This window comes from Phaethon aethereus (assembly GCF_964289735.1).
Source record: "Phaethon aethereus genome assembly, chromosome: 5".
Classification (NCBI taxonomy): Eukaryota; Metazoa; Chordata; class Aves; order Phaethontiformes; family Phaethontidae; genus Phaethon; species Phaethon aethereus.
The window spans coordinates 8,312,882-8,384,698 of NC_138579.1; the positions used below are offsets into that span (position 1 = coordinate 8,312,882).

A 71,817-nucleotide genomic window follows, 5' to 3' on the forward strand; every position below is an offset into this window, starting at 1 on the left:
CAGTGTATGCAAAGTAGTGTGTGCACTTACGCATGCCCTCAGCTTCCCAGGAGCGCAAACACCATTTCTTGGCTTGCCCTCTCACCTGGGGCAACAGAATGTGTGGACCCACTATGGCATTGCACAAAGGCATCTATGGCATTAATTTCTTGGCTTAAAAATGGGTAAGAGAGTGGGAGAGAGTCCTGGCTGGATAGACTGTTCATGTCCCAAAGCACATGGTGTACAGCTCCTTCCCTGGACTTGGGTGTCCAGGGTTTGAACCAACAGTTGAATGCCTCACTATGCCACCTCTTCTTGTCCCCAGGTACAGTCTGTCATCTATTGCTGTAAGGATGGACTTTTTACTTGTGTGAAAAACCCTGATGCACTCCAGCAATGCTGTAACAGAAGTGACATGTGTGCATTTCTGGTGCTCTTCCTCCTCTACATCCTCCCAGGCTCAGACATCCCACCGCAAGCCAGAACAGAGCTCTATTCCACATCAGTTTTACAATAATTTCCCAGGCATAGTCTTAGCCTAGAGTTTCAAGTCCACAGAGAAAGCCCTTCAGCTGAGGGTTGAGAGAGCTGGGCCACGTGGTCAGGACCGTATGCAGGTGCAGCATGTTTTCCTCTTGATGATGGAGGAGCAGAGAGCCAGCATGCCTCCCCTCGCAGAGGGATATGAGCTTCCAGCTGGAGCCAGGTGCACAGACTATAACGTTTCTACCCACATATGAGGGACAGTGCTCAGGTGCAAAATCGCAGCCCTCCCTCAGAGATGCCGTGGCACAAACGTCTGGCATGGAAAACGTGGGGGAGAGAAGCGGAAACTTCTGCTTAAAGCTGTGGGACAGGATGCACGAGCTCCTTTGCCTTGTGCTGCAGAAGCCCCAGCGACCTCCTCGCAGTCAGGCAGACTCTTCAGGAGAGGGACTCTGGTTTGCTGTGGGAGCCATCTTTGGAGGTGTCAGTTCCTGCCAGAGCTGTGGTGGTCATCTGGGGCACCTTTCCTCTTTGCTTGGTGCCTGCAGTGGAGGGAGGGGTGGTACAGGAATCTCTGCCCTTCTTGGCCGCTCGCCGATAGTCTTTGCTGTTCAGGATGTGTGGGGAGGGGTCTGCGCAGTCCCATCTTACCTGTGCTCCCAAGGCCTCTGCCTCTGTGTGGATGCAGTTGTTAGTGTTTGGCTTTGAAAGCTTCCTCCTAGAAGTTGCTGCTGGACCTTTTGTGAACTCCAACGGGGGGTGCCTTTACATCTCTGCCCCGAGGAGAAGGGGACGCCTGAAGGGTTGTCCCAAGTCCTGCGCCACTGCGTGCTGCTTTCTTGTTCCTCTGTAGCTGCAACAAGAATAGATGGGCAGTAATGCTGTTGTACCAGTCTGAGATCCTTGAGAACAAGTGGATAGCAGCTGATAATTTGTCTCCAAGTACCTGGTCTAGTCAAGGGTCTGCTCTTTCCTCTGGGATTTTGCAAGGTACGGTGCAGATCTGTTGGAGAAAGGACCACTGTGAGGATTTCTGCAGCTGAGGGTTGTGTAGCATATTGGAGCATGTGTTGGACAATTTATGTTTAAAAATTTTGGTGGCTTCCTTGTGCCCTGTCTGAGAAGGGGGAACCCTGGCATCCTCCTCAGCTCAGAGCTGAGATTTTTATAAAAGGGCTTAATAAATATTAGCAGTGATGTCCTCGCCACCCCTCTACATCGCACCCTGTGCAAGCAAATCCCTCACCTAGAGCCTTCAAAACATGATTGTCAGTTTGCTACACACCTGCTCCAGCTTCTCACACACACACAACACACACACACTTGTGTGCTGAGGTGTGGTGATCCCAAATGTTTTGTATGTAAGGTAGAGCATAATCCTTCTTCTTGCCTATGTTATGCTCAAGGAAAGGAGGAGTCAGTGATGGGACCCAGCCAGGCTGTCATGTATATTCTGGGGTTATGGCTAATTTGATTTATACTCAGTTCCTTTGATTTATGCTTGGCTCCAGCAGCCACTTAATGGTGACTTCAGCAGCTGAAAATAGCCAGAGTAGATGTATCACGCAGCCACCCTCACATCCCCAGCCCTGCTCCCTGGGTGAGGGGAAGGTAGGGCTGGTATGTGCCTGCCAAATTATCCAGGGAAGCTCTGGCACCAAATTTCAAGTGCTAGCAGGGAGACCCACTGTCTTCATGGACCCTGCTTAGTGCTCGTGTGGCACAAGGGGGACACAGAAATAATCACCAGAGAAGGGACCATGCCCATGCGGAAGAGAGCAGTGGAAATGTAGACTCGATCTTGTCATTTAAGCTGCTGTAAGTCAGTGCATATTTCTGTTCCTTCCTTAGGCTGGAGTGCGTAAGGTCAGAGCCACCTCCGGAGTCTGTGTAACACGTATTCCTCTGGGTTCAGTCCCAAACACTCGTCTGTTTTCTGTGCGGGCTGCTGCTATGCATTGGTGATTTTTGTTTCCAATTGAGGAACATTGGCTTGTATTAATTTAGGGGGTTTAATCCCCTAGATCGTAGTCCTACTCTGCACTGTCAAGGCTGCAGCTGGGGACAGTGTAGCTCTTCTAGCCGAAGTCTTTCGCTGAGTCAAAACTGGTGAACTCCCAGCGGGACGTTTTGCAGGCAGGGCTGGCTCTGTTTACATCCTTCCCTCCTGCTCATCTCATCGGTGAGCTGCAGCTTTGCAATCACAGGCATCTCTGGTGTGCCGCTGGTGCTGCTGATGTTTCATTTTTATGGGGTCTTTGACTTGAATTAAACAACTGAACTTCACCCCATCCTGGTGAAGTAATTACCAGAATAACAAGCCAATTTTTTTTTTTTTTTTTTTTAGATGGAAGTTAAAGTTTTTGATGTGTGTGCCCTTGCCATCCACATCGGGTGATGTATGTAGTGTTTGTCCCTTGTTTTGGCATTTTGATATGTGTGAGAGAGGTGAAATGGCTTTAAAAGCTTTTTGCTGGCGCCTGTGGTTTGTTGCAGACCCAGTGGTACAGGCAGAATGTGATAAATTGAAATAAGACTGTTTCTCTGCAGTTTGACATAGGGATGTTGACATATAGGACTGGATTGTCAGCTGGTGCAAAACCACTGTGCTCATTACATCTGGGCGAACCTGACACCAAGGGAGCTAAGCTGAATTACCTGAGCTGGAGGCTGGTCTTTTGTAGCAAAGAATGGTAATTTTGTAGTATAGTAATATAGGTCTTAAGGGTAAAGTAACAGTTGAACGAGGATCATAGGCTATACATTAACCTGGTTCTCAGTAAATGTAATGAAGTTACTGAGTACCATTATGGTGTAATCTGATGATTTTAGACAAAATAATACACAAATTGCAAAGGAGGTATTGGGGCCTTTCACCCCCCAGGCTAATCCTACCTGCAGCCTCCTCTGAGAATTTATCACAAGCTGTGCAGAAATGGGTTATGACCAACTGCCCTCTTTCTTGGCTGGATCCTTGTTGCAGTATAGATGGGAGTGTCTCTCTTGAAGCTGGTGGACATCTGCATTGATATGAAAGTTTATTAAACCCAGTTAGAGTCTTTCCTGTGTTGGAGTTCATCATGCGACAGAAATGAAGACCATAATCAGAACCAAGTTTGGTGTGTAATGTACCCTGTTGTCGATGTTGAGATGTTGTCTCAGTAGACTGGCCCAACGTGGATGTTGTATCCGTTTAACGCAAGTTCAAGTTCTGCTGAATTTCATTGCTCTTTCTTCAAGGGAGAGGATGGGGAAGCAGAGCCATGCGTACAGATGTGGGTAAACCACATCTTTGTCTGGGCAGTTTTTCCCACTTGCGCTGATGTTTTCTTTCTGACTCTCTGTTCCCAGTTACTCCTGAGGCCATTGGATTTTTGTCTGGGGTTGGAGTCTTCATTATCCTCCCTGCAGTCCTCTTCCACTTCATCAGCAAGAAGCTCTACTTTGAAAAGAGAGGTGGACTCCCATGCCTGGAACAACAAGGGAGAAGAAAACACTACAAAGAGAAGTCTAGACTTCATGAGGGCCTTGGTAAGTATCACAATATTATACTGCCTTTGATGTACGGAATCTTCTTGAGGCTTTGATTGCTGGGAGGACAGAGATAGACCCATTTGCTGTGTCTCAGGTTATTTGTGTGGAAAACAGCAGGGTTTTGGATAGCCTATAGTAACCTTCAAAACTTGATCAAATGGATATGCAATTGCTACCATGCTCCCATTATCTTTGTTGTCTGGAGTAATGTCTTGAAAAATGGAGGGCAACGCTGGGGAAAAAGCACAGTGCCCACTCTCTGTCTGTTGTGGGAGTGTTTTGTTAATCCAGTGAAGAGCAAAATGTGAGCAATTCTGAGTAACGACACTGCCTTTCTGCTCACAAAGGATACACCTGTCCTGGTTTTCATGTAGTAGATATTACATGCTCTTTCACGCGTTTGTTCTTATCTGGAAACATTATGTTTTGGGTAAATCTAGGAGTCCTGGAGTCAAAACAACTGGGAATTTTACTGTGTCACAAAAATAACATTTTAATGTTTCTCAGTCATCAAAAAGGCATCCACTCTGGTAATGGTGGTAACTGAAAATTTGGTAATTTTATCATACATTTGTTGTAAACGTGCATGTCCTAAGTGTATAATCACTGAAATAATCAGCCAAGAAGAGGCCTCAGAAGCCTCCCAATTAAAAGGTCTGCTTCTCAGTCTTAAAGCTAATTGTAGAAGAGTACAATCGCAAAGCGCGAAGCCCCTGGAGGTTTTTTGTTGCACATTTTGCCTTGTACACAGAGTTCATCATGGCTGTGGTAAAGGGCATAATCTGGTCATACCTTACGAGTCCAGGATTTATGGACAGTTGAAGGCTTGGATGCCACATGTGTTAGGAAGTCAGCGGGACTGCCTGCTTCTTGCTAAATGCATTAGTGAGCCAGGAACAGGCACCAAAAAGTTAAAAGTATGGTACTTGAAATTATTCCCACCCACCCCCCTCTCCATCGGAAGTCCTAACTTTAACATTTCTAAACAAAGACTATGTTTTTTTTAATAAGTTTCCTTCATCAATATTATTTTTGAGTCTTTCTTCCCTTCTCTTTGCCTCCCATCAAGTGGTGTAGAAATGTGGCTTTTATTTCAGTTTTTGAGATGACACATCTCCCAGGAGTGTGTGGGCGTTGACATTCTATGGAGCTGTCACAGGCTATCATGTAAACATGTATTTGCAATGCTTTATAAAATGTGAATTATTAATAAACAAGGTGGCTTGCTTTTTTTGTGTTTTGTTCCTTCCAAATTTTGAAGGACAAAAAATTGCTTCCCAGCTGACACACTCGATGGCAATTTTCATTTCAGACTAAATCTTATGTGTCTGAGTAATAAACCTTTGAAAACATGGGTTTATAATGGAAACACTAATTCAACTTTAACTACAGCTGTGCCGTACAAGCAAAATACCACACACATTAATGAGGTGCTAAATCTGATACAGCAGAGGAATGTGTTGTAATCATTAATTACAATGGAAGCTTAAAGTTGGAGCCTGCTTTTCCCGTTCAAACAAAATCAGCTTGGCAAGTTGGAGCCAAGAGCTATTTAAAAATATCGTCTCTATATTTAGTTTAAATTTCACCATAGCATTTTGATACTTGTAAGGCCAATATGGAATATGTGTGTAGGAAAATGGTAATGCTTTTAAAGGACAGCAGCATGAGGGAATAGATTAAACCCTGGGCTAACATAGCGTGTCATATGGCGAACGTAGAAACCTGGAGCCTGAGCTTGGGCTGGGAAGCCAGGAAAGGCTGTTTCTAGCATGGCAGTTGCCTGGTGAGGGAGCTCTCCCAAGAGGAGTGTTGACAAGCAAGAGTTTGTTTCAAGTTCGGAACCTGACTTTGGTGGGTAGAAAAGAGCAGGATGGGAGTGTTTGTAGCCTGTAGCTTATTGGTTAGCATTTGCTTTTCCTCTTCTCAACTTCTGCTGCTGAGCTGTGCTTGTTACAAGGAGATCCTGATTCTAAAGACTCTGCTGTTCTTTAACATGTTACCCACTAATAATTGTTCTTCTCAGTTCTAAGCTCTCAAATTGGGGAAATCTTTTTGCTTCTCCATGTCTGGAATTAAGAGTGGTTAGAACATACCTGTCTGCCATGACTATTAGCTTTATAACTGTCTAAATAGGAGAGAAGGCATTTCGCATTTTGATCCCTCTGGCATGACTATAACATCTGCAGTAGGATAAACTGTAATTTGCAACACCACAGGTAAATGAAGGCTGTAGCCTGAGAAGGTGTGTATGGGTTCAGTGCATGAGATGTTTCTCTTTTCCTTGGATCTACTTGAGTTTTGAGTTATCTACTGATAAAAAAAGAGAGTTGGTATAGAAACATAAGCAAATATGTCTACTTTGTACTTTGCATGTATGCAGGCTGACATTCAGAAAATGTACTGTAAAGTGTCAAAGTCTTTTTTTTGTTGTTGTTTTTGCTTTCCTGCATAGAGTCTGACCTCAGAAAGAGGCAAGTGACAGAATGAAATAGGGGTTTCCGTCGTCATGGCTCTAGGATAACTCTGGTTGGTTTGTTCCTAATTTAATTTTAATTGAACAGTTTGTGTCCTTATGAAAGGAACAAGATAAGGGGAAGATCTTTGTGAAAGTGAAGAATTAATTGAAAACCTTTCAGGAGACTCTAGGACAAAGTCTCTTAATTACTGGGACACAATGGATAACATTTTTGATACTTGAGGCTTTTGTGGTTCCTATTCTTGACTGCTTCATTGACCTTAGTGATGAGCCCATCTCTTGAGCAAGGATGTGCTGCCCCTGATTGCCTCTCGCTCAGCTGCAGGAGCTCATTCACTGTGGCGGCTGGAGCTCAGGACACAGTCAGCCTGTATTTAGGATGGACTTGGCACAGCAAGGGGGAGCTCAGAGCAGGCTGCAAAGCTTGATAGAGAGGCTGGTAAACACGAAACCGAGAGGAGGGTAGCACAGAGTTAAGTTACGCGTATCGAGCTTGCTTGGCTATGCCCAAGCATGTGCAGAAGGAAGCGGTAGTGGCACGAAGGAGTCCTGAGCTGACTGGAGTGATGTAAAGCCTTGATGTAGGTCATGTGCAGAATTTCTTAGCGAGGGAAAGATTAAACACCACACCTTTGGCCCCAATGGAGTCAGCTGGAGTGGTTTCTCACAGCATTGGTGATCTTTCAGGTGGTGGGGGAGTGTGTGTGGGGCTGAAATTTCCCCTTGGAGCATGCCCCTAGGCAAGGAAGGAGGACCTTCCCTCGAACAGAGGCCTGACAGATGTCAGTGGGGTCTCATGTGAGACCTTTGAAGCAGTGATGGTTTGGTGTCCCTTCCTGTAGTACAAATTTCAGGACCAAGAGGTGGTGATGTTCTTACATACGGTGTTTACAGTGTTGCTGAGCCCTTTGCTTCAAAAGTTCATGGGTGAAATGAACTTCACAGAAATATGTGACAGTGCTGGGCAAACCCTTGTGTAAAGAGCTGCTGTATCTAGCCACCTGCTTCAGTGCTATGACTCAAAAAAGAAAAGGGTCGTCTTTGTTCTATACTGTAATCTTTTTATAATGATGTGACCTGAGACCAGGAAAGAAATTGTAGTTTCCTGATTATACTTTATACAAAAATATTCCAGTTGCGCCTTGCCTTGAACGCTTGTCGTGACGTTAAGCATGTAATCCTGATATGTGAAATCAGCTTAAACATCATCAAGTTGGAAGGAAAACATTTTTTTTTCCATCTTCCCCTCTTGTCTTATCAGCCTCAAGAGTGCTTTCAGTTCATGTTCTCAAGCTGTTTTGCACAGCCACTGCTCTAGCCCCTGGGGCTAGCGGCACACTTAAAATAAATAAATGGAGATACAGTTCTTATATAAACCACTCATCTCCTGTAGCTGAAGCTTTAAGGAAAGCATCAACACCTGTAATACTCAGGAAAGGCAGGAATTTTAGCAGTGCTGCCTGGATGTTGACCTTGTTTTGTCAGTGCAGCCCTGCGCCCAGCCAGGCACTGAGGACCCATCATGGTCAGCCTGAGGCTTAGCTTCATGTTCAGAAACAAGTAGTGTGGGTGAGCGTGGTGGTACCAGTCTGGCATGCACAGTAGACTGCCTTCCTCCAACAGCATGGTAAATCTTGGAAAGCCCAGGAGTTGTATTTCTTTCCAAAGAAATACAATTGTGGTTGATCTTTGTAGCCCTGATCCTACTACCCAGTAGCTCTGTTGTCCTCAGCAAGGTGCAGGTTGAAAATGGGTTCAGGGTTATTCATGTCACCTAGTTGAGGTATGTAGCTCAGCCAGGGTGTTAGGTTCCTTGACCAGCCGGTGGCAGGAGGAAGAGGATCCCTTGAAAGGGAAGTTTCTCAGTGCCCAAATGAAGCTGCTCTTCTAAATTGCTTTTTCTCTCAGTTGCTTCTATAGAGGCTTATAGGATGAGTGGCTGGGCATGGGACAGTGTGACTGTTGCCACTGCTGCCTGCCCTAGATAGTGGAGAGCCTGGTTTGTAACAAGGCTGAATTAAATGAGGATAAGAGTAGCTGAGGGAGCAGTTCCTAAGTTGGTAGGGGCAACTACCTGCTCAGATCTATGGCTCTGAATTCTTTTAAATAATTTGAAACTACGTCTGTTTTTCCCAGTGACCCTTCAGCCTTCTGGCATGTCTGGCTGGAGTGGGGGTTAACTTAGCAGGAGTGTAAGGAGATGGGAGCTATGGACTTAGCCATGTGTGCACATGAAGATAGATAACCAGGAATGGATAATCATCCACTGCATTTCCCTCAGGGCTGTGGTTCCCAAAGTCTGCACTGCTCAGTGGTGGTCCGTACAGAGCAATTTCCATAGGCGCTGTAACGATGGAGTCGGGGCGAGGAACGAAGGACTAACAGCAACTGGGTGACTCCTCAAAACATTTCTAAAAGATCTTCATTGTGTTAAAACAGCTAGACATGCTCTCCCACTGCTAATTTCCATGCAAGTAATTGCTCTGATTGACCCTGACTTGTTCAGTTGCTGCGGACTAGGTAGCATGATTGCAGATGGGGTGGAGACTCGGGTCTATTGGGTCTCCTCTACACAACAGCTTGACAGCACAGGTGGGTGGGTTCGAGTGGTGGTGTAAATTTGTGTTTCTCCAGCCTTGAACTTGTGATTTCCTTTTGGCTCTTCTGTCTTCATGCAAGCTGACAAAGGACAGCAGCTCCATTACAGAATGTGCTGTAATTTCTGACTGCAGGTTTTTTCTTTCATTCCCCTAATCCAGTAATTACAGATGTTTCTCACTCCTTTACCTTGAAAGCACACAGTTGCCACTACTAACACCACTTTTCTAATACTCCAATGATCTGTGACTTTCTTTACATCCTTTTTGTAACCCTCAGTTTGAGGAGTATAAATAATTAAAGTTATTCATTGATGCTTTTTGTACTACCACTTGGTACAGAACTATTAGTTTTTTGTGCCTGTGGTGACAAGTGGCCCTTTAAACGCAAAAGACCTTATTTTGATTTGGAGGATGTGACTGGCTTCAGTGGAGTGACTCTGGACTTAACACCAGTACCGAGGCAGTATCTGTCGTTATATCCAGGCCAAATATTATGGTCAAGGAAGGTGTTTCTATTTTCTCCCCTCTGAAAATTCCCTCAAGTTTTGTATTAGTATTTTGGTGGCAATAGTATGTGTCTGTGCAGTCACAGATTCCCTGTTTTGTGAGCACACTGGACTGACTTACATGAAACAAAGACATTTTTGAGTTCAGGAGGTCTTACAGTCTAAGCGAAAACAAAGGTGCGAAGTGGTCAGCATAGGAAATCACCATCAGTTCCTCAGCCCCATTGCTGGTGGAGCTTCTGGGCATAATATTTGCATGCTGGTCTTCCAGGAGCATTTTTTTTGCCTGAATTTATGACCATATACCCTATACAGACACCTGGTTTTTTTTCTGAAAAATGCTCCACAGTTTTGAACGATTAATGTCACATTTGCATAATTGCTTTTTTCTTCTATCACTTTCCTCTTCTCCCCATCCCACTGAAACTGTGAAGATCAGTAATTGTTGCCATTATTTTTGACCAAAGGAGAGCATGCAACAAAAGAATTGGAAGAAAGGATGAGGTACCATGGGGCTAAATATCCTGATCAAAACCACTTCTGTCATTTGAGTATCAATTTTTACAACTAATTTGGCACAGCATCATTAGCGGCAAGCTGCCTGCAAAGGCATGAGATGATCTGGGAGCGAGGAATAAGTCTGCAGGCTTCCTCTGCGTAGGCTAAACCCCATGCAGCAGGGTGCATTGCTGTCTGTCTGATCTCATCTTTGTTTTCACTTCACCCTTTTGGGGCTTGCAGGACCAGTGTGTTGCAGCAGTGGGTTTATTGCCTTATTGATTTGTAAGCCATGAATGTTTCCAATGAGATGCATGTAATTTATTGACACAAACCATTAGATCTTCCTTCAATGCCCTGGAGTTTCTGAATCACCAGCTTAAACACTATTATTGCAGAGCACATTATCACTTGGAAAGTGCCTCTGTCCCTCCCTCTCTCTCTCTCTCTTTTTTTTTTTTTTTTTGCATTAAATTCAGCTACATAAATAGCATTTACATAGGCCAAAAAGGTACCAAGATGTTCTGTATTTCTGTTTTGTTTTACCTGAGGGAAACTTGGTCAGCAGTGATGCTCATGATGCTCACAGTTGATGTGATCCTTGGGCACTGTCTGTGACATTTTCTCATAACTCTTCCGCAAGAGGCTCCAATCAACTGAACAGCTTCAAGTGCACGGGCGGGTTTTGGCACTGTGACAATTTTAACTGGAAATACAGTTTCATCGTAGCAATGTTTGGTTATCCTTCACTGTGAGGATGGAAGGGCTTTGCTAGCATCTTGTTAAACATGATTCTGGCAACTACAGGAGGAACGAAGAGTCCAGATTGTTCCCAGAACTAGGATAGAGGATTTCTTGGCCCAGTGCTGCTGCTGCTGCCTGCCTTCAGTGGAGTACATTTCTAATCTCCACTCTGCTATTTTACATATGTGCTAATTGGGCTCCAGTCTAAAAGGAGGATCAGACTCATTATAGTTTTCAATAGCTGAAAAAGAGTTATTACATCATCTTACCTCTCCAAGCCTTCCTTACTTCCTTCTTTCATGAGCAGCAAAATGACCTTGCCTCTTGTGCAGACCCTTGATGTTCTGGGCTTAAGCTTAGATTCACTCCTTGGTTTAGGTCTTTCCTCTTAAGCTTGGAGCAGGGCTTTGTGGCGGGTCTGTAACACTGCTTTCCCTGGGTGTCCACACAGATAAAGCTCCTGTCCATGGATATGATCCAGGACATGATTCAGGTGGGCATGGGGGGCTGATGCTGTCTGTATGAGATTTGGAAATAAAGATAAATCATTATCAATGTCTTAATTAAAATTTCTGGAAGTGGGGAAGGCAAGAATCATTCCTCTGGGTACTTGTAGTGGGGCTGTCTAAACCAGTGACCCAGCACAATGCTCAGAGTTTCAGTTGTGGACAGATGGATTCAGCACCTTGCCCAAACTGCTAAGAAGGCTTCTTGGTACAATTTTCTTGGCAGTGACAAAAGAAGTGCATCTTTCTAAAACAGTGATGTGACAAAGATGTCTTCTGATCTTTGGAAGCTGGGAGCTGATTTCTGCCCCTTCTGTCTCCGGATGGGACAGTACGTTTGCAGGCAGGGAGCTGGGGCTGTGGGTTTCTCTTTGTCTAGGGTTTCAGAAATAAGTGCTCAGTTGAAAATTTTTCAGTTATTATATGCTGGGACACTGTTGTCAACCTGTGGTCTACAAGCCTCCCTAAAAGGGAGGAGTCTGGTAGAAGACTTTTGCAAGGGCCACACAAAAAGTGACTGAAGAAAAGGAAGTTTGTGCCTACACTCCACAACAGCTTGAATAAGGGAAATTGTTGTAAGAAATGCACATCTGATGGCAATTTTTTAGGAGCCTGCATATCAAGAAGATTGAAAGACAGTTTGCTAATATTACAAACCTCTGCATTGTGGTAGTGTTTGAAATTCTGCTAATAGTCATCTTTTTTTAGCCATACAGTAATTGCACCTCTCAATCGGAATGCTACTCAGGAATAATGATCCTATCAAGACAAGGGAATATAGATTGTAGTAAAGGTTATGATGGTTTCTGTTAGAGGCTTAACATTGATCCTTTTAGCTATCTGATTTTCCAAGAGGGGAAAAAAAGCCCAGCTTTGAGTTAAGCAGGCGATTCAGTGTGAAAATTCTTGTGGTTAGTTTTGTAAGATGGAACTTGAAGTGAATGTGCTAAACTGTTTTTTTTCTCTCTCTTTTTTGATGAATGCTTTAAAAAAGAAATGGATTTTTCTTTCCCACACATTTTAAGTGCTCTTATCAGTTCTTTTATTTTTTTCCTAATGCAAGTCAAAATTGTTAGAGAATTCAGAAGTAAAAATCCATTATGTTGAAAAGGCCATGTTGTGAAATATATCATAAACACCCGTTAGAGCAGTGCCTGCTAATTAAGGCAGAGAGCTCCTGGGAAACAGCAAGCCCATAACAGAGCTCAGCCCCTTTTGATCCTCTGTTGAGTTTGTAAAAACGTTGCCTGCCTGAACGTGTCTGCAGCTTGTTACACATTTTATCCATCTGCTGCAAGACCAAAAATAAGCAATTTATAATTCAGTTCGACTCCAGTTGTTAAGCCTATCACTGACTGTGGAGTCTTCGGTAAGAGGGCGAGGAGGGGAAGAAAAACCAAGCAAAGGCTAAGCAGGGTCAGGCACCCTGGAAGTTGCATTGCGCGTGCCTGTAGGGATGATGTAGGCATGGGGTTGCAAGTTGGGCAGGTGTGTTGCAGGTGTTGCTGCAAAGCAGTTCAGATTTTTTGGGTGACATATACTTCAGTGTCTATCCATTGTCTATAAACTGAAATCAAACCGTTCGCTGGGGTTCTCTGGCTTTAATGCAGACAAATTTCCAGGTCTTGGGTAGAATTGTGGATGTGTATATACATGTGGCATACATGTCAAGTTTCTCCCCAGCCTATCTATAGTGAGGTGGTTGGGGGAACTACTTGGTATATGAAAGATGCATGTTCAAGTCTTTTCTGCCTCTTCAGGTGACTGGGTGACCACACCCAAGCCCTGCAGGTGACTGTAGATCCCCGCTTTAATTCCATGAATAAAGTAAAATCTTGCCTTGAAAAACTCCCTCCGTCTTTATGGTTGTGATACCAACCTCCCTAACTTGGAGCCTCTCGTGCTGGACCGCGAGGCTTGCCTGAGCGTGGTGCGGTCAGCCACCGCATTGAGAGAAGTGGGATGGCTCTGTTGGACCAATTGGGTGTTAGCTCTGAAATCTAATAACAAGAGGAGCTAATTATTCCCTATGCAAATATCATAAGTCTGTGTTCTGTTGGTTTTTAGAACAGATCAACGCTTCATTTTAGCACCCATATGTTTTATCTGCATTGGTTAGCTATCACTCCTGGATGCCTGCATCCCTCCAAGGGCTACTGCTGTCACGTATCTTGCTGCAGAGATGGAGGCAGAGCACCATGAAGTTCTCGTTTCATCAGAAATCAGAGATTCATTTGCTGTTGCCCGTAAATAAATGACGGGTTGAAAATATATCCAGTATCCAGTACTCACCTGCCCAAATTTATCTCCTTCCATGCCTGGGAGAATCTCACTGTTTCAAGTACCGTCTCTTCTCAGTGACTTCTGGTGCTGTGACTTACCAGTAGCAAATCTGCATTATGCTGAAACTGTGTTGTCTGGAGCATGTAATCGCTTTAGGTCTATGAGAAAATACGTTGCACAAAACAGGGAGGCTTCGCCAAGGGCAGGGCTGGAAAGAGGAGAGTCGATGACGGGAGCAGCTCACCTGGGAGGTTATGCCATGGCATTGTCTGTTCTTTGCCAAAGACATAACGTGCGGCAGGGAGCATTACCTGGGCCCCAGTGGCTGAACCAGAGGCCAGCGGTTGACTGGTGGGTACTGGAACAGTGTGTGCCCCGAGCCCGGAGAGTTTGTAACAGCCATCAGCTTTTAAAATGGCTTTAGTAACCTACATTCATTTACTGCCCTTGGAGGACTGTAATTCTTAGAGCATGCTGAAGCTGATAATAAACCTGTTGGAAGTGTCTGCGGTGTAAGTCAGTATTACGGAACAAAATTGTTTGGCACAGGTATTTCAAAAGGTAAAGAACTCAAGTCACTGATCTCATCTGTAAAAAAAGCTGCTCACCAAGCACGGTGGGATCTGCTTAGTCCATGCTCCATTTAAAAATCCAAAGCACTGGGATTCCCACTACATTTCTCTGGAGACCACTTCACAAGGTAATACGCATTACTGCTGAGGTTATTTTCTTGCTGCTTATACTGTATTTACCCTTTTAGAATTTGATTGCTCCTAGATTTCTAAATTTGGCGAGACACTGGTATTAATTTTGAAAGCTTCTTTTTGCTTCTTTTTAGTTGTCTTTTAGCCTAACAACTGCAGCTATTTAATTCTTTCTTCCTAGACCCATCATCCTGCTTGTAGGTTTCTCCTTCTTCTCAGAGTTCCTAAAAGAATATCTGTCTTGTGATAATGTGGGAAGATGTGTATCAGGCAAAAAGGCACCTTAACCTTCTGCAAGTTATGTTTTTAATTAGGGTTTAGATGAGTTTTGGGAAAACATATCATATCAACACGATACCAGTGCTTTTGTTAACTTGCTTCTGTTCCCAGTAATTTCATACCTATAATGTTCTACCTCCTGTGATTTTCATTTTTTTTTTTAATTTCTATGAAGGGTGAAACAACTCTGGGTTGTGTTTCTCTGTGGGCAGAGAGGACTTCTGCAGAGCCTTTCTGGAGCGAACCATTTGAAGTAGTTGCCTGCCATGGACTGGTTCTGCATGCTTTAGACCTGCCACTTTAATCAATCAAAACGTAATTCTTCCCAGATTCTCCACCCTTCAAATTTCCCATCTGGACATGCTAATGCTAAGGATGTGGTGGAAGTCAGGGCCGGGAGATTATTTGAGATTTTTGATGGCAGGTTGTTTTGCACTTTTTTACCAGGTCTGTTGCCAGCTGTAACCAGGATGCATGTGCTTCAGAAAAGGTATTTCTGTTCCAATGTTCTATGGTTTTTTATTTATATAAGGTTTAACAATTGAATGAAAGCTTTCCAGACCTCTGCAGGAATATGTGTAATTTGTCCATCATTTCTGGATTTCTAGTGGTATTCTCAATGGGTAGAAGTGCTTTTCCCACTTCTCCTTTCAGTTGTAGACATCTTATGTAGATAGTGTGTCGACAGGTGCTGATGGACAAGCAATTTACAGTAATCTCTTATGCTGCTTATTCTGTAGCTCCCTGAATTATAAGTGACATGCTGGCAAAGCTGAAGAGCTGATCACCGGATACTGGCATAGTGTTAAACATGGCTTCTGAGGCTGCTCAGAATTTCCTCCAGCCACTGTCTTCTTGGATGTCTCAAATATACGAAGCTATCCAACAAGCAGGAGACTCTGTATCTTCTGCACTGCTGAATTTGAGTGGAGTGGGTGCTAAGTCAGAAGAAGAGAGGAACCGGGACTTGGAGAATAATGGAGGAGTTTATGAGGATTATTCTGAGGAATCAGATGATGAACAACACCTGGACCTCTGGGATGAGGAATACTTATATCCTAGAGAAGATGGTCACATTTGGGATCCTGATCTTGCTTCACAGGACCTCCCTTGTGGCTCTGACATGGGTCCGCAGAGGCAAAAATGGGTTAAAAATACCAGCAGCTTACCAGAGCAGTGTGTTGAAAGCACCAGGTCTTTGACAGCCAATGGATCCTACTGGATGAATGAAGATCTCCAGCCACTTGATCGGCTTCCTCCCATCGCTGAGGAAGAAGGTGAGCCCTCTATGAGGACGAGAGGTCATGAGTGCAACCTCAGCTTGGGTGGCTCCTTAAAAAGTAATAATGGCAAGGCAAGTTTTGCAGGTAAGCAGCTAGCACACACCCTACCATTATTATCCAGACCTCTCTTTTCTGGTATTGATTTGATTTATTTGCTAATCTGCTCATTACGTGCTGTGTTGTCTTTGTTTCCCACAGATAAAATAAAACTCCCCAAATCCCAAAGAAAAATCTAACCTTTCTTCTTCTGTTTCCAATTCTTCTCTTGCTCATGAGATTAATCTCATTGAAATCAGTGGACATATCTGGGGTGGAATGCTGTGTACTAGGCAATCAGGCCCTATTACTGTAGCAAGGAGTATTTTGCTCCCCCCGTGTTTTGTTTCTGGTAGCAGGACCCTTCAAAGAGAGTGTTTAGCCTTAAGCCTTTGCTTTGAGAACCATCTGCCTTTGCGTCATTGCTATTAAAGTTATATATAATCTCAAACGTTGTTTCTTTTTGCCAGGAATCTCAAGATGTTACTGTACCATGTGCTGTGAAATGCTGTACTAAAAAGCCAGCCATATCTCATGATTTTATGGATGAAAGGCTCCCAAGTCGCTTTCCTCCCCTCCCACCACCCCCACAGGACTTTCAAATAAAACTGAAGAGGACAGCAGGCAGAAGATTACAGGAGAGAGAACTGCATTTTATATTTTCAGTTTTAAATAGGCCTAAATATGACTCCTGATCATTAAGTGACATGAACAGCTTTCCAAGCGATTTTGTTCAGGACGGAATTTCAGCCATGTGACTTGTACTCACTAAATATCGCCATAAATGTGGCTGGAAGTTACCTGGGTCACAGAGGGCTGATGGAGATGTATGTCCCAACCAGAAGCAGGAAAGCTGCAGTCCTGCTGACCCCATCCTTGGGTCTTGCTGTGTTAAAGCCGCTCTGCACAAACGTCCTAGGAAGGGAGATAAGGGAGGAAAGGGTAGGGGAGAGAGTGGGTCTACGATATGGAGCTGATGAGGAACTTGAGACTGAGGGTCTTCAGAATTTGGCTTCAAATATCTAAATTGCTTTTTCTGAAGCAGACAGTAGATGCTCTTGAAAATGTTTTATAATGACCGAGAGCTTTTCATCACTCTTGGCTTCTAGGGAAGTCTTACATATTTAGCCTTTTCTGTGCAGACTGTGGAAGATCAGCCTGTTTGTTTTCATATTTAATAGGAATATCAGACTGAGAGAGTATAAACCTTGATGGTGTTCTTTAATGAATGTTAAAATTAGCTGCTTTCTTTATTACTATTCCTCACGCTGTTATGGTCAGGGAGTAAATAACTAAAAAGAGATTTTGGTCTAGCTGTTGTGTCTCCCAAACTGGGACTGCTTGTTTAATATTCCAAATGCCAATTCTCAGGTTAAGCATCCCAGGGCTGTATCTCTTGGAGCCCAACCTCTAACCTGTACAGACCCCAAGCCTTCTGGTATTCCTATATGTTGCCTGTGCGATATCCTGCCCACAGGGTTTGTTCATAGGCACAAAGTCAACACTGTGGGGCTGGATTTACCGTGTGTGCTTGGATTATGTGTCCAGTGTGTGCACAGATGCCACGGGGCAGGACATGTCCTTCCAGGGAGTGCTGGGGCCACGGATCCTCCTGGATGAGTCCGGTCCAGGGCACGACCCTGTCTCCTGCAGAGCCTGCACCCCTAAGAGGGGCTGTTAGAGCAATTCATGGCAAATCCTGGGGCTTCTCAGAATAGGCTGGGGAACACTCACGTGCCAAATGCATTATGCCGATGGTGACCTCCAGATCTTTGTCCTGTCTCAGGACTACACCCTTGCTTACAGTGGGTGGGAGAAAAGATGGTGAGCTCTCAGGGAAATGGGGGCTGGGAATGGGCTGCTGTCATTGCCAGAGCAGTTTCTCACCTGCAGTGTTGTCTGCAGGGACATCTGAGAAAGAGGGTCCGTAGAAACATGTGATGGACCAGATGAATTGTCCTGGTGAGAGACACACAGAGTGACAGTCAGATACCAGACTAACCCATCACTGTGGCTAAAGGAGAGAGTCACTCTGAACCTCGCTCCCCGCTCCCAAGTTGCTGTTGGACTCTCTCTTAATATTTATGGGCTTTCCTTCTCAGTAAAGCTGTCTGGAATCATAGTGGACTGGAAGGCTGGCCTTAAAGAGCTCCCCAGCACCTATACTGCTGCTGCCTAGAGCTTTCTACTTCCACACGAAGCACTTTGGAAGGCATTGCATAGCTTTTTACACCAGAGGGAATGTCACTCCAAATGCTCTCAAATAGTCTTTTATCTTTTTATCTCTGCAATGCACTGAACAAAGGGACATCCAATGGTCTCAAGACTTTATAGTCATGAAGTTGGCTGTTTGAGAGTCGGAGGGCTGGGAGCTGATGCCTTTTTTCTCAGAACTATCTAAGTTGTATAATAGGAAAGTGCCAAACTGTGATTTGAAAATGTCTTCCACAAGATCTTTGATGTGGAAGAACTCATTTTGCTCTTCTAAGTGACCCTTCACTTCCAAAACACACACAGGCTCTTTGTATTTCATTTTTCAACTCTTCATTTCTTCTTTTTCCTTTAGATTAATTCTTTAACATCAGGAGTATGAACTCTTCTGATGGCAACCTAGACACACAGAGAGGCTGTAGTAACCTGGCAACTTAAAATTTCAGTCATGGATTAAAATGATCAAGAGAAGATGTTTGAGGTATCCTTATTTCTGTTAGCTTTGTTACCTAACCCTAAGTGACAATGTAAGCGAACATATGGACTCACTGACATTCAGCAAAGGCGTTCAGTAGCATCAGTATTAGCTTTGAACATTCTTTTTCCATTTGGCATTTTTTCCCCATTTCTGCAAAATACGTGTTTCCTGTTTATCCTTATATTCTTTTCAGAACATTGCATCTTGACTTTATTTCACTTAATGTACCATATTTCTCTCCACAATAGAATATTTTAAAGCTAAATTGGCTCAAAACAGTAGCAATGCTGAATGCTTTTTGTTGCCATGGAAATATTTCTGGGCACTTACTGAAGACCTGGTTGCCAATAGTAATGTAACAGAGAAAATAGATATGCTTCATTTAGCAGCCACTGGTGATTAAAGAGCCACAGAAACCTGTTACAAGGTCATTCCAATATATACTTTATTTGGTTTAGGGGAAAAAACCCACCAACACTAGATGACAACAATTTTGTTTTAAAAAAGATGAAAAACAAAATCCAGTAGTTGTTCCTCTCTCTTAAGCTTAGAGCACGCTTCTGAGATGAAATAAAGTAAAATTGCAGTTAAAAGCCATCATTACCCCTTCTCCTTTTTAGCAAGTATGTTTTTGATCACATCTTTGCCTCCTAGGAAATGTTTCCTAGCTCCCATAGTAGCTTTTCTGAGGCCCCAAAGCAGCACACACATTATTGAAAACCATTTTTAGGCTTAGAGATCTAATAAAGTGTCTGAGCAATGAAATTCTTGGGTTCTTAAGTCAAATGTCTGTTAAGATACTGTGAGGCATGCTAATCAGCAGGGCGCAGGTTTGGCTGCCGCTGCGTCCTGGTCTGCGCTTAAATGGTGCTGGTAATGTTGTGCCAAGGTTTCAAACAAATGCAGGGAAAAGGTTTTCACTTTGGATGCTTTTGATCCACAGTTTAAAAATGAGGAGGTAGTTCAGCAGGAAATATTGCAACGCCAGGTGTTTGGTTTAAGAGGTTCATGATGGGAAGGCAGACCCTTCCATGTATGCAGATCCCTGCTGCCAGTTGCACGTGATGTAGATGTATATTTTGCAAATACAGATGAACTTGCTCTTGCAGCTTCCTTGAGACCCTCCTTCATTGTCTAAGCTCAGTGTTTGGGATGACAGAGAATTTGTCTCCCACTGCAGAACAGGGAGAGAGCAGCCGTTGAGGCTAAGGTACTGCTGATCAGCTGACTGGGGGTGGCTGGCGAGAGTGTGGCTGCCAAATCCATCATTGCACATTTGGCTTCAGAATTGAAAAAAGGCAGTGGAGCAATAAGCCACTTCTAAAAGTAGCGCGCTGCAAGCAGAGGGGTAGAGCTGGCTAGCCCATCTGCTTCCCAGCCTGAATCTACAGAGAAAAAATAAGTAATAATGAAAAAGGTGAAGAGTAGCTGTAATTGTGCCATGAATGCAATGGCTTTAGCCCACTTCTTCCTCAGGGCCCGTCCCTTGCAAACAAGAAGTCAAAGTGACCATTAAGTTAGCAGTTTCAGCAGACACTGCTCTGAAGAGGCATGGGGACAGACACACAAGCAGAACTGAGTCTTCTGAATCAGAGATGAACTGTTTTTACACCGTGAATTCTATGATTGAAGACTCTCCCAAGCTGTCTGACACTGTGTTCATAACACTAGTGTAATTTATAGGTGAGCACTACACTTGAACTGCATGAAGTCTTTGGAGATTTTTTTCCATCAGTTAGACAATCTCAGTACTAGCTAAAGGTTGCATTTCAGTTGCACCAAAATAAATTTTTTGACCTTGGAATACTAGGAAGTTTGATGTCCTAATAGGAATCTTGTCTAGATGGCTAGTTATCCTCAGTACATGTGTAAGGGGAGGCATGCCTCTGAGGCTCTGGGAGTTTTTAAAACTAGAAAGCACTATTGCATTTACTTACCTTGGCCTCCAGCTTAACAGGGTTTATTGATTTTTGCCAATAATAGCTGTAGTAGAGGAAACTCTTCTTTCTGCTGTATATGAGCACCCCTGACCTCAGTAAATGACCCTTCATATGGCCGGGAATTCCTAGGCAAGAAGTGAGTTTTCATTAGGTCCTATAAACCCATATAGCAAAATATACCTGTAACAAAAAGTTGTTGCTTGTGTGATAAATAAAACTTCTGCTTGAACCTGAGACTAAAATAGATAGTTGGCCAGTTTCCATATAAAGGTCCTAGATGCTGATGGATTTTATCACCTGTCTGGCTATGGAGCCAACTCTAGCCAGAATGTAGCCCGATAAAAAATCAGTGCCTGTATTGAAAGCAGAACATTTTAAGAGGCTACACTGAATCAATAGCACCGCTAGGACTGAGTGAAGGAAAGCAAAGACAGACCGTGGACAAAAGCACTTCACAGAAAATACTCCTGGATGTTCGAGTGGGAGAAAGCACTAACATGACTGGGGATATACATCTGGTCTCTGAAGAGTGTGGTACAAGTCTGCAGCTTTCTGAGATGAAGCGCAGATGTGAGTTTGCATTGAATGCTTTCTCTCTGGGAAATTCAGAACCACTCAGAAAGTGTTTGTGCACAGACTTTTGTCCTTGTGAAGGTGGTACCATGTTCCTTTTTATATTTAAAGTACTCCTTTGCAGTTCTGTCTTTTCAAAGTTTCAAATTATGAGGGATCTTCATCCATGATGCCAGAAGTAAGTGGTGATGAGAGTGCACAATAGCCCTGAAAGGAGGATGGATTGTGGTATGTTAGCTTTACAGCTGGGGGAATGAAGCCAGAGTGGTTCAAAACACAAATTTTCAAAGGTGCTACCATTGTGGGCTTTGTCTTGGGCCTGTCAACGTTACTGTCTATCCTGAGCTGGTGATTTTAGATGCAGTATCTTTTTAAGCCCACGGTAGATCAGTAGTTTGGGTCTTCACCAAGTTCTGTGTCTGGCGGGCAGAGCTTCCTTGTGCCTAGCTCCCTAGGGGCCATGAGGAAGGATGCTCTGTTAAGGAGTACTTGTCATCTGCTTTTGCCGTCTAGAAGGTTGCATAAGCTGTATGGAGAAGGATGTATTTGAGAGGAAGAAATGGATTTTGCCATTCAGTGCAGTTGCAGAACAAATTGAGTGTGTGAGCGTGTGCGTTTGTGCATGTATTTTCTGATCCACTTTTGCTAAGTGGCATCCTCTTCCCACTCCCCATATGGCAGTTGTGACTCTGTCTTCCTCTGGGAAGGTTGTTTAGGACTCAGGAGGCTTCATTTACCAATAAACAGCATCTTGGCAGCATCTGGGAAGTGCTGCCTCTCTCCCAGAAACACTGCCTCCTCACCTTCCATCTCCTACTACAGGCAAAGCAGGTGTGAATGATCTCATTGTGTTGTGGTGGAGGTTACGTGCAGGCATACTAGCAGCGCTCTGTGCAGAGCTGGAACATAGTATTTCTGTGTGCTGATACAAACAGTAGTACTTCTCTTTTTTTTTTTCTTTTCAATTGCAGTTGTTGCTAGCTTGGCCTCCTTTGTAGAAGGCTGCTTATGCAAACCCATCATGGCAGGCAAATGCTTGAAGAAAGGAATGACCATTAGGACTTTTGGAAGCATGGATAATCCATCTCTGTTTCTTCGTAGCCTCTTTGTATTGCTTAACACAAAAAGCACTAATGTAAGCTTACATGAGGTAACGTCACTCTGCTAAAAGGTGAACTGGTGTTAGTCTTCACCTCTTGCCAGATAGGGGTGTGGGTATGACTTTCTTGTGCCTAGTTCTTTTTTGGCTGTTGTAATGACCCGTTGGCAACAGCCATCATTTTGAGTGGCCTCATAGACTCCTGACACAGTTTTAGTAACCAAGGGAAAGACTGCAATGAAAGAAAAGAGGGAGATTACAGTCATGGAGGAAAAAATGCGCAGTTTTATTGACAGTGAATGGCATTGTTGGGCTGTGTGGGTCTTCCAGGTAATGAAGAAGGTGTGGTTGGGCTGCACCTCTACAGATGCTGTTTGTGTGATTCTCCTGCAGTCTCCTCCTCCTGAAGGAAGACTTCATCAGTACCTATTTGTAGACCAACATGAATGACTTAGGTTGAATCTTAATCCAGTCCATAGCAAAATCTGTAGAAAATCCCTTCTGATAACTATGAAAATAGCTGATGCTGTCATGGCTTCATCACCCTACCTAAAGTTCCCTCATGTTCAGGTGGGTGGTCCTGTGTCTAGAGAGCTCAGTATCTGTGTGAGATGAAGCAACCCTGGAGGCACTTACTGCATTGGGCGTGAGTGCTTGCCCACGTAAGCTGGGCACTTGGAGACATTTCTCTCCTCAGGCTGGGAGAGATTCAAGCCCATATGGTTTATACATAGCAGCATAATCTGTGTGGGAGTATTTTCCAGCAAATAGTATGAGAGTGGTGGTGCTGGAGAGGAAGCCCTGAATTTGGATTAATGAGAGCACTGAGGTTTGCTGAAGCTTTCTGTCACAGGGTCAATTCTGGGGTCTAGACTTATTGCAATAAATAATGTAGCTATAAAACCATTGGACCTGAAGGTGCAGTTTTGCAGTTTTCAGTAGCTGATGTAAAACTGCAGCTGATGTATATTGTCCATCCCCGATCACACAGTTGTGCTACTTGCTACTGGCCTCACGAGCGTGCCACTGTGTGCTGAACCGGACCAGCCCATCGCTTCCACGGCGAGTTACCAGCCGCTTCCCCATTTCTTTTGAATCAGGTGAGTGGCCACATGACTGCTAAAATGGAAATGAGGGGAAGGGAAAGAGGACAGGATTGTCCCTTTTGGGTGACAGCTTTGGTCCTGAACACACGCGAGTCGTGTTGTACCACATCTTCACCCGCTGCTGCTGCTGAAGCCTGTGATTTTCCCAGGAGTGCCATGGAAACGGTGGTGTTACAGCAGCAGTAAGGGGGGCCATGGTGAATCAACCCTCTGGTAGCAAACAAAGTTTCAATTAGAAAAATCAGTGGAAAAATAAATATCTGCCTTGTTGCAATGCAGTTGTTATCTGTAGCAACCCTAAACAAATATCTCTGCGAGGGAGTTGATTTCCACCCTGTTAATCAGCAAACAAAGGCTTGTGGGTGTGAAGCTAATGGTTCGAGCATTGGGTGCTATGAATGGTATGTAATCGGCATGCGTACGCTGGGTCTAGCAGGTTGGGAGTGTGGTGTAGCAAAACTGCGTTTTAAAGAGGAGCAAGAGTCAAAGTCCTGGGTTTCCTGGACATTTCCTTGGCCAGTGTGATTTCTCCTAGGTGGAAGACCATTTCCTGGAAGAAGCTAGTGCCAATTCAGAGAAACTTCTTTAAAAGTAGTGGAGAGAGCTTACAAAGTGACGTCCTTGCATTAGAAGGAGGAGTACCTAAGGCAAACAAACAAGTAGAAGAGTTGATTGATGGGGAACCTGAAGGAATTCAGCCCATTGCAGTGTGAAAGCTACCAGGAAAACTGTCATAAAAATAATGCTTATGAAGTGAAAATTGGTTTTTGGTGGAAGAAAAGGGCAGTGTTTCCTAACTCACCGGCCCTGGGGATCCAGCAGTTTGTTTAGTTTCTGGGTCCACGAGCATTTGCAGCCCCACACCCCGGAGCATGCAGAGCTACGCCGGTGCCCTGCAGTGTCCCCAGCGCAGACACCATCTGCTGACAGAAGGTGCTTTTCTGCCTCTGCAGCTCCATGTTTTCTTCAAGCAACCTAACCTGGGCTGGCAAAGGGGTGTAGGCCGACTCATGGATGTAACTGCATCCACACCAGGGGTTTTCCTGGCTTAGCAGTGTCTCCTACAGTGTGTAATCTCATTTTAATTCCAGTTCTCCACAAATCCTGGGCCAGTGCTAATAAAACCCAGTAGCATAAATGAAGCCTGACTCATACTTACTCCACATGTCAAACATAAAGTAGGTGACTGGGAAAATCAGGGATGATTGTGCTTCTGCTTCTTGGCTGCCATTTCCTTTAGCTATGGAAGAGCCTTAGGCAGCAAAGTGAGAGTCAGTTTGAAGCTGAATCCCATGTGCCTATTTATAAAATCCAAATTTTGGAATAGGGAAAAAAGCAACAGGAAAATATGTTGATTTTCATGCTGTTTTCTGTGGGCAGTTCTCTAGTTCTTTGCACAGCAGTGTGCAGAATTGGAGTTTATTGCTCTGCTGTATTGTTCAGCTATAGAGGTGCTGGATGGTCAGAGTCAAATAATGTCTTGTTTCTGATTACCCTCTGACTTTTTTTGTTTGCTTTGCTTTCTTTTTGTTGGAAATGTCCCTGGATATGATAGCTGCCAAGTCGTGATTCTCTCTGCCTGCATCGCATGCAAACGCCCAGCTGTGTTCACCTCGGAGAGCTTCCCAGTTGGCTTGGTCACGGGGTGAGGGCAGATGAAGAGGTAGAGATCGACATGTTGCAAAAGCAGGACACCGTCACTTGTCAGTCAGCCAAGAGGGGTGGACCTTATGTTTACCTCTGGCCCCCTGGTTGGTACACTTACCAGAAAGGGACAAAAATATGTAGACCTGGGTGCAAGGAGAAAGCCCAGGTGAAGGCTGCCTTCTGTTCGTTAGTAAAGGACTAGCCTGTGTTAGTCAGCAGCGCACAGTCACTGCACACAATCTCTTTGTCCATAATGGCATACGTGGAAACATGGGTTTACTGTATCACAGTGCGTTCTCCCATGATTTTAAGTACACTTGAGGTCTAGGTTGATGTTTCGGATTTTGTTTCTGTTTTATAAAAGGAAGGATTTTTGGAGATCAGGTTGTATCTCCAGATAGTTTTGAGCGTAAATAAAGTTATGGAGTGCTCTTCTCCCTAGTCAAACCCATAAATCAGGTAGTTGCTTTACTTTCTACTTTTGTTTGAACTCCCAGTTCAAATGGTTGACAGCAAAAGCAAGAAGATGACTCAAGACTGAAGATGCTGTGCAAATAAGAGCTGCAGTTGCACAGGAATTAGTAGTAGCAACTCCACGTGTGTTGCTGCATAGTCCCTTTACAAAATGTTCCTCCTTTTTTTCTGAGAAGCTTTAACAATTCCATAGTTTGCAGCAGGGCTTTCCAGTTTTCCAAAAGAAAAGCCCTTTTTATTTGTTCTGTGTGCAGTTCTGGGTTTTGCTGAGTTAGGAGCTGTTGCAGATCACTGTTTCTGTATGTCATCCTGATCATGAAAATTTTAAGGCCAGGCCTATGTGACTGCTTCCATAATAGCAAAGAACACTGCGCAGAGCGCTCCTGGGATCCTCCAAGTATATGCATTATGCATAGATGTACTGATACTGTCTTTGGTATATGATCAAACATGTTTTTTTTGTGTAGTACTTCTGCTTCCTGCAGGGCTTGGTGATGCTCCCATTGAAACTCTCACTGACTTCCGTAAAGCAGAATCAAAATCTTTAAGAAGAAAGTGGACACACAAGGGCAACAGTAAATATATATAGGAAAGCAGAAATCTGGCAGTTGTGAACTTTTCATTGTTCAGCCAAAATGACTGTTTGCTTGTTTGTTTTTTAACATGCAGGCAGACAGGATGCATGCAGTACATCTATATTTTACACCTACACTATGTATTTTATTTGGTAATTTTTTTTCTTGGATAGGCTTTGAGCAAATGAGAAGTTATTCTGTATACTTGGTAACACTGCAGAGAGTTCTTGAATTATTTATTTCATGCATTTTAGCTTAGTGTATTTGGATGCCTGTAAGCTAACTTTGTAACTGATTGGGTGTTTGAAATTTCTGAATAAATAGTCATAGTTTGAAATACGTTGCCAGAAAAAGAGGTCAGCCTCCTTCCTCCCCCACTGTCTTCTCAGGGGGGGGAAAAAAAAAAAAATCCCACATGCCTCCTTATGAGTGGTGGGAAGTTGATTTGTAAAACAGATGCTGCATAGAAGTAACTGAGTTGAAGTTGCTAGAAATATGTATATGCTACCCAACATCTGCAGATCTCAAGATGTATTCATTATCTTTCCAGAATTTAGATTGTAATTATGGGTCCTTTATTTAAGTTTCCATGGTGATACAGAAAATGTTTCCCCCTTGTCCTTTCCTAATCAGGACACTTGTGTATTTGAATGGTGAACGTTTTTCCTCTCCCCTGGGTAAAGTTAGTTTTATTAATACAGAGATACTAAGTTGACGTGGAGCTGTCTGCTGCTCAGGCAGAGATTCAGCAGCAGACGTATCAAGCATTCCCCCGTGCCGCCGTTTAATTAGCCTGTATGCTTCCAAACGGCAGTAAGAAATAGCATCCAGTCTCATAACAAGTGAGGCAGTCATGCTTTGGGGATTTGTAAAGTTGAAGTCAAAGTCAAGTGGCCAATAACATATCAAACTGGGCCAAATTCCTCTCCTTCACCCTTCCCTTTCTGTCCCAGAAAAAGGGCTCTGCCCTGTTTTGCAGGGTGCTGCACGCAGGGCACCCAGGGGCTGCCCTTACAGGAGCGGTCCGGGAGCGCTGCATCCACGTGGCCTTTCCTACAAAATTTCTTGTAATAACCAGAATTGTACACTACGTTAATGCACGTTTATTTAAGTATACAGCCTTGTGCCCATGGACCCAGAATTTTAATGTTACAGTTGTTTTAGAAAACGATGAAAGATGTGGCTTAATTGCTAAAGACGATGTTTTACTCAGGATTTTTGGCAAGCTGTTTGAGTGAAAAGGGGACTGCTGTTTAAACTGGAAAAATTTTTATTTTTTTTAATCTCAAATACCCAAAAGATATACACATATAAATAGAACTTGCCAGCATTTGCTGAGGATTTAAATTAATTTTGTTGAAGTTGCATGAGCTGCAGGTAGTGAATTTGACAACACAGTTGGCCGAAAAGGAGTGTTTAGTTTTATGTGTTTCAGTTATTTGAATAGATCAGAGCACATTTAGGCCACAGGGTTGTTACAGCTTGAAATAATTTGTGTTTAAAAAAAGTTTCAAATAAACTTATTTTTAACAGCTTACATAAAAATAGTCAGTTTTTATGATAGCTGGTCACGGACCATTTACAAACTCATGTTTAAAAACTTTTTTCTTTTTTATCAGAATAGGAACACTTGGCTTTTTCCTCCAGTTGTGAGCAATATTCTAGAAGGAGCAGCAGGTTTGTTGTCAAACTCTGGCAAATTGGACCAGAAGGTCAAATCCGCCAACGTGGCGGCATGGAAGACGCCAGCTTCTGCTGGGCTGGTGGTGGGAGCAGTTTGCTTCGGTACTGCCAGCTTCTCTGTTCTGTCCTCTCTGCCCGAGGAGTTGAGTACCATCTTCTGTGCGGCAGCAGGTAATTTATGGAGCGGTGACAGCAGTTGTCATTAAGTTTATACTGCGGATTTCTAATAGACCTAACACAGCGTGTAAAAGCAGGATCCAGTTTCCCCACTTGCAGCTGTGTGGTTGATGTGAGGTCTGAGGTGGAAAAATGAGCTTCCCCCCCTCCCCAAACCAGGCAGCATCGCTGAGAAAGCTGCCCTCCACCTCTTTGTCTGCAGTGCTCATCTGTTCAGCTCTCGGCTTTGCCATGGCGATTATCAAATCCAGTCTTGGCAACGGTATCGTATGTTTCGTGCTCAAGAGCAAGCCGTGGACGGGCCACGCTTGACAGCTGGCGTGTTCACACGTATGTATGCGAACGTGCACGTACATGCTGACTGCCCGGCGTCCCCACTGCTTCCTTCTCAGTGCACGTCGGTGGGTCAAAACGTCCTGCTGTTGTGCTTCCTGGATGCCGATGGCAAGGAGATCTGCCTCTGTGTTTTCATCCTGACAAAGCAAAGCCAAGTATCTATAGTGTGTGTATATATTCCCTCCTTCCCCCATCTGGTGGATATTCATGCACTAACGAGGGTGCAGTCATCTCATATTCAAAGCACGTGTTGGTGGCGGGAGGGGAAGGGCACTCACAGGGACGTGCTCAAATGCGTGTCTTCGCTTTTAAAGGTTACAATTTACATTGGTCTCCCAAGTTCCTTTGCTGCTGGCAGATGGAGTCAGCGGTGCCTGCTAGCCCTGTGCCGTATTTATGTGTTCACAGTGTTACCCAGAGCAGGTCACGCCTGAGTTGATTTTTCTGCACAAAAGAAGTTCCCTCTCCACCTTAGCAGGAGCTGAATGAGAATGGAAGCATGACCAAGTTTTCAATTCTTCTGCTTACCGCTTTGTCTTTGCACATGCTAATGATTTTGAGTGGTTCTGTATGTGTGTTGTGTCTATCTTTGTGTTCTGCTCTCTTAAATATCTTCATTTTTTTAAAAAATAGGGCAATGTGCAGTGTTGGACAAGGTCTAATAATATGTAAATGTTGCTGATACAATATGACATTCACAGGCTTTCCAGAGGTTTGAAGAAGTAAGTGATTCTCAAGTTCATTCCCCAGTCCTCCCTAAACCCTTGGTCCCCTTTTTCTCCCCAGAAGGTCCATCTGAGAGCTACAAGTGTGCCGTGTCATCTGGCTTCTTGGCCAAGGGCAGCAGACTGTCTAAAGCCTGAGTTCTGTTTTTCTCCCAGTAAACAGTTATGGGGAGGATGAAGAACAGACAGCATCTTCAGGCAGCGATGATGAGGTGATTAAGCAGTTTGAAGTCTCTGTGTCATGCTCACAAAGTTTTTGACCAGAAGTATCTGAAAAAGCAACACCAGCAGGTGTGGAGCGTAGACCCAAATTCATCCGTTTACTCTCCAGCCATAAGGAGTACAGTACAGAGGTATCTGAATGCAAAGGTACTGTTTGCATGAAATGAGATTAAAGAAGTTGGAGTCTTTAAGATCTGTAGCCTCAACATGGAGAAGTTCTTGTGTTGTGGAGAACAAGTCCTGAATCTTGCTTTCTCTCTTGCTAAACTTGGTTTCCTTACGGGTTAGCTGCAGCTCATTTCTGAAATACTGAGGGGAGAGTCTGGATCCAAGCCCGGCTGAAGTCCATGAAGATCTTTCTGTTAACTGTACATGGCTTTTGAATTCTGTCTCATAATCCACAGGGATTTTCATGGATTTTATTGCCAATTTTGCCAGAGTAAAGACTGCAGGACTTCATTCTAATTATTTTTGATCTGTGCCACTTTTTAAAGTCATTTCTTGAGCAAGCCTTTTAGCAGAAGTTGAATGTCTCCTTTTGTAACAGCTTTGCAAACACAAGGTGAAGTGAATGAATTATGCTGTATCGTTTGCCAGCGCATACGCCAAATGTCAGGGAATGACAGAAACTAAAAATTTATGGCACAGAAGGGAAGAATTTTATGATCTTCTATGGACTGATGTAATGACTCTTTTATACAAACAGAGACGAAATGCATTTAAAAATGTAACTACTTAGAAAATTGGCCTGAACGCGTCCTAAAATCTGGAGAAGTTCATTAGAGGGAAGAGCCGTGAAAGTGCCCTTTGTTTTTAGTTTCATAGCACATTTTAATTTTGAAATACAATTTCTTGATTTTAATGTGCTCTCTGATGAGAGCGATCATTTCGAGATATGGCTCTCCAGTGAACTCTTCTTGTGGCACAACATGGTGAAGAGTTGCTCTTAGTTTTCTTTTCAGAGGTAATATTAATATTGTTCAAATAACTGTTCAGAAACTACATGAAACCAGATGTTGAAGCCTGCTTTCGCTAGGCATTCTGTTCTCTGCCCCATTTCTCACTATCTCAAGATTAGACTCTTCATTACAAACAAATGCCTATAAACTAATCTTTGGGTATGTCAGGTCTCCGTCAAACCCGGAGAGGCTTCTGAGGCATGTAGAGCTGCTGTTACTGAGTGTACAGCAATAGTTACACACACCCACGGCTCCCAGTGCGAGGCGCTTGTTTGGGAGAAAAGCTGAGTGGTTGGGATAAATCCTAGATAACCCCACACCCTACTACCCCTCATTGCTGGTCTGACAACTCCGTATGTGTGAGAGCCCATTTTGGCCCTGGCTGGTGCCATGATCACAAACCACAGCAAGGTTTGTGACTGTAAAGCCGTCACTGTGCCCCGAGGGTGTATCAAATGCTGTTTCGGCTGAGCAGGTCCTCTGGACCTTTCTGGGAGGGAGGGATGAAGGATCGTTTGAAAGCGCTGAGTCCAGATTGGGATCATGGCACTTTCAGACCTTCTTTAGACTCTGCCCGAGACTTCTCTTCTCCTTGTGTTCTCTTAGCAGACCTTCTACTTATATAGCTGGTAGTTTTCTTTTCGTACAGAATCAGAAATCTATAATAAACTTAGGCATACAGAGAAGTTAAGCATCTCAGAGAGCCCTGAACAGCTTCTCTCCCACTCAGCCTTGACATACGGCAAAGTCTTCTCACATTGTGTTCTTACATGAGATTTTCCTTGACCCTGTGTTTCTGTTATCAATGTCATGACAGTCTGCACTGTGGACTCGCCTACCTTTAACTTTTCACCTGTTAAAAATCTTTGTAAGTAACTTAAATAGAGCTTGGAAAGAGGAGTGCACACTGCAGGAAGGAAGCGTTTGGAGGATGCTCTGGGGACCTGAATGGCTTGAATGCCAGCTCTGCCCACAGCCTCTCTGCAAATCACCCTGTTAATAAAGAGCCTATTTTAGTTCTGGAAACACGGAGTCTTCTCAGGCTATTACCCAGCATGTAGTAAATTAAACAATCTTGGTCTGATTGCATAACGTCACTTGAAGTTTAAGATCCTTTTTCTCTTTAACTCCTAAAATTTACAAGCCATTTTTGTTTAGATTTATTGTAATTAATGATTCTGCTCCTTTGAGGCTCTTCTATGAAGTTTTTTAGCACTTTTTGGTGGCTAACCTCAAAACAACCGTGGGCAGAAGCACTGCTGAGTCTCCCTGCATCTGGTTTGGTTCAGTGGGAGGGAGCACGTGGTGCGGGGGTCCTGCAGAGCGACTTGGAACCGGGGCTGTAGCAAGGGCCAGGCAAGAGGATTACTGCTGTATGAGGACAGATGTGCCTCAGTCCCACTAACTCGTGTCTCTGCTGCTGTTACTGTCTGTCAGGAAGAGGGGTTTGAAAATCACTCCTAGTAGCTGGGAGGATTTCAAGTCCAGAAGTACCTAGATCCATACTGAATTCCTTTCCTCCTCTGGACCATATTTAAACAGGTTCTTAACTTGCAGCATGTGTTTATATACAGTCTAGAAGCAGGGATCAAATTTCTTTCATTTTGGAAAACCACAAAGATGAGACATGTTTTTCCTTGTGAAAACACAGTGATTCACAGAGCAAACATCACCTCAGCACGGGTAACAGGCAGACCTTCAACTCTTCATGTCGGTGTGTCTTTCTGGTCGGTGAACTATGTGGTGTTAATTTAGCAAGATCTATTAGGCTTCATCTTTTAACTCTGGCAGTGTGTTTTAGGAACTGATGAGGCTTTCAGGACATTTCTTTAGCACATTGTAATGCTTCATAGAACCGAGCAATTGTGTATCATTGTAAGAGAAGAAATACGGTGTAGGTTAACCAGACCATTTACTTGCCAATGTGAGGGCAGACTTCACAGTATTTTCCAGACTGATTTTCAGTTTTTGATGTGCTGAGCTTTCCCTGTATCTTTGGAGAGATGCTTCCATACCCCAGTACCTGTTAGAGTTCTGTTTGGAGGCGATACTCATCCTTTCATCTGACAATATTCACAGTTTCTTCATAGCCAGTTCTCCAACCTTGAATACAGCCTTTCCTGATTTTTTGCTAATTTCTGTTCCCCAGTATTCCCTTTAGCTCCTTATTGGCTTGTGGACACATGTGACACAACAGGGAAAGGTTGGATTGAAAAAATAAAATCACACTCTTTTTTGTGTACAGTACTAGCTGCCCTTAATTTTAGAACTGGCTCCTTATTGCTCTTTGGGGACTCTTGGCTAATTAAAGTTCAGATAGTTAGATAATGCTGTCTCAACATATATCCCTGATGCTGTGCTGTTTATTCATGTCAGATATTCATAAGACAGTTGACATTTTCTTCCTTAAAGATCTCTCAGGTAAATTACAGGCATTTTACTGTTCTGACCTTTTTCTTTATATGTAGAACTTCTGTTTTCACCATTTTTTTTGTGAATATAATGTTAGAACGGATGTAATTGGAGAAGTGTAGTTCTAGTCTGTATAGTTGGGCTATTACCTGTAATGATCCTCCAATACTGGTATTTATAAATTATTATCTCTTACCAAACTTCTTTAAATTTAAAGAAAAAGCCAGACTGTTTCACTGAATGCTTTTGGTGAATCACCTTTTCCCTTCCTTTCCCTGAATACTACATTTGCTTTCCTAACACATTCATTTGATGCCTGAGTCTTAGGGAGATAGCTTGCTCTATTAATATATTTCTGGAGTTCTGTTATGAATAGCCTTTTATGCCTTTAATGTAGTTTTTGAAAATTCCTCTATTATTGATCTAGATATTATCCCAGCAGGAATCAAAACCACAAGACAATTGTGTGAGGATAATTTCTTACTACAGTAGCATTTTATTTGAAAGCCTGCTGTGTGGTGTGTGCTTTGATGGATGACCCACTGTTTAAAATGTGTATTAGACATTGGCTTGCTAATTAAATGCCTTAAGGAGCGCCTGTACCCATTCAGTCTTAGTAAATTTGTGGAATTTCTGTTATTTCATTTCTTGCTTACATTCTTATGTTTACTTGGTTCTGTTTTATGACTTTGTAGAGAAGAATGGGAGTAATGGCAAAAAAATCAAATTAGTTTCTACCCTCACTTAAGAATTTCAGCTCAGGGCAGAGGTGAGACAATGGAGGCTCTCGTGTTTCCCGACTAGTCTGCCAGATGGGAGGATGAGGAGGAGAAGAGGTGGGTTTTGCATTTGAGAAGGGAATGAGAAGAGCACTCACCTGGAATTTGAGAGATCTGAATTTGGATCCATCTTTCCTCCTGAAGGACCATCTCCCATGTCTCAGAAGAGGACCATAATTACAAAGCTGTGAGATGCTCTCAGACTTCTCTGTTGAAGTGCCCACGCTTGTAGCATTTTACTGGGAGGGAGAATGTGAGACCATTCATAGTTGAAGAAAGGGGATAAAGTTATTCTCCAAATCTCTGAGCTGTCAAATTTAAGGAGCAACCAAGGAGAGGGACAGGGACTTCTGTAAACCTCCAAGAGACGTTTCCTGAGTATAATCCCCACTCCCTTTCTTGGTTTGTTATTTGCTGGGTTTTTTTTTTTGTGGAGCAGGTATGACTCAGAAACAGCATATTTGCTGCTAAGGCCAAACATAGAATTTCTTCTACTCAGAAAGATTTGGGCTTTTTGTTCTAGACAGAGGGATATGTAGAGAATTATAGAATGGTTTGGGTTGGAAGGGACCTTTAAAGATCATCTAGTCCAACGCCTCTGCTGTGATCAGGTTGCTCAAAGCACCATCCAACCTAGCTTTGAACACTTCCAATGATGGGGCATCCACAGCTTCTATGGGCAACCTGTTCCAGTGTCTCACTATCTCATAGTAAAGAATTTCTTCCTTACACCCAGTCTAAATCTACCCTCTTTCAGTTTAAAGCCATTACCCTTGTCCTATCACTACAGGCCCTGGTAAAAAGTCTCTTTCCATCTTTCTTACAAGCCCCTGTTAATTATTGAAAAGCAGCAATAAGGTCTTCCTGACACCTTTGCTTCTCCAGGCTGAACAATCCCAACTCTCTCAGCCTTTCTTCATAGAAAAGGTGTTCCAGCCCTCTGACCATTTTCATGGCCCCCCTTTGGACCTGCTCTAACAGGTCCATGTCTTTCCTGTGATGGGGGTCCAGAGCTGGACGCAGCACTGCAGGTGGGGTCTCACAAGAGTGGAGTAAAGGAAAAAGAGGAATTACCTCCCTCAACCTACTGGCCACACTTCTTTGGATGCAGCCCAGGATATGGTTCATTTTCTGGGCTGTAAGCACACCTTGCCAGCTCACATCCAGCTTTTCATCCACCAGTAGCCCCAAGTCCTTCTTGGCAGGGCTGCTCTCAAACAATTCATCCCCCAGTCTGTACTGATATTGGGGATTGCCTTGATCCAGGTGCTGAACTTTGCACTTGGCCTTGTTGAACTTCATGAGGTTCACATTGGCCCACTTCTCAAGCCTGTCAAAGTTGTTCTGAACGGCATCCCTTCCCTCAAGTGTATCAACTGCACCACTCAGCTTGATATCATCTGCAGACTTGCTGAGGGTGCACTCAGTCCCGCTGTCTATGTCATTAATAAAGATATTTAACAGTACCAGTCCCAATACAGACCCCTGAGAGACAGCACTTGTTACCATGTTACTTGTTACCAACTACTCGTTAATGTCTCCATTTGGACATTGAGCCATTGACTGAAACTCTTTGTTTGAGGCCTTCCAGCCAACTCCTTATCCATCAGATAGTGCATCCATCAAATCCATATCTCCCTAATTTAGAGACAAGGATGCTGTGTGGGGCCATGTCAAAGGCCTTGCAAAAGTCAAGTTAGATGACATCTGTCGCTCTTCCCTTATCCACCAATGTGGTCACTCCATCGTAGGTGGCCACTAGATTAGTCAGGCAGTGTTTGCCCTTTGTGAAGCCATGCTGACTGTGTCTAATCACTTTCCTGTCATCTATATGCCTTGACATATCTTCCAGGAAAATCTGTTCCATGATCTTACTGGGCATAGAGGTGAGGCTGACTGGTTGGTAGCTCCCAGGGTCCTCCTTTTTACCCTTTTAAAGAATGGGTGTGAAGTTCCCCTTTTTCCAGTCACTGGGGGCTTTGTCTGACTGCCATGACTTTTCAAGTATGATGGAGAGCAGCTTAGCAACTACATCAGCCTGTTCACTCAGGACTCTGGGATGCATCTCATCAGGACCCATGGACTTGTGTGTATTCAGGTCCCTCAGAGGGTCTTAAACCTGATCTTCTCCTACAATGGGTGGGACTCCATTCCTCCATGAGCCTTGGGAATCAGGGACTTGAGAGATGTGGGATGAGCAACAGCCAGTGAAAACTGAGGGGAAAAGAGTTGTTGCGTACCTCAGCCTTCTCCATGCCAGTTGTCACCAGGTTCCCTGTCTCATTTATCCCTGTCTCATCTTGGACTAGATGACCTTTAAAGGTCCCTTCCAACCCAAAGATTCTATGATTTACCAGGCTGGGAAGGAAAATATCAATTCATCTAAACCAAAGCAAACTAATCATTTTCTATTAAACACAGTAATTAATACAATTTTTTAAAGATTTGAGTTGGATACCAAATTTGAAAAACTTAATTGTTCTATAGTAATGATCTTCTTGAGAACAAATCTGCAGGTTTGAGAATAAACAAGCAGGAGGGGTGGACAAAATGACCTCCAGAGATTCCTTCCAACCTCAACCATTTTGTGAAACCTTTAAACCCCAAAGAGCTGTGTTTGCAAAGAAAGTAATTCTGTTTTCATTACTGGCATCAGCTGTCTGGTAGCACAACTTGTTTTCCTTCACTGTAACTGGTCCTTGCTTATTTGAAAGAGATGGAGGCAGAATCTAGCTCTTTGCGTTCCTAAAGCAATGCCTGGCATCAGATGCATTGGGAAGAGGAAGGTCCCTGGTTTTCTTCTGAAAGTGCTTGCAGAACATACTCAAGGCCAAATCATGACGTTATTTTCATCTGTCCATGCAGTTATTTGTGTTGCTCCACCCAGAGATCTCTTACTAATGCCTTCTAGTAGAGAAAAGTGCCCTGTGTTCAGAATAGAGACTTTGGTGGTGCAGAGAAGGAATCTGTGGTCTGAACCAGAGAAGATTGTTTTATTCTCCTTAATGAGCCTTACTTTAGCCCATGGAGTATGTAGGACCAGACGAATTAAAACTAATAAAAGCAGGCAGGAAATTAGGGAACGCATCTCTGTTCAGTTGGTCTTGGGACAATTTAGCTCAAACATGGGATTTGAAGATTCCTAGTTGGCATGAGGGGCTGGTCATGCTCTTGGGGCTGGGTGATGGGGTCATGGTGGCACTCTCTTATCTCTGCAAAACTCCTTTCCTCACCAGCACCATCTGCTTGAGGGCAATAATAACTCCTGTCCTTTCCTCCTCCTCCTCCTCCTGCATAGAAGGAAATTGCTGTTACCTGTTCATCAGGCCTGTGCTGTGCTTTTCTGTGATTTGTCTGACCTGTGTTTTCATGGAAGCAATTACTTGGGGCCACAAAGCAGCCCACAAGGCACTTGAATATCCCGGATGCTCCATTGATAATTGCATTTGGTGGTTAACTTCAAGTAAATGCAACTGGTTTCTCAGTTCAGGATGGGGCAAGAAGCAGCCATGTCCACTCCTTCAAATGATGATTTATACAGGATTTATTATTTTTTAAGTCCAGCGCTGCAGTTCTCAGAAGTAGAGTGTCTCTTGCAAACACTGGAGATGAGGGCAAAAAAAAAGAAAAGAAAGGAGAGAAAGGCACATTTTGGGAGGGAGAGGAATGCATTCTAATCCCTCTGAAATTATTTTCTTGCTGAAAATTGTTAGATCTGGATGGACTAAGCCAATTGAGTTACCAAGACAACCTGTCCTATCGTGAAGATGACCACGTATCTCTTGATTCAAGAAGAACAACTGAGAGTAGGAGCGCTGGGCAGTGTAAAGGTCCTAAGATGGAGTCCAGCATTGCTGATGACATTAGCCGGCCAGCCGTGGAAGGATGTTTGGAAATGGAGACAGCATTTACCAACCAGAGATTTGAAGTAAATGATGCTACTGACAGCTCATCGGCTTGGAGCCCTGAGGTATGGTGAATTGTCATTAATTACACGTGGTGTAAGCTTTTGAAGGATGATTGGGGGCCAAAAAATGTTAGGGGAGAAATGAAGTGAAAAATTGATCAGCACAGCATGAGATAATGGTACTCCTGTGTGCACGTGTGCGTGAACATACACCCCTCTCTATGTGTTTTCCCTTGTTCTTGTATTCTCGCTACTAACACTTACTCAGAGGAGCTGTTTTATTGCTTGATTTCTGACTGCAATCTTTGAACTGAAATTGGAGCCATTAGCTGCTTGACAGCATTTCCTATTACTTAGCAAAGAGCACTCTGTGGTGGCCCAGGGCTTTGTCATTGGCTGTAAGTGCAGGGTGTGTGTCTAGGGACATGGTATATGGTGCCTGGGTCAGATCTGTGCCTCTTTTTTCTGCGTGGTTTCTGTGGCTTAGACAGTGGGAAGCATCTGGAAAGCTGGAGGCAACTGGTGGGGTGGCCTGTGACTTGGCCAAGCGACCATCACCCTGGCATCCTTCCAGGGAAGGAGACAACCTGAGGTTGGAGCCCCTCTGCTTTCCCTTAGTTCTGCATCTTTATTTTGAAGCTTCAAGAAAAACATTACAGGTTTTATGGTATTGTAAACACCTGATGACTTAGCATCCCCCTTTTCTCTCATAATCTTTCTGTGTGATGTGTTTGTTTTCGTTATTATTTTACTGCAAGATTAAATTTCTGAGAAAATATCAGCCTGCATCAGACATATTAAAAGAACAGCACAAAGGTCACATCATCTGCCTGCGTTAAAAGAGACTGTTCTTCAGCTGTGGAAATTAATACCTCCATCACACTCTGAGCACCAAGGCTTTGAGGGAAAGGTTCCCTTCCTCAGAGCATGCTGCCTGCAGCCAAAGAGGTGGAAAGCAGCTCCTTGGCACATATGCTCCAGCCCCAAGAGGTGTTTTGAACAGCATTTTGGTTTGCTGCATGAACCAGTCCCACAAAATACTACACAACACATGGGAACTCCACGTGGTGGCAGCTCTGCCCTCTCTTTGCTGCACGCCTCTAACACGCACTGTTTGTCTGCCCATCTGAGGCTTGTTTTTCCTCTTCCACGCTTGAGGTACATTGCCATGGTTCACATGTGCCACAATGTCTCCAGTGCCCTCTTATATTTCTTTGGAATACCTCTCTCGTATTGCTTCTGGTATCTACATTTTAAAAATGCAAAGAATGGCTATAGCATCAGGGGGCAGATATGCCCAAGTCCCAGTTTGTCTACTACAAGCAGCTTCTTATCCAAAGGTATTGTGCAGGTTAATGAAAGACTTCTTATTGCAGGAACTAAATGTTCTGACATGCCAGAAATGTCCGAGCGCTATTATGCTCCGCTCAAAGGACCTCTCTTTGGAGACAAAAATGATAATTTTATGCCCCTGCAGTGGAACCACAAGTACCATTTCAAGCCTTGTCCGTAATTAGCTGCTCTTTCAGGTTGCTCTGGCAGAAATGGACTTATTTTACCCGGTGAAGTGGATATTGGCTGTCCTGAATGACTGGGTTAGACATACAGTATCAATCAGTATACTTGGCTTGATATCTCAACAACTGTGCTGCGAAGAGGGAAAGAAAGAAATTCAGATAAAGTATCTAAACCCCCACTTTTCCTTGGATTCTGGTTTAAGAGTCTGTATAACCAATACATTCACAAAGAGCTCATAGCCCCAGCTATGAGCCAAGGGGAATTCCGTCAATGACTTCCACAGAAAGAAGACTGAGCGTCCTTAAGCTTTCTGTGCTGAAAACCTGTATGGTGGTGAGTCCCAGCTAGCCCGGTGCTCTCTGAAAGGGCCAGCCCATGAGGTCTCTAAAGCTTGGTTGCCCACAGAACGGTCACTGCCACAGAGTTTGGCATTTCTCTTTGCCTCTTTACCTCCAGTTCATGCGGTTTTCTCTGCAGTGGATGTGGCCATAGCTATAGTAGCACGATTTGAGATTTCCTGAAATGCAGATCTTTTCTAGCTGTTCTGTCAAAAACCAGACAGCTGACCTTCAGTCTGCCCTACATGCTGCCAGAAGATGAGACACTCAGCTCTGCTGGGGCACGAAGGTGCCTCTTGGATCTTCATACCTGTGAGTTTATCATGATGCACAGGAGTTCACATTCTCCAGCTCGCGCATGTAGATGAAAGCAAAGTTATGCCACAAGCACAGTTGTTTCCACACTTTAGCAGCAGTTCTCAAATGTGCCTTGATTCCATCTCCTCAATGCACAGATGAAAGTGGGGAGGGGTGAACATGTGGAGGGAAACACGAATCAAGCACAATCCCGTTATGTTTCCTTCTTAAATATTATTTCATCAACCAAACAGAAATGATGTGACAGCTACACAGCAGCACTTAAATTTGCATAACATCACGTTCTCTCCAGGCAACCTGGCCTGCCTTGCATTTTTGTCTTTGCAGCCTGCTCTTCATAGAGAAAGGCATTTTTATGGGCAACCAAGTCATTTCGTGTGCTGTCCAAGCAGTGATTTTTCTCTCTTTGACAATGCTTCTGCAAGACATATGACAGCAGGTCTCCGTCACACATGGATTTTTGTATTCACGTGCACGAATCCCTTAAACACCTATGAAAATATGAAAAGCTGGAGCTTTGTGCATCATGGCAGATGCATCTGAGCACTTGAAAAGTAGCTTGACAGGAGGTAGATAGAAATTTTGAAGTTTGTTCGAGGTCTTGTTTGAGATATATACCACCCTAGACGCTTCTGAAGGGAATTACATCAGGAATCCTATGGCACATCATCTGTACTCTAAACAATAAGATTCCTACGTTGAAAAAAAGTGTTACTTGAAATGCGAAAGAAGATAAATGTTTGAGGAGGAGGGTGACTCAGACTGCTAGTGACAGGCCTTAATTCACCTTCTGGCTATTAACTGAAAATCTTTCCCTAGTACACTGTATACTCATGTTTAAATACAAATCATTGATCACTATAGCAACCCCTTTATCACATGAGGCACATTCTAGCTCTAAGATAAAAAAGCACTTCTGAACAGAAACGCACACACCCACTCATCAAAAGGTAAGGTGGGCATCCATGTTTTTCATCTTGTTTTATGAAGATGATTTTTGTTTTAAAAGTAGGTAAAAGATTGTGTGTGAATTGGTCTGCATATATTTTGATTGTTTATTTTGAGTTTTTATTCTGACTGTATTAGTATCCAGACTGAACAGAAGGAACAGATGCTTTTCTTGAGAGATTTAAAAAGGGAAGAAAGAATCAATATGTATTTAATCAGACTTTTTCTCAATTATCTTTGCTTTAGCTGTAGGAAAAGTATTGAATTATAGGGTAGCATTTAGAAATAGAATTTCCATTCTGCGAGAAATTCTGACATGGTGATTTCCCCTCTCATCAAATTGAACACAGTGCTTAATTTTTGTAATTTCCAATAGAACTAAAAGTTCCAAAAAGTTAGGAGGTTTGACTGAATTGTTTGATTTTGGTAATGTAAAAAAATCCATTTGGAAAAAATTCCAGTGTATGTTCAAAACAATAAGTTGTTTTTTTCAACAAAATGAAATTTATGAAGTTTATTAATGCCTCAAAATTGACATGAATGAAATTTTAAAGACCCCTTTGTTTTAGTTTTTCCCTGTGTAGAATTTTTGCCAAATTAACAGTCTCCTGCAAAACATTTAAGTATTGATGAAACTTGTTGTTGGAAATGTTTCAACAAGTGCCTTTGCTTACTCGATTGTATGGGGAACGTTGCACAAGATCAGGCAATTAACTAGCACTGGCCTTTCCAGAAAAAATGGGATCCTTATTTCGCGGAGCAACTGCCTACACTTGCAAGCACAAGTGAGGAGAACAATATTTTTAAGATAGAGTTGGGATCACAGAGGCAGTTGAACTCCAACAGAGGTTTTATTTCTTCCTTCTTTTTGCAGGAACACGATGAAGTCAACAGTGTACCGGCTCATCATGGTGCTCGTGAGCCCATCTGTAAATGTGGTGATCTAGACGTCATCTTCAACTATAAAGCCTCAAGTCAAAAGCTAGTAGTTACTGTCTTGGAGGCTAGGGATATCCCAGACAAAGACCGCAGTGGTGTGAACACCTGGCAAGTGCACACAGTCCTGATGCCTAGCAAGAAACAGAGGGGTAAGACAAGTGTTCAGAGAGGACCCATCCCCACGTTCAAGGATAAAATTACCTTCAGTAAGCTGGAGCCAGAGGACTTAAGCAGCCACGCTATTCGTTTCCGCCTCTATGCGGTGCACAAGATGATTGGAGAGAAGATGATGGGAGAGCAGTTGTTCTACCTGAGCAATGTCAACCAGGAAGGGGAAGCGAAGGTGACATTGGTCTTGGACCCAAGGAGTAATTTGAGTGTAAGTTTGATGAAAGAAATACAGAATCCATGAAATTGTTCACCTGGTGAATGGGGACCATCTGTACCTTCTGTCTTTCATTCAGGGCTGTTGGGTTGCAACAGGTGGATCTGTCCTGCTGTCACTTAAAATGTTACCAGTAAGGGGAAACACAAGGCATGTCTTCCCTACACAAAGTGTGCCTTATTAACAATGGCTCAGCTAGCAAGCTTACACAAAATGGTGTAGATGTACTACATCTACACAAGTCATCAAGTGCTGTGCCGTGCAGAAATAGTAGGTTGGTCCTGGAACCACCAAGGCTAATTATGTCTTAATTTCAGCAAGGACCGTGGTTGCTGTGCACCGTTATGTTGGTGGACCTGTACTACTGCCAGTGCAAGAGCTACCTCATTTGGCACTAGCTACTAGCTTGTGGAGCTCTGCATTGTGCAGTTTCCATGTTGCCAGAAATGCTTAGTAATGTTCCTTTTCATGACAGATGGAAGTGGAGAGGTGGGTCATGTGAGGAGGAACTGGCTGTGATGCTTCATAGTCTTCCATGCACATCACAGTTGTATCCAGCTCTGGCTATGCCAATCAATTTGTGCAGATGAGCGCTGTCATGATTCATTGTCTGCAAAAAGCTCAGTGAGAGGTTGTGCACACAAAATGAATAAAATATCGTATGCTGGGTGAAGAGGTGATAGAGAGAGCATCATGGTAGCAAGGAAAGAAAGTAAGAAAATACACAGTACATGACCAAAAAAACCCCAAACTGCAAAATGCATACCATCCAAAAGTCACTGTCAAGGAGATTTACTGTGCATTTAATGTACAAGGATGTATGCTTACCTCAGAGGCTTTGATTTACACTCGTGATAACACATTATGCAGGGTTCCTCATCTTTGAAGAGAAAGTTCAGAGATGTGTTTATGTGAAATTGATGCTATGATTCTTCCGGTGCCCCATAATAATTCATTCTTAGTCATTGTCAATTCTTAAGAAAGATCTTACTAAACAAGGCTACAAGATATAAAGGGAGGGTGGTGGTGAACGTCCTGATGAGACTTTCAGTGCTCTTTCCCTGCAGAGTGCAGACTCTCAGCTTAGTCTGTCAGCAATCTCTCACAGTGATAGCGCTTCTTCAACACAGTCCTTGTCGCATGGAGGGGTGCCAGAGCTGCTCGTGGGATTGTCGTACAATGCCACTACGGGGCGGCTGTCAGTGGAGATGATCAAAGGCAGTCATTTCCGAAACCTCGCAATTAATAGGCCACCTGGTAAGTACTTTCACTGCTATTAAATAACACCATTGAGTCAAAATTTGCTTTTTATTTTCTTCCTAAAGATATTCAATTATGTCATTTCTGATCTGAGTTTCCTTGCAGAGTATCTGATTGAAAATTAAAAGCATTATTTCAAATACGTGTGCTGGTAAATTTTACAGTGTAATTGAAGGCAATCGTATGAAGACACAGCCTATGGGACAGTAATACCTGAATGTCTCTTTTATTGCATACACCTTTACAACATCTGATTATGGCAAAGTGCTATTATAGCCAAAGCAGAGAGTAGATCCATAAAAAGAAAGAAGCGCTTTTCAAGTGATTATGTTACCATGTGACCTACAGAGGCGCTGCCTGGTGCCATTAAGTGCTTCCCAGGGCTATACTTTGTTTAGTCCCCTTGCTGTGCTGCTGAGCGCTTGGTGACCTGGTGCTTTGGGCCCTTTGGGGATCCTGCTGCTGCAAATTCTCCGCTGCCGCACAAGAAAGTCTTCTGCAGAAAGGAGATTTAAAAGTTGTTCTTCTGGGCCACAACAGTTGAGTTCCTTTCCTCCAATACCTATAGGAAAAAATGGAAATTGCCTTACAGTAGGCTTAGTTAGCGCTTGAGCTGTAGTTAGTCCTTGAGAAGGAGAGTGGATGGACGATGCTAATGTCCGTGATACAGATGGGGTCATGCAGCCATAGTGCACGGTGTTATCTGCTTTGCTGCTGGTGTGTCTCATTCAGGGGTTGAAAGGCAGCGCTGTATTCATCTTGTATTTCCCTTGTGCCTCCTGTCTGAAACCAGCAGCTACTGGCAATGTGAAATAACATTTTTTTTGTTTGTTTGTGTGTTTGCTTTTTGTGATGTGTTTGCCTGCCTGTCAAAGGTAATAACCTTTGACAGTTCCTTGCATTCACTGGATTTGACATAGTATCTCCAGCTTGCAAAATGCTAAGATTGCTTTTGCAAGATGCTGTGCTCTTTGGCCCAGAGCTAGCAAAATATGTGTGGAACATTTCAGTACGTGGACATGAAACCTTAAGTTTCCACTAAACTATACTTCAGTATATTACAGAAATAATCTGTGGCATCGGTCTGCCCCTCAAGAATTAAGGGCAAGTCTATGCAACAGTAAAACACATGACCTCAGTCTGTGTAGCCCTGGCTAACCTTGTGTTAGCTGTGGCAACACAGGTCTCCATGTGTGTTACTAAAAGACATGTTCTTGTTTGCATGTACATGTTTTATTAAAAGGTTTCAAGTTGAGACCTTTTTAGTAATTTAAACCAAAGGTTCACTACGTCAAGAGTCTTACCAACATGCTCTGGCAAGCATGTATTTATATATGCTGCCGTGTAGATACATCCTAAAGTTTTATTCTTAGGAATTAAATTAAAGCAGCCCCAATACGGGTCCAAGTTAATTCACTGCATTTTTTTCTGGTATGTTTTCATGTATCTGCCTCTGGTATTGGAGTTTGTCTGTTAGCTGCCTGAAGGGGAGGATTATGCAGCACTTCTGGTCTGAAATCAGGCCCTGCACAAGTTGTCTTTTATCTGGCTGGCTCAGGCGTCTGTAATGCCCTACTCTTTTCCCGTAAATGAAATGTCTTCACTGCACAGATCTCAAATAATTGCCTTCCAGCTTACTGCCTGCAATACCATGAACAAATTACTGAAATTCTTTGGCGTTCTTCTAACGACCATCTTTCTGGGTGCGTGTTGTATAGCTCCGCATGTCGCAGTAAGCTGAGCAACCCCGTAACTCGTCGTCTGTGAGCGCTGGGGAGTTGTGTCTGTCCTGGGCCTCTGGTGCGATGGGGTTTGGCAGATCAGCCATGTGTGCACAGGTTATCTTTCAGCATGGGAAAGTTTGGCTGCCCTGACTAGACACCCCGTTCAGCTTTTTGGCTGGAGGGCGCACAGGAGTGCAGTCGCTTGGTGGCAGTGTCTTTAAACCTGAGAAGCATTTTGTGTTTGTTGATGAGATGAGAACAGGAGTGGGATATGGGAGAAGGAGATGTTCCTTGCAGGACTTGTAATTTTAAATTCTGCCTGAATTTTCCATTTTTGTGTTTGTAGGGCTTCAGCTAAGCCTAGTTTAATTGGTTTGATAAGCTGGCCAAAGTCTTCTGTCAGCCACCCAAACTAACAGTCCTGACATTGTTTCAGAACATTTCTTCCATAGCTGTTAAGGCTATCTTGAGTTGTTTCTTCGCACCCTTTCTGTATCCAGATCAACTTTAGCATTGTCAGACCAGTATCTCTCAGTGCTAAACCAGTTTTTAGGTGAAACATGGAAATTCATAAATGATTACGGGCAAATTCTGAACCTATCACAATCTGCTGCTTTAATTCCAAGTCACATTGTTGCTTCTGCATCCTACATTGTTCTTCTGCGCCTGTGAACTTCCCAGTAGTGTGGTGAGAAAAGGAAAACCTGGCAAAGCAGAAATTGAAAGAAGTTAAAAAGAAGGAAGAAAAGCAACGCTTGTCTCAGATGCTGCAGCAGCATTTCACTGGTAACCCCTGCGGGTGCTGCAAAGGAGTGCTGCGAGGTCCGATCGCTACTGTCTGAAACATGCTGGTGTTCGAATGAGGTGCTCGATGTGTACTTCACTAGGTGGAAACTAAAACTGCTTTCTCTCTTTCTGGAGGGTGAGCAAATAGCCCTTGTGTTTTCTCAGATACGTCCTCTTAGCAGTTCTGTTGTTTGAGGCTCAGAGGGAGTGATTTATTTCTTTAAAGTATCATGGGGATTTCAGATATTATAATGCTTCAGGACACTCACATACCAAGCCAAAACTGCTGTTCAGGGCAGCCATTTATAGTAAGACCGAGAGAAGTCAATGGGCAGAATCCATCTCCATTCCCAGCCCTGCATGCACAGAGCCTATACAGTATCCGTATGTGGTCCTGTCGCAGCCCAGTGGCTTTAGTACTGTGGGCTGCTGACAGCCTCAGCTATGGGGAATGACAGGGTCGTCTTGCACGACAGCAGATTTTCCAGCTGTGCCTTTTGCCCACCTTGACCCTCTTCTCTGCCACCTGCGGTCCTGGACAGGTGAGCTCAGCATCTCCTGCAGCATGTGTGCTCCCTCCTCTGCATCCCTGCACAGAGATTTCACTGTGTGCAGAGTAGGAATTGGGCTGGGGCACTGGTGATTTTAGGTGTTAAAGACTGCAGAGGCTAAACCAGGTGGTTTTCTGGAGAAGAAAAGGAAGATTGTGCATGTCTCAGTTTTTCCTGGGCATATCTTCTCCTTCACTTAAACCTTTAAACTGGGTCAGGTAAATATCAGTCATGGGTGCTTACATGTGTAGTAACCGGGTTAGAAAACAGCTGGACAGCTTACAGAGACTTAAATCTTGCAGGCAGTGTCTTCTCCTCAGGTCACATATGTGGGATTTAAGGGTAGTTTGGTCAAGGATAAGTGTCCAGGTATTGTTCTGGGCAACATGCTGAGTTATAGGCCTGAGTCTGATCACGCAAATAGATCCATTATCGCTCAGAGCACTTAAGAGCACTCAAGAGTATGGCTGCAGCATCGGACCGTAAATTATCGGTGTGTGCCAAAAAGCCTCATGCAGAAAAGCATCTACAGTTTTGTTAGATGTGGACACCCTCAGTATTTTAGTGCTAATGGCTTGTGTGCTTGCACCTCATTCTCTTTGGTTCTTGTAAAAACAATTAACCTGTGTTAATGTGCAATTAACCCATTGTATGGGTTCATATTTTGGTCTGTGGTATTGTATCTTCTTAGAACAAAACCCAGTGTGTTCATTTAAAGGATGTTTATTATTAAAAAAGTAACAAGAGAAGCCTACACCACTGGCAGACACGTCTTTAAAAATTTATAACCAGTTACATACTATGTGCATGCTAGTAGTACCTTGGGATTGTAGTTGATGGACCAGGAATCGTTTGTGCTAGTCAGTGTATAACCACGCAACAGAGAGATGGTCTCTGCCCACATGACGTTTAACCTTCATCAGCTGCTCTGCTGGATGCAGCTCTCTCTCCTCTAATCTACCCTTCGTTTTTCCCCCTTTCCACATTTCTTTTGGGGTTTACATCTGTGTGTAATGCAATTTGAGAAGGACTATTTTAAAGATATTCCCTTGCCTAAGAAAAGTCCTCCAAGCTTTTCAGCAGCTGCAGAATTAATCACACATAATAATTACATCCGTACATGTTCATTATTATACCAGCAGCATATTAACCCCATTAAACAAATACAATAGCGATAATGCTGGAAAAGACAGGAGGGAAAGAACAAGCTATCAGGATTTCTACTGGGAACTGGAGAAATTCTTGGAGTAAAGACTTGTCTGAAAATAAACGTCTGCCTGAGGCACAGATAACAATGCTGAGAAGTACAGAGGATGCTCCCATAGAAAAAATTAGGATCCTTTCATGGTATTTGTTGCTCTGGTATCAGAGTGTTTGAAAGCCATCAGTGGATTTTATTTTATCAACTTGTTTGTGAAGGAAGGGAAGTTATTATCCCTGTTTCATTCCTGGAGAACTAAGGCACAGGTTAATTTCTTTAATTTCTCCCAATTGGACCAGGTAGCTGAATAAAAAAATTAACTTTTAACCTGCACATCTTTTTCAGGGACTTGGGACAGGGAACTTGCTTGAGCTCCTAAAGCTCTGTAATTCATGCTTCCATCACCTCAGTAGTAGAAGGAGATCTGTACCAGGCGAGCTGGGGCGGATTCAGTCCTTCAGAGAGCTTGGTTAACAGAGCAGTAGAGGTCCTGGGCAGCTGCTTGCTGCCAAGTACTTGCCAGTTGGTCACAGTAAGCTTCTATAAGACCACATCTCCTTCTGCATCTTTTTGTTGCCCATCCTTGAATATAGCTTGAATAAGCTTACAATAAGATCAGCTGAGAAAATTTTGTTCAGGGTAGTAGAGACCAGCTGCGAGGAGCCCCAGAAGGATGTCTAGTAATGAGCAGCTGGGCAGTGAGGTGGAAGATGAAGTGTGGATGAATGTAAGGTATTGTATGGGGGCAGGGGTGGAATTCAGACTTAAACTGGATGGACTCGGAGCCACTTGGGATTGAAATATTAGGTTTATAGTAAATAGCTTCAGGAAAATGTCCGTTCATGGATCAGCAGCAGTAGTGAAAAAAAAAACAAGTTAAAGGTTAGAAATATACAGAGGAAAAAATGAAAAATTTATATTTGACTCTAAATATACAGTCATCGGTGTAATGAATACCATGTACAGTTCTGGCTCCCTCCATTCAAATAGAATATGGCAGAACTGGAAGGATGTGGTGTGAGTGTCGGAGACAGGGTTGTGGGAACAGCTTCCAGCGAGCTGCAGCTGAATAGACTGCACCTCCTACAATGCTATGACAAGGGGAGGCAGGGGAAGATTTCCCAGAGGCCTATGAAATCGTAAATGTCATTGAGAAAGTGAATTGGCAACAGTTATTTGTTGTCTCTTGTGATACAAAGCCAAAAGATCATAAAATGAAGCAAGGAGGTACTGGGTCCTGAAGAGGAAACAGGTCTTCACTTACGCTCTTGAGTTTCTCACTGCAGAACATCATGGATGCTGCAAGTCTGCTTGAGTATGGTGCAGCACAGGACAAGTTCACGGAGAAAAATCCACTGACAACCATTAAATATGAAGACACTGCCTCTGACTGAGGAAGTTCTTGAGCAACAAATTGCTGGAGACTGGGAGAGGATTTGGGAGAGAATCAGTCTATGCTGTATTTTCCATATTTTTGTAGACTTACTAAGGCATGTGGTACTGGGTACTGTGGAGTGGATGGACTGGCTTGCTACAGCTCTTCCCACCACATGTGAGACCTGGGACTAATTAGGCTCAGAAAAGCAAGTCACAGAACAATGGACTTTAAGGAGTGAATGTGAGACTTTTGTGGAGGATGTTTCATGATCTGGCTGGTCACAAGCGGTGTTCCCCAGGACTCAGTATTGGGGTCAGTTTTGTTCAATATCTTTATCAATGATCCGGACGAGGGGATCAAGTGCACCCTCGGTAAGTTTGCAGACAGCACCAAGTTGGGCAGGAATGTTGATCTGCTGGAGGGTAGAAAGGTCTACAGAGGGATCTGGACAGGCTGGATCGATGGGCTGAGGCCAGCTGTATGAGGTTCAACAAGGCGAAGTGCCGGGTCCTGCCCTTGGTCACAACAACCCCATGCAACGCTACAGGCTTGGAGAAGAGTGGCTAGAAAGCCACCTGGCAGAAAAGGGCCTGGGGGTGTTGGTTGATATCTGGCTGAGTATGAGCCAGCAGTGTGCCCAGGTGGCCAAGAAGGCTACCAGAGGCCTAGCATCCTGGCTTGTGTCAGAAGTAATGTGGCCAGCAGGAGCAGGGAAGTGATTGTCACCCTGTACACGGCTCTGGTGAGGCCGCACCTTGAATCCTGTGTTCAGTTTTGGGCCCCTCACTACAAGAAGGATGTTGAGGTGCTGGAGCGTGTCCTGAGAAGGGCAACGAAGCTGGTGAGGGGTCTGGAGAACAAGTCTTAACGAGGAGCAACTGAGAGAACGGGGGTCGTGTAATCTAGAGAAGAGGAGACTGAGGGGAGACCTCATTGCTCTCTACAACTACCTGAAAGGGGGTTGTGGTGAGGTGGGGGTCGGTCTCTTCTCCCAAGTAACAAGTGATAGGAAGAGAGAAAACGGCCTCACGTTGTGCCAGGGGAGGTTTAGATTGGATATTAGGAAAAATTTCTTCACCACAAGGGTTGTCAAGCATTGGCACAGGCTGCCCAGGGAGGTGGTTGAGTCACCATCCCTGGAGGTGAAAGGTAATCTACAGGTAAAAGACCTGTAGATTTGGCACTTAGGGACATGGTTTAGTGGTAGAGTTGGCAGTGTTAGGTGAATGGTTGGACTTGATGATCTTAAAGGTCTTTTCCAACCTAAACGATTCTGTGATCCTATAATTAGACATACAGTGATAGTGTGCAGTTATCCAGTAATGTTTTCAATAGTTTTATATTTCTTAGAGGTCTATGAAAAGTATAATCCATGTTACATTTCCTGGGTATAAAAATGAAGGTATTTCTGAATCAAAGGAGTGCATTTGAAGTGGAATGTATGGTGATGCTTCTCCCACTGTGAACAAGAAAAAAAAAGTGTTATTTTCCCTCTCCAAAAACAAGTAGAAGACAAAGCCATTGCTTCCAGGGTAGAAATTCCAAATGTCAGCCGGAGCCGAATGTTTAGTGCAAATCTGCAGTGACGCTACAGAGCAGTGTTTGCAGGAGATCTGATGACAGGCTGTATAATAAAGCCATGCCCGTGGACACCACTGCTGGAGGTGAGAAAAGCCAGGCTTAAGCATCCTTACATCATGCTGCTGCCGTTGCTGTTGGTGAGGGCTGTGCATTTGTGCTTTCTGGTACGCTCTGGCTTAAAGTTCCCACCCCCTCTCTGGGGCAGCAGCAATGCATAAAGCCCAATGTATGTTGTGGGAAGTGTTGAAATGCCCTTTTTAGAGGATAGTCACCTTGTGCATCTGGAGAGTCTGTGTTACCCTTTACGTGTGTAAGCCCAGGCTAAAGCTGCACCTCCTCAGGGCTGGAGAGTGCAGGGAAGTGGTAAGCTGGCTCCGCAGCCCAACACGTGTCCCAGGTGAGGGCTGGTGTTGCGGCAGCAGAGGAGGATCGCCAAGGGGCTGAGCTCAGAGGGTCTCTGGAAGCAGCTTCCTTCCCAGAGAGGAGACCAGGGCATTGCTTCCAGGGAGCCCTCATCTCCTGCCGCTCTGCAGCCCAGCCCCTCGCACAAAACAAGTCAGGGGTGCTGGCAGCTCCCTCCCCTCAGCCCAGATAGTGCTTCCAGGGAGCAGCACACCCCTTTCTGCTGCACCTTAAAGGTGCTGCTGGTCTGTTCTCTGACTCGCATGCCGAGAAGGCTGCCAGATCCCAGCCTCTCCCTTGCATGATCGCTGCCAGCCGCGGGATGGGGGGACCTGAGCAACAGAGACTCGGCGGAATAGGGGAAGGAAAATCGGCTCCTCAGTGGCGTAGTAGGCAGCGCTCAGCTCTTGTGTGATTTATAGAGTAGGCCACAAGCTGCCTCTGTCCTAACCCAGGCTTTCACGACGTGGGTTTGGCAACAAATCTTGGGTCTAATTCTCCTCCCTGCTCTTTTCCCAATCCATCTGCAGTGAGCCAGGTTCAGGGCATTCTTGCCCCAGTGCCGGTTTCGTGGGAAGGTGAAGCCATGACTAATGGAGCAGCGGTCTTCTGGGTCTCAAACTGAGACCTCGCGTTGAGCTGCGCTGCACGGAGTAGCACAGAATTGAGCTCTGGGGCTGCTTTGCCACGCCACGCTGCCGTTTGTTATGTAGGCTGGGAGCGCGGGCATGCCAGCTGGGGGAAATTAAGCTCTAGGCCCAAGGCTTTATTTTACTGCGGATGTTATTAGTCTGGATCGCAGCATGCTGACATGGTTATACTACTTTTGGAAATGAGCTAGCTTGCTTGGAGCGTGGGTGGAAAAGTCCGTACAGCACTGTGTTGTACCCTGCGGCCCACAGACCCGAGGGGTCAAGAGTCGTTGGTTGTTCATTTCCTTTCTAAATATAAGTTTAAGCAGGAGGTTGGACGCTTTTGTATTGCAGCATTTTTGTTCACAGGTCAGCTTTATTAATAATGGTGGAGCTTAGGGTAAATGGAAGTAGAATGCGCACTATGGTCCCTGCTCCAAAAACGGGAACGTATAAATTATGGTTGGTTATTCCCCTGAGTTGTCATTATCAGTTAGTTCCCTTAGAAGGATGATGACAGAAATGGGTCATTAGAAAAATCACGGATAAACTGATTGCCTTTGCAGATGAGTTCTCAAGAGGTGTTTTATGGTTGGAGCAGTGTTGATGGAGACAGAGCAGTCTGCACAAGGAGAGGTTTGGCCAAACCTCTGGAGTAAGATTATGCAGCACCAGCTCAAAATGTGTCTGGCTTCTGGTAGCATTCCTTGATTTAGTGCTTTTCACTCTGGTATTAAATGCAGAGGTGTTGATATTTTATGTGTATGTGAATGTTGTTCAATCCACTCATACCAGAGATGAAAGATGTGTTTAGAGTAAAAACGATCTGTAGCAAGAAATTCTATTCCAAAGCCTTTATGGAAAGGAGAGCCTGGTGGACGTCGTGCTAAAATTGGTCTCGGCAAAATTAGACTTTGTTCTTGCTTCTTCACAGACTTTTGTGTAACTGTGGGCAAGCTGCAGTCTCAGACAGTCACAGATATTAAGAGGTCTTGCTTGTCATGTCAGTGAGGTAGGTGCCTAAATAGAAGGTGAGCACTTAGGCATTTTAAAGAATGTAAGCCTTAATCTCTCTTCTTTTGTGCTTGACAGGGGTGGCAGGAAAGTAAATACACTGAGGAGTGTAGAATGCTGAGATACCACAGTAATGAGGCCATTACTGAATCTGAGCATGTAATTAGGTGGAAAATGTTTGCCTTCATAATGAATAGATGCTCTCACACTACATTCCTCAGTAAATTTTCAAGTTCATCCTTGCTGTAGTTCCACTAATTTCACTGTATATCCAGGGATGGATTTTCTTTGGCAAAGCCAATCAAAGGGGAGAGCTTTCCATTTCAGAGGACAAGACGGGAGCACAAGGAGAACTAGGAAGCGTTTCCTGATGAGACACCTAAAAAGATGCTGCAAGGAGCACAATGCAGTAAGGGCAAACCACAATCTTAAAATGTAGTTAGTGAAGCAGAATAACAGCTCAGCCACATACGTACCAGCTCTGCAAAGCAAATTTCAGATGCTAAATATATTATCCACACCTACTCTTTTATTTCTCTTTAGGCAAGCTTGATTCTTTTGGCTGGTAAAATACACCCAGTGGAATAAATTTGAGAAGAATTAGAAGCCTGATTTAGTTGTCACTCGCACTGGTTTTGTGCCTGTATTTACATGGGGATGAATAGGGCTCCTGGTATTAGCTCTGCTCTGAATGTAACTCTCCTTCCAGCCTGCATGTTCTTGCCTGATCTAGATGCAACCTGCAGAATCCCCACCATCCTCGGTACTGTATAGACAGGGCCTTGGTGCAGAATTTTGTAGCAGATCTGGTGTGTATTAAAGAAAAAGCCAAATTTTCTGACTTTGATCTCTGTTGGGTTTGAGTCATTGGTCGTGTGATGCTCACTTTTCTTTAAAGCCAGCTATATTACTCCTCGCCTGCAAAAGTTGGGGCCTCAGTCAGGGATGTGACATCCTAGAGTTTGTGACTGCAAGAAACTCATCCATTAAGATGAGTTTCACTGCAAGAAACTCATCCATCCGTTTCCAGCCTGGAAAATTAACTGGGATGTCCTGAAACAGCATCCTATGAGGTGCTTTAGCTGTGGCTCTTGCTTTAGTGTTAAAACATAAATCGTCTGTAATGGTAGCACTGTCTATTAGATTTTTGCCGAATTATGTCATATGCTGCTTTTGATAGTATTGACTATAAGTTGGTTGTCTCTGTAGGGGACTGCTCAAACTTAGGTACCTGTGGTTAGGTGTGGTGAATCACACCTGAGCTGTCAATACTGGCGGCAGTCAGAAGGAAGGATGGTAGCAAGGTTTACCAAGAGAAAAATCTAGACCTCAGCCTTCTTCCCATCTTCTCAGAAAACCATATGCAGGCGCGTGTGGGTGACCTTTCCCTCAAGTAGCATGGGAAGATAAGCTAAAAACGTGCTTCATTTGCTGTTAGTTATGTTGCATGTTGCCGTGCTCAGCTGGGGTAACCGTGAGGGTGTTCGTAGCAGTTCGTAGCTGCATATTGCTGCTCCGCTCTGCCCATCCCCTGCCCCAGCAGAGCTGGGGAAATCCTCATGGGAGCTGCCAAGGACTCCAGGGGCAGGACCTTCCCAGTGCTACTCCATGCCCCAGCTCTGCCCTTGCTGGCTGGTTCCAGCCCTTCCTGTGATCCCAGTCAAGTGCCCTCACCCTCAGCACAGCAGCTCTCGCAGGGTAGTGGGGAAGCGGTTTGACACCTGGGACATATCTAGAGAAAAATGGAGGTGCTGGGCCGGGAACAAATAGAGAGGATCTCATCTCCGTGAATTCCTGGGTCGCAGAGCTCACCTCTCTTGCGTGTCAGCAGAAATGAGCCCCTTCATCTTTCTGCCTGTAAATGGGACTGGTTTGCAAAATGCACTGAGATTAGGTAGAAAATGTAAGCTTTCAATTTGAAAGAAAAAGTTTAGAGTTCGAACATGGAATTGTATAAATTATCTGCTTGTTTGTATTTAAAAATCAGGCTGGCAGGGATTTTGCACTATTTTGAAATCCCTTCCTCACAGAAAAAAGGGTGAATACATTAAAAAAAATCCATAAACCCCCTACTTCTCACTTATTTTTATTTCCAGGGAGTTCCCTGCAGCCTCAGACCAGCAACCAGGACTTCCATATGAGGAATGCTCCAGTGCACATTATGGTTTGTCAGTGCAAAGTAAAGTGACATGTCTATGAGTACTGCAAGAGATTGTGTCTGGTAGTCATCTTGTGTGATTTCACACTGAGTTGAGCTAGAAGAGAGTCCACTCTTGGGCTTTGTGTTTCTGATGGGTCTGAAGTTGTTACAGGTTTCAGTCTCTCAGCACCAGCAATGCTGGAAATTACTGTGGGCATCAGTCCACCTCTTGAAAAAGTAGTTATTTCCTTCCCAGATACAATCAGGAAAATATTTCATGCCAGAGCTCTGCTTTTCTGTCTCAGTTGGCAAGATCTACTTCACCTCCAGTGTTACGCTGGGAGCCAAGCTGACACCTTCAGCTAATGACTGGGGCTGAACTTTCCCCGCAGTAACTTGATAGCTGTACAGCTGTGCAGACTCACAATTTACTTCTCGATTGTCAGTCTCCTGACAGCTTTTTCAGTGGAACAGTTTGAGAGGAGCAGAGAGCCTTGCTTTGGAGACACAGAAGTGTTTTCACACCTGAAGTGTAATTTCACACCTTGTGTTGCTCAGTAGACAAGTGCGTAAAATAGCACATCAAACGGGAACAGAAGAGGATAGACATGCTGTAGACAAGAGACGGAGGCTTGTTATTTATTTCCTGTCTATCTTCAGCACACTCTGAAATAATACTCACTTGCAGAAACCCAGGCACACATTATGAAGGGGTTAGGAGGGGACTTTTCTAGCCAAGTGATCTGTTACCGTCACGTGCAGAGCGAGGTACAAACTTACACTGAGCTGGGTCTGTGGAGCATTGGGACCACAGAGCTCTGCCTAAGACCACAGTATTGGCGACCACATAACAGAGGTGAACTGATTAATACAGGAGGCAGAAAGAATTTTAAGGGTGGGTTTATGGGAACACTGACTTGCACCATCCCTTCCCTGTATCTACTAGGCATTTCTACTCCTTGTATTGACTTAAATTGTGAATAAAATTGACCTTGAGTCCACCAAGAAAGTAAGATGAGAATTTGGAAAAAGCCTTGAAACTATCATGCAAGATCAAATCATTTCACTGTGTATGGAGGTTTCCTTTCCCTCTTTTTCAGGAGCCTTTTTGTTTGCTATCTCAAATAATAGGTCATAAAGGCATTCTTCGAAAGGAAAGTGGTGGAGAGGCAAGTGCAGCCAAGGGAAGCCCTGGTAAGACAGTTCCAATGAAGCTTGGTTGTGAGGGAGAGGAAGGGAAAGTGCAGACACACCATTTGATGTGGAGAATCCATAGAGATGCTCATAGTTTCTGTTAGCCTTAGACATGCTTGCTAGGCTTGAGAACCAAATTTCCTGCTCTTTCCAAGAGAGTAGGGCTGTAACACACATCAGTTTCCTTCTTTTCTTCTGCCCAGCTGAATATGAGGAAATCCAAGAGGTACTTTCACCTGCTGCTTCTCGTCCCATGAATTTTACTAAGGTGGGCGGTCCAGTCCCCATCGGTTATTACCTGCAGACAAAGTTACTCTACTTAGAGGTTTTTTGTGTGTTTTTTGACCACTTGGAGATTTCATTTAGTTTATCACCTGTGCCAAACATTATTTCCTCTTTTTTGTCCTAGACACCTACGGAAAGCTCTGCCTGCTAAACTCTGTGGGCCAGGAGATGTCTCGTTGCAAGACCTCCATCCGCCGAGGACAGCCCAACCCCATCTACAAGGAAACTTTCATCTTCCAGGTTGCCCTCTTCCAGCTCTCTGATGTCACGCTAATGATCTCCATATACAACAGACGCAGCATGAAGCGCAAGGAGATGATTGGCTGGGTTTCTATGGGTCAGAACAGCAGTGGAGAGGAAGAGCAAAATCATTGGCAGGAAATGAAGGAGTCGAAGGGGACGCAGGTCTGCAGGTGGCACACGCTACTGGAGTCCTAGCGGTAACCCGGGCAGCCTGCGGGTCCTGGGACTAGGGGCTGTCTTCCCTTGTTCTCAGTCAGCAGAAAACAGCTATCCCGTGGCAAACACTGTGCTCTGACAGGTCACGTACACTTTAACCTGGCTTTTCATTGTCAGCAGTCATGGGTGTTAAAGGTGGCAAGGCCTGGGAAGCAAGTTTAGTACTTGTCTTTCCAGGTTGTCATGCATTTTCTGCATCCAAATAATTAACCCTAAGGAGAAGCAATGGGAATACCTACAAAATCCTTTCCTTGGTCATTGTGTCACTCAGTTTGTCATAGACTTAATCATCACAGACTGATTTTGATGCTGTTTTCTTCTGGGATAAACTCTCTCTTCCCTCCCTCCCCTTATTTATATTACTGAAGTTTGCAAATATTCTTGACACATAGATAGCTCACAGAAAGGCTAACCTGCATGCAGATCACATTCTCTCCCTTTTATTATTGTGTTTCTAAGTCCTAGAAATAAGCATTTCATACCACTGTAGATGGGATGATATATTTTGCAGGGAGCACGGGAAAGCACTCTTGAATTCTCTGTCCACTTTCAAGTGCCTAGACATTACTACTGTTCTCTTGTACTAACAACTGATGTTAGGACTAAACACTACTAGTATTTTTAATTAGGCATCCTGTGCACTTGTTAACCTGCTTTGCCATAGGTTTGCACAAGAGATAACTAGCACCAGTTTTATATTGCAATTATACAATGCATGTTTAGACGCTTACTTGAAGCTCCTGGCTTCTGTCATCGTGAATACCAAAAAAGACCAGAACAAGCTGCACATCTACCTTTGTGCCTGAATCACTCTTTTCTGCATTATTGTTTTGCCCGTGCGTTACTTTGTTTTTTAAAAGTGAGGTTCATTCAGAAAAGCATTTCTGTGACCATTACACCGGAAGGCTTTAGATCCATGATTTCTCTGCGGTGCAGTTAAGCACAACTCAGTTTGCTGAGGGCTCTTCTTCAAATGTGCTATCCTCTAATATCTTCTTGGAATCGGAAAAAGGACTGTTTCTGGCACATTGAGCAGTAGAAGATGCCAGACTATGTCACCTCATCTTCGGGGTGAGCTCTCCTGTAGGCAAGGAGTGAGATCCAGGGGACCCCTTAGAGGGGCTGCTGGCTCTGCTGAACTAACACCAGAGAAAAGTATTACCTTCCTGCCTCTAACTGAACACAATGCACAGAGCAGGCTTGCTGGATGAGGTGATGACACTTTTATGTAGTTACTTTTCGGACTATATTGTCATCTTCCATTTTAATCTTTTTTCCTGTCTCTGCGAGTTGAAGTCATGGAGATGATGAATAGGGACATGTCTTCATCTGCTACCTGACTATTGAAAGTTAGCGGTTGTTAGCTGTTGCGATGCTGTGTGCGACACAGCAGAGGATGTTCATCCTCTAGTGTAGTGATAGTATGTAGACAGTAAGGTGCTGAGGTCTTCAAATACTATCAGATGCCCAGTCTTCCATTCTCTGCGCTCTCTAGGAGAGGACTGGCTTTTCTCCATTCCTGCTGATGATAGCAAGGCACAGGAAATATTTTGCTGACAAGGTTTGTCTGTATTGAATCACTTCATGTTTTGTTTTTGTCATTGACTGAGACCTGGCAGCAAATTCTGCCTCGTACTGCACGGCAGCCATCTCCTTCCCTTCAATGGTGCTGTGCAAATCTAACTAGTGCAAATTTTGGCACTAGCTGTTTGACCAAAATTGAGCCTCGGTGCTGGTTTGCGTCACCTCCAGGCTAGCCAGACTCTGCAGGGCGGTGGTGTGATACACACAGGTTATCACTTGGTGTCATACACACAGGCTCGTCTGTCCTCGTGAAGCAGACAGAATAATCTGTGTGTAGAAGGACTTCTGGTATAGGTGAGACAAATTATCCTATGGGCCATGGTTTTATATATTCTTATCACTTACCTGTCCGAGCATCACTTTTCCGGTGAGACTGGTGGCTATCCTGTGCAGGGGGGTTGTCCTCCATTGCCAAGATAAGCTGGCATAGTATCTGCTTTGCACTACTGGGGCTTTGTGTCACAAAGCAGGAGCTAACCTAAATACAGGTCAGCAAACAAATACCTTTTTGACTGCACTGTTAATGCTGCTGTATTACCAATGTGAGAGAAAAAATCAGCATTTGAATGGTAACCGGCAGAACAGATATGTTTTTCTATCATGTACTTTTGCAGAAAAAAGTGGAGGAAACAGCCCAATTCAAAAGGTGCATTTGCTGATTTCAGTTGTTTCCCAATCTCTGCACCTTTTTTCCTGAATTGTGTAAAATTTATATACAAGTGTTTATAAGTAATTTTATTAGATGGGATGTGTATGTATAAAAAACTTATTGAGATTCTCTTCATAACTTCTTGAACCTGCAAGGTGTTGCTTATGCTTAACGATTAGCTAAGAGAAAAGTGTAAGTTGATAATATGTTTCAGCAGTGAACTGGATAACCCAGATTTATAATAGTGTGATTAAAAAAAAATTCTTGGAAAAGATAATTTTAAAAAGCAATGAAGTAAACTGCTTTTGGACTTCTATGCCATTTTCACATCAAGACCTTTTCTGAAGATACAGCATTAAGGGAATTGAATTTTAATATATAATTTCAGTGTAGAGTATTGGGAGTCAGAGGAAAGCAAGTGAAAATAGCTTACTTTTAGAGTAATTTAATATCTGAGCACATGTTAAAACTTTGATCTCCGATGGAAGCAAGTTGCTGCATCCTTGCAACAACATTTTGGCCTGATGTTTTACCAGAAAAATTTGGAGGGAAGGGAAAAGGGATGAGGCAAGGGGAGCATTGGGTTTTTTGAGCTGCTGCTAAACCTGTTGGCACATCCATGCCTTGAGCAGTGCATTTGTGGGGTTCATTAAATTCCTACTGAAGCAATGGAGGATTTTAGGAATCTTGGGATGAGCACAGTGCTGGGGTGCTCGTGCTTGCTAGTTGTGCTTTGGGATTTTTGTTGTTTTTAAGATTTATTTGTCTTTTCTGTATCGACTGTGAAATGAAGGCTTTGCAGCAGCTCACCCGTATTCCAGAGCTCCCATAATTCTTCCCATTGACAGATTGAGTTAGTCATTGCTAATATTGATGCAGGCTGGTCTTGTGCTCATGGTCTTTCTTATGTAAACACCACTGCCTTTTCAGTCACTGCTTTAACCTCTTGTTTCCTTTGGAAGTGGCTGACAAGACTAAATTTCTGGAAAGGTTACTGTTCCCTGGGAATCTCAACTCGCACTTGGCGCTCAGTTGGTGGTGGGCTTGGGGCCCTGTGCCCTGCCAGCCTCCATCCACATGGATGCTGATGCTGATTCCCAGTCTCTGCTTCTGTGGGGCTCCAGGAAGGTAGAGGAGTCGTGGGAGGGCCGTGAAGAGTTCAGCGAGCAGGAAAGCAACAGCTGACCTGGTTCTGGGAATGCTTGCGTGCTTGCAAGTCCTAATGCTTAGAGGTTTCCTAATGGACTTATGTTTTCTAAGATAATTCATCCCCTTTTGACACCACTGTCTGGAATCCCCTTGTAGCTTATTTAATTTTTCTTTTCTTGGGGAAAAAAAAAAGCCTGAAAACCCACAAAACCATTGTGTGGGAAGGAACTAACTGCGCTGGCATAAGCCCAGAATATCGTGGGCAAGTGCTCTGGATACATCGCCGTATCCAAACAGCATCGTTCAGCTAGTTGCAGTCTGTTCCTTCCTTGGTCTCTCTCCAGCCAGCATGCCCCTGGCCTGCTAGGCTCTGTGCTGTTATTTTATTTTTTGTTTTTAATGTGTATCGACAACAGAACAGAATGATCTCACCACATTTATATTCCCTGTACTAATGCTGACTTTCAACTGATGCCCACAGAAATGAGTACCTCTTTTAGCCCACCGAGCTACAGCTACAGCTATAGCTCACTGAGGTGCTCGTTTGTCATGGCTTTGTCTGGCCGATCTGCTACGTCGTTTGATTTGTTTGGGTTTCCTTTTTACCGATGTCTTTAATTACCTGGACCCTGCTGTGGCCTGCTCGCTCCTGTCGCTCTGGCTTGTCTGCATTTCCCTCGCAGGGTGATGTGGGGTGTGTAGCTCCTGGGGCACACGGACAATGCTTGGATATATTTTTAGTGGCTGCAGATCCCAAAACGTTATTTGGTGCTTTACGTAGTCGACTGATCTTCGGTCGTGAATGTCTTTAGATGTTCTTGGATGCACGGATCCAGAGGCTGCCAGCTGCTATTCATCATTTCTCCAGCATAAAGCCTAAGGTGGCAGCTTGGCAGAGGAGCAGGCGTTTCCTCTGGTGGCAGTTCACTTTCTCCTTCAGTTGAAGCTGGTGGTGACCTTGGAGCTGGTGTGCCTGCGGAGCTTTCTTTCCACTCCCGTATTTATCATCATCTTTAATCTGTGTGATCACTGCATTTCGTCTCTCTGCCTCTCAGCTGCCTTCTGCCCTTCAGCACGAAAAGTGGACAGAAAGGCTGAGCAAAGAATATGGCCTTCCCTATCACATTGTCACCGGGCTCAAGGGGAGCTGGCTTCTGGAGGGAGGGATCATCTTAATCGATGATGCTCATTATCAAGACCTTGCCTCCCTGATCTCTAGTCTGCTTGTGGAGTTTGAGGCTTGTTGGTTGGACTGTGATACTTTAATAATTACAAAGTAGAGACACCCGTTCACCTCAGTGTGGGCCGAGTTAATGCCAGAGGAAACAACCTGTTCTGTATTTCCTTTCTTCTTTTTTTTTCATAAGCATTGTGTTCTGTAAAAGGACAACCGAGCCTGAAGGAATTAGTATGCAGGAGCATCCGCTTTCCATTTAAAATGTACAAAGTGTGATGTTTGCAACTATGGTTTGAGGAGGAAAAAAAAGCAGCAGCCAGGGTTTGTGGAAGAGCTCACACTTTGAAAGAGGCAGGTTTTTCCCTTCAGCGTGCGCTACCCCAGCAAGTACGTGCTCGTACCCCAGGCAGTGATGCTGGCTCCCAGCTGATCTGCTTCCATGATAAAAGCAGCCAGAAGCTGACAGATCCTAAAGCTTGGAAAGACATACAGGATAATTCAAAATAGCTGGTTTGGGTGTTTATTTGGAATCTGGTGCAGATTTAACAAGCTGTCGTGCAAGAAATGAAAACCTCAAGCAGTGGCCAGGAAGGCGGTGGGGAGGGACGGCGCTCGCTGTGCTTGTGCTGCCGTGGAGCTGGGCGTTTGCTCAGGCTGTGCTCCAGAAAGCATCGAGCCTCAGCTGGAACCCAGTTTCTCTGCGCTATTCCTTAGCTCCAGGTCTGCTGAAGGCATACAGCTTCTTTTTTTTTTTTTTTCTTCAATGCAGAATGAGCTTGTGTCTTCCTGCAGCCTACGCTGTGGGCCTTAAGAAAATGAATGTGTAAATATTTTGTCTCTCACAGCAGCCCAAGGTCATCTTTCTGGAACAGCAAACAGGCACAGAATCCAAAGAAGATCAGTCTGTCATGTGAGTAAGGTTAGCATCTGCACTTACAAATGACAAAGGCTATTAATCCTCATGCTGTAATCCCCAAGCTGTTTGCCAGCTGGCAGCAGGAAGATGTTCCTGCTCAACCCACACAGCTATCCATGTTTTTTCACCTTTATGAAGCAGATATAGGTCAATACTGTAGCCTGGATAAAGAACTTGGTAGATACCATTTGTCTCTTCTAGCATTACAATCGCTCTCTTCTCCACACAAGCCATCTGTACAAACGAGGGTGTAAGAGGAGAGCTGCGGGCTGGGCTCTGCCTGTGCTGCTCCTCCAAAATAGAAGGCTGAAGGTGAGATTTTCCCCCACCCCTCTGCTCCCGAGTTTCTCATGGGAGGATAAATTTTGAGATCTTGCTGCAGAGCTGAAGAGCCTGAGCAAAGCTCTGTCACTAGACAGGTCTTTACATGTAGAACAGTGAAAACCCAGTGCTTGGATAAGGCAGATACCAGTCCCGTGTTGAGGCATTTTTGATTCTAGTTTAGGAACCTGCACGGGATGTGGGTATTGCCCATTACAGGGACATGAAATCTGAATCCTACAAGGTGCCACTGATGAAGGAAGTCTGTGGTGCTTGGCAGCGAAGCAGGTGGACTGGGGTAGTCCGTATGATCATGCACAACAAAAAACTGTACGGGCATCATGTTGCATCCAGTGCGCGTTAGGCAGCTGATGCTGGAAAAAGCTGAAGAAGAAACCCAGAAGCCAGATGAGAGCTATGAAGCTCCATTCAGACCTGTTAGTTGGTCGTCTCTTTAGAAAACTGGAAAGCAGATTATTGGGTTTTACTTAACAAAAGTGGTTTAACAGAAATCGCAGCTCCTGGGGCAGCTGCAGGTGTGAGGAAGTGAGGACATCACCTCCTGGCTCTTAAGTTTCCTCCTGACTGTAATGGGTGACCATCAAATAGATACCAAATTCTCTGGAGATGTCTATTCCCTGTAACGTCATACCCCGCGTGGGCTGATCTCGTTGAGTAACGAGAGACGAAAAGCTGATCTTGGCCATGGGTGAAGAACAAGAAGGATTCAGGATTCAGGCAAAAGCTGAATTCTTTCCTGAGTCCCACGACCATTAATTAGCCTTGACCTCCAGGGAAGGCATTTTATTGTGCCAAATACTTCCTTCTCCCTTAATTTCTCGGACTTAGGAGAACATTGCAAATTTCTCTCATCATTAACAGCTGGGAAAAATCATATAATTTTTCCAGTTTTCCTCATCCTTGTTGTGTCTTGTTAACACTTTCCGGGTGCTTTTTCTTTACGCTGTGTCTATCATTGCATCTCCCATCCTCTCGTTAACATCTGTAGAGATCTGCTCCAAGTGAGATCTGTGCCTGGTAGCAATATTTTATGTTCATGGTGCTCGGGATAAAACCTGTCCTCCAATCTCTTGCTGTCACTATGTGGCACCTCAAGCACAAGTTTTCCAATTAAACTGGTACCACATCTCTCCCGTAGTCCTCTGCTGGCACTGCTCTGGTTTTTGTCTTGCTGGGTTGTATTCTTAGCTGTAACTTTGTTGGCTTTTTCCCAGCAGAGAATTTTGTTTGTCAAGGAGAGTAAATGAAGTAATCATTCGGTAGACTTAGCATTTAAATACTGGGTGACATTTATATATGTATATATAAAAATGTTTTTTGTGGTAGAGTACCCCAAAGCATTTGCATGAATCACATCTCAATGTATATTTGACTGTTGATTTAAATATACTGCACATAATAAGTTATTCTTAGTGTGTATTGGCTTCTTTCTATATTGCAGCGAGGTACCGTTTCTGGCAGGTACAGGTTTTTGTTGTCTCGCTGCTGCACTCACAGCTGGATGCTGGAGAGACGCAGCGGCTGAGGTGTGCGTGTGCATCGCCTCTCTCCTCCGCGCGCCCTGTGGCGTGGTGGTCCTTCCCCTCCACCAGCGTCGAGCGTGGCCATCCATCGCTGCCCGCTCACTGCATCTCCCTCCTGGCCCTTAGTAGAATAACCTGCCTTTAAGGTTTTTCCTGTCATTGCTGTCATACCCTCAGCACAGACCACGGGCAGGTAGTGAGCCGGCTGGTATTCGGAGTAGTTCAGCCCTGTGGCTGAGAGTGCATCAAGGGTAGTGGAGACCTCAGCTCTCCTTCCCCAGCTTGCCATGCACAAGCTCAAAATTTATCTGTAAATTGATCACTTTTTAAATAATAACAATAAAGACAAATTAATAACAACGCCATGTCTCTAACTTCTGTCGGTGCAAAAGCAACTCTTCTAGAGCTTGAATTTATTCCTGAATTATTTTTATGATAAATACATCTATAAAAGGAGAGTTGTTCATACTGTGAAGGTTATAAGAAACAAATTCATATACCCTTTTCATTTTTGTAAAGTTAAAAAATTTGCACTGAAAATTGTACCTTCAATCTACTTAATAAATGGCTGGTATTGACTGGTGAGGCCACCGCAATGGTATGAGCATCATTTCACTTGCTGTGTGTGTGATTGAAAGAGATGTCTGAAGTGCAAAACTGTGATAAAAAGGATGAAAAATACGATGAAAAGATGTTTGGATATTCAACAGGAAGAGTGTTACGGGTTTATTCTTAGCTTTTCATGTACTTGACAATGAAACATTTTTATTCTACTTAAGTGCTAACGTGCATGATCATACAATATATTGCCTCTCGCTAATTATATGCTGCGTTAGGAATACTAATGTCTAGATGATATCTGACTAGAAAAAAAAAAAAGCATTAAACCCAGGTTCTGCAGAATTCTGGGCTGAAATTATCCACACACACATACAACCCTCCGCACCTTAGAAACAGTCTTATTTTGTTATGGTGAATGCTGTTGTTACAGGTTTTTATCAATAAAATAGAAGCAGATGGCTCATGTAGACATGCAAAACCAGCGTATCTTCCTTTTTGTTCATAATGTGGCAGAAGGGAGTGAATATGCATCTAGGAGAGGTGGATGTGTTTTGTTCAAAACAAAGATGCAGGTGTCCAGTGCATAATGCATAACTGGGAGGAATGAGAAGTATCCCCCTGCTTCGTCCCCCCGTCTGCCCACACTCACAAAGGGGCCCTGCGGCAGCAGGCGGAGGCTGCCGGGGGTTTTGGGGGGCTGAAGAGGTTCTCATGCTCCGCTGTGTCTCCGCCTGCTCCCTCAGTATACAGCCTTTCAGCCAGCTCTACGCGGGGAAGGAAAGGCGCTGGCTGTGCGTTCGGTCCTGCTGTTCCCCTCTCTCATCCAGCCCCTCTGTGGCTGTCCCCAGGCCACCGTTTCTCCTATACCCCCTGCCAAGGGTGTGTTGGTACCCGCGCCGGGGCACGCGGGGGTCCCCGTCACCAGTATCGCTCCTGTGCGTAGATACCAGCTTTGTTGACATCCTGGCCGTGCGTATGGGACACTGAGAGATGCCCCTGAGGGGTGGCCACGGGGGAGGATGTGTCTTGCTTTGGAAACAGAGGTAAGAGGTCGAGCGCTGGGCTGGAGAGAGTAAGACAGAAGCTGAAAAAAATTCCAAATGGATGATTTTGAACGGGGGCAGTTTGTTCCTCTCAGAATAGCAGTGCTGTCTTTGGGGGAGACATGAGAAACCACAGTTCCCGAATCCCTGCTGGCACCCGCAGGGCTGGCTTTCCAGGACCAGCCCAGAAATAGACTTTCTTTTTCCAGCAATGGTCGGTAGCTTCAGCCCCTGCAAGCCTCGGCAACGGTGGCCAGTACGAGCCGCATCTGGGTACACGGAAAACCCAGAGCCTTCATCTGAAAGGTGGTGGGGAAATGGGGCATGCTGGAAGGCTCAGAGGGGCACGAGGGAGCTCGGGCTCACCCTGCTTGGTGCAAGCTGGTGATGAGATACGTGTTTTGCGAAGGACTAACGTTGGTGGGGTGACTAGGTGCAGCTGGGAGGGGGGGGAAATGCTGATGAAGTTTTACCTTTTCGGAGACCTCGGCAGCAGGGCTGGCTGCAGAGGGGAGGCTGGGGGTCTGCTCCGGGCTGCCGCCAGCCCCCCCGGCAGCTCTTCTGGGCACAGAGGGGGATCTGCCGAACCAGGCGCCGTCTGCGAGTTGCTCTGGGGCTTGGGAGCTTCGGTGGGCGCTGCTGCCGAGGCGGTGGCAGGGCAGCGCTTTCCTGGCCTGATTATTCAAAACACCTTGTCACCCCATGCATTTTTCTGAAGAGCACTTAAAATTCACCCTGCCCATCTCCTGGCCTCAACTCTGCCACCAACTCCACCCTCGTTCTCCTGTGTAAGCCCGATGCCGAGGGGTGCCGATGCCTGGTGACAGAGGAGCTGGTGGTGTGGTCGCAGCGGGCGGGTTTTCTCAGACTGATCCCCAACACGGGGCAAACCGAAGTGGGGTTTGGCTCATTTCTCTGGGCAGACTTGCCCGTGTCCCCATGCAAGCTCGGCACCCGCTATGGTGAAGCTGCTGGCATTGAATTCAGGGAACGACCCGTGTATCTTGGAGCCAAGATTTGAGGAGCTTGGCTTAAATGACTGGTCTGAGGCCGCCCATGAAATAAGTGGTAAAACACTCGGGCTTTCTGTGTGCTTGGTGTACAACACTACTGTGCAAATACCGCGGTGGGCTTAGCAATCCACTTGTTGCTGCTTCTGCTGGGACACCCACTGTTCAGCACGAGCACGTGTGGATCTTGTGGGCTCCCCCGGGGCTCTCGGCTGTGTTTTGTTTTATTGTTCTGATTATCCTGTTCTTCCTCTAGCTGCGTTTTAATTCCTTGCTCAGAGCGGCTTCATTCCTTGGCGAAGCGCCAAGCACTGTTTTGCCAAAACATCCCTGATGTCATCCTAATTTTGACCAGTCGGAAAAAATTACGTTTTTAATGTCGGGAAACTAAGTTTTGAATTTCAAGGAAAGAGTGATATCATTTTTCATGAGAGGGTGAGAGCGTTCCCACTTCTCAGTCAGCTCAGTTGAGGCTAAAGAAGCTGAGCTGTCTGCCATCGTCTCCTCGCCAGTCTCTCCCCCACCATCATTTTTGAACAGGTCGGCCAATTCCGATCACATTAGAAAGAAGGGTAGCTGTCTCAAAGACAATTATGCTTCTACAAATTTTGTCACCTGGCAGAGGATCATTTGCAGAGAAGCAGAAGGAAGTAGGTTTGATGGCCAAGGGTCGGTCAGCTGGTCCGTGGCGCACAGCTCCGGACCAGATACAGCATGTGCTGTTTCTTGTGCTGTCTCTGGTTGAGCTGGCGTTGTCTAAGCGGATGTGGTGGAGTTTGGGTGGTGGTGGTGGGGAGGAGGTAGGGGATAAAGAGCACAGATGTGTAGGAAAATGGGCTTCATTAGCTCTGCTCTTCCCCAGCTTGTTTCTGAAGTTTTTTTGAAGGTTTTTAAAATGTAAAAACATCAAAAAACCCCCCAATTTTTAAAATACCAACAAATTTTCTTGTACGATGACTTGGAAGATAGAGCAGAAAAATAGAGTTCTAGTACAGGAAAAGGAGAAGGAGAAGGAACTGATCTTTTAGGATGAAATGCAAAGGCTGCATTTTAGATGCAGGCAGGATCAGCCTCCCAAGTCATCCAGTCCTTCTGAGGTCGGCCAACCGTTGGGAGGCATGAACAGGGTCCAGAAACTGGAGCTACTTGTCTCCATTTGCTGTGACAAGCCAAAGGCTGGGAAAGCCTCTGACGGTCTTTGTCTATTGGAGACAGTCAACTGGGCCAGGCCAGGGATAAAAGTTGTTTCAGGTACAAACGCTAAACATTTCAGGTATGTTTTATCTTTTGAAAATACCTTCTGCATGCTGTGGATATAAATATAGCATGTGTGTAGGTATATGCTGCCTGGGAGGGCTGGTGCTTTTATTACACACATCTTTTGAATGTTTAGTGCTTAAATCCAAAAGGGCACATTAATTTAATTTATTTTTCTTTAACAGTTGGCTTGAGGAGATGTGACTGCTTTGAAATGAAGGAACGGATTTTTTCTAATTCTGTGAGGCAGTTAAAGTAAATGCTAATGTTCTGAGTTTTTATATTCCCAATTGCTCTAAACCATTTAAAACCATATATTTATTATAGCACCGACTACGCTAGGCAACCTTTCCTTCAAAAGACTGAAAAAAAAAAAAGGCAAAAAAGCTACTCTTCTATTGTCTGCCTGTCCAGGTTTTATCTTGTGCAGTACACATTTAAAGTCTTATCTTTTCAAATAATATCACTGTCAATAGAGACTTTGGTCCCAGTTCATGATTCTGTTTAATTTCCATTGCACTAAAACATCGTGCGCTTCAGCTGGGTGGCGATTCCTGACCATGTGTCCCTGGCAGAGGGGAGAGCTCCTCTCCAGGCGGGGAGGGTGTGTTCCCACGGCGAGAGAAAGGGGATGGGCTGGGGTGGGGTGGGGTGGGATGAGGTGGGATGAGCTATCTGCTGTTCACCTCGATGGAGGTCCCTTTCAGCCAGCAGCGCAACGCTGGTTTATACTGGCAGGAGATGTTTCCCTGCGCTCTCTGCCCCCTCAGAAAGGGGACAAAGAAAAGCAGCTAGACATGCATTGCGGAAGAATTACCTCTGGGCTGATCAGGGGATAGAAATGCTTCTTGGAGCTATCTGGGGAAAGATTAGCTGACCTTTTGGCTGTAAATTATTGCCGGCTAATAAGTCCTGGTTGTGTGCTGAGAGAAAAAAGGAAGATGTGTCTTTGCAGCAGAAATTGTGTTGAATGTTAAAAAAAAATACACTCAATTTCAGGAAGACTGGAGTAACTAAGCCTGTCATTCATTCAGCTCTTAGATGCAGAGTAGGTGCTTCTGTGTCTTCCTTTTCTATCTCTGCTTACAGAAGTGATATTACTGAATTAATTATGACATCTTTGTGAAGAGCTGAAGAATCGCTCAAGTCCTCTATTCAGCAGCAGAGAAATGTCAGATTCATCTCACAGTAAATTTAAAATTACACCAACCTGAACTATCGCTACTGGCAGCATAATAATAAGTCAGGTAATCAAAATCAATTAAATTCCAGTGCCTTCCTATTGTCCTAGAAAATTCAAATTTGAAATTAGTTTGAGTTCATCTGACTTCTCAATAAAAGAAGCAGAGCTTCAGAGATAATTTGAAATAGGTATATGGCCGTGACTGATCTTTTCTCAAACTGCAGAGACCAGAGGAGCTGCGCGCGTTCGTGTGCATGTCAGCGCATACTGAGTACCCAATACAACCAGATACTCAAAATCAATGGAGTGACTGGTTGGCGGCTGCTGTGTTGACGTATGTTACCTGGGACTCGGGCCTGCCAAGACTCGGTTTGTTAAAATCTGGATGAGGTATTGATCGGGCGAATGCCAAATGAAGAGGGAGAAGGACTAAGCCTGGTGGTGCATGCTGCTCTGCAGGACCTTCACAAAGTCCCTGGAGCAACCAGAGGGAGGGGAGCTCTGTGTGTCCTACCAGCAGTCACATGCCTAGATACAACATGCGTGGGGCATCACCTTCCAGATCACAAGAGAATGGAGAATTGCCCAGGAGCTTCAGATGCTGCCAAAATGAATATGTTCCCATAGCACCTTGCCTTGTTCCTGGCACTGACTGAGCCTTTGAGTCACCTTCAGTAGTAGGATGGGGCATGGGCTGGAGTGAATGACTGCTCACCCCACCCACAGACAGGGGTGGCTATGGCACGAGCATGAGGCTCTTAGGAGCAGTGGTGGCATCCATGGTAGTTGTGTTGTGCGGACATAGGCACAGCTGGGAGGGACAAAAGAAAATTTATTGTCTAAGGAATTTTTCTCTTGGAGAGAGGTGCTGAGCAAAGCCCAGGCTGGGTGCTGGGGCTGATCTAAGCCCGTGTTGTGCCAGTAACTTCAGTGCAGCCATTGGCAGTGATCTGGCTTTCCAGAAAAAACTCTCGTGTGGCCCTTTTTCCAAAGTCTGGGAGTGGCACACTTCTTCCAGGGAAGACTCCTACACATAGCTGGCCGGAGAAACCATTTTTTGTAGTCTCCTATCTGCCAGTGTCTACCTATAGAGTTAGGATCTTTGGGAAAGGGATTTCCCCTCCTTCTGCACACTGCCTAACACAGGTAAGACTTTACCTACTCATTTTAAACATTTTCTGAGCCTTTCTGGACAGAGCCTTGGTAGTGAGGGTAGGCTGGTAGTGTGATAAGTGTCAGATGAGTCTGATATCCCACCCATCGCCATAAGAAGGGTGCTCAGCAGTAAAATCCCTCTGTCTGGCTGAGCTGCAGGAGTTGCCCCACCCCACAGTCACCTGCTGTTTTGTTTGGGAGAAGAGGTTTGGGTTGTTTTGCTGTGTGGCTTCTATTCCTGCAGCAATCCCTGTTTCCACCCGTGGGATTTCAGAGTGCTGTGGTGCCTCTTTGGGGTCATGGGTGTATGTGCCACAGCTGGAGAGACCCAGGGTGCTGCGATGGGGCATCCCAAAGTCTCAGGGGGAAAAAAACAGCGTGCCAAGATGTGGTGGGCATGGGGGAAGGCGGGAGGACATCACTTGGGGAGCAAAGAGAAAGAAGCATGACCCAGAGAGAGAGCAGAGCTTGGTTCTTACTGCCAGCAGTCCCAAATGGGACTCATCGCTCCTTCCAGCCTTTCCAGGCACCGCATTTTGTTCCTCCCAGTCTTGCCCTGAAGCGAGCAGAGCTCTCTCCCTCTCCCGTTGCTGCCGCTCCGTCCATCCTTCAGCCTGCCCCGCCGGGAGGTTTTGTGCCCCGCCGGCCCGAGGCTCGGAGCAGGGCTGTCCCCTCCGAGCTCTGGCGTTTCACATCCCCATTCCCTGCCGCGACGCCCAGGCAGCTCCTCACCGCCTGTCCAGCTCTGAGCCGCGGCGGCTGCTCCTGCAGCCCGGCCGTCCCCGCAGCCCGGCCTCCCCCGCTGCAGCCCGGCCTCCCGCCCGCCCCGTCCCGTCCCGCCGCGGAGCATCCCGGTGGCGGGACCTCCTCCTCCTCCCTCCCCGCGGCCTCGAGTCGCGCCGGTGATGGGGGGGGCGGGAGGAGGGAGCGTCACCGTCTCCTAGCAACGCTCCTAGCAACGCTCCTAGCAACCGGGCAACATCTGCTCCCGCTGGACCAATCCGCGCCGGGAACATCTGGGCACCCACCTCCGCGGGCTGCGGCCGGGAGGTGATGCGCTCCTCAGTGGCTGCAGGGACCCGCAGGAGCTGCCGCCACCGCCGCCACCGCCTCCTCCAGGAGCAGCAGGCAGCTCCGGGCAGCGAGGGAAGGACGGGGAGCAGCCCTCCCTCTGGAGCCGGGGCTCGCTGGGTGAGTGCCATTGAGCTGCCGGTGGCCGGGGACAGTGAGCTGGTGTGGGGCTTTGCTGGTGGGATCTGCCCAAAGGGCTTTAGGAGGCGGCTGTTGGCGTGGAGTTAAGTTTTCTATTTGTTTGTGAGCTCTCGGTTTTGCTGCATCGTGGAAGAGGGCAAAGAGCTGAGAGGGAGGCTCGCCGCACGTCCCGCGGTGCTGCGGGCGGTGGGCAGAGGCGCGGGCTGCTCTGCCGGACTCTGCCATGCCCTGCGAAAGGTCATTTTAGCCAGAGACATCTTTTTTACGGTCAAAGCTGGAACTCTGAAAACTAACCACAGCTACTCTTTCATTGCCTGTTAATGAAGTATCATCCTCTGGGATGAAACAAGTATCTAAATATAGTTGTCTTATTAGCTGTGAGACATGAATACGCACGTATACATGCTCTCTTCTTCTTTCTCTCTTGCAGGATTTAGACCCGTTTATTTTCATTTATGTACACAAAAAGTGTGAGTGTCTCTGCACGCACATGTAAAAGCGCAGTTTGGGTATGCACATGCATATCTGTGATCGTTTTTCCCCCCGGAGTGGGAAATGTTCTTACTACATATAGTGTGCCAAATACTCCCCCCAGAAGACAAGGCATCAGCCGGATGCTGCTGCATCTACTTGCAGCCTAGAAACTGTACCGTATGTAAGGCAACCACTGAAACATGCACGCTGCAATAATTCTGTTAAATAAAAATGGTAATCTGACTTTCCCCAGACCTGTATTACTCTGCAGGCAGTGTGGGTGTCTATGTGTGTGTATGATAGGAA

General features: G+C 44.7%; 1 protein-coding gene across 1 annotated transcript; it reads left to right on the forward strand.

Moving 5' to 3' along the window:
• Window positions 1-15,379: 15,379 nt before the first annotated feature.
• On the forward strand, window positions 15,380-56,255 carry SYT16 (synaptotagmin 16; the record flags this gene model as incomplete). The annotated part of the gene is made up of 5 exons (XM_082001055.1): window positions 15,380-15,968; window positions 37,030-37,286; window positions 41,220-41,663; window positions 42,737-42,926; window positions 55,942-56,255. The coding sequence occupies exons 1-5, from the start codon at window positions 15,413-15,415 to the stop codon at window positions 56,253-56,255; spliced, it is 1,761 nt and encodes a 586-aa protein (XP_081857181.1). The 5' UTR covers window positions 15,380-15,412.
• Between the last annotated feature and the right edge of the window lie 15,562 nt (window positions 56,256-71,817).